Source organism: Euprymna scolopes, chromosome 45 (genome assembly GCF_053919585.1).
Source record: "Euprymna scolopes isolate OS-2025 chromosome 45, ASM5391958v1, whole genome shotgun sequence".
NCBI classification, from domain to species: Eukaryota; Metazoa; Mollusca; class Cephalopoda; order Sepiida; family Sepiolidae; genus Euprymna; species Euprymna scolopes.
The window spans coordinates 27,652,726-27,713,673 of record NC_136526.1 but is presented as its reverse complement, the minus strand read 5'-3'; the positions used below and the strand labels follow the sequence as shown (position 1 = coordinate 27,713,673).

At 38.0% G+C, this 60,948-nt stretch overlaps 2 protein-coding genes across 2 annotated transcripts; both read left to right on the top strand.

Annotated features, from left to right (window-relative positions):
• The first annotated feature begins 345 nt into the window (after positions 1-345).
• LOC145269066 (uncharacterized) lies at positions 346-5,880 on the top strand. The gene is made up of 2 exons (XM_080124669.1): positions 346-1,443; positions 5,758-5,880. Exons 1-2 carry the CDS (start codon positions 346-348, stop codon positions 5,878-5,880), a joined length of 1,221 nt encoding a protein of 406 aa, XP_079980795.1.
• Positions 5,881-19,496: 13,616 nt separating this feature from the next.
• On the top strand, positions 19,497-25,884 carry LOC145269302 (uncharacterized). Its single transcript, XM_080124998.1, has 2 exons — positions 19,497-20,453; positions 24,873-25,884. The coding sequence occupies exons 1-2, from the start codon at positions 19,735-19,737 to the stop codon at positions 25,882-25,884; spliced, it is 1,731 nt and encodes a 576-aa protein (XP_079981124.1). The 5' UTR covers positions 19,497-19,734.
• The last annotated feature ends 35,064 nt before the right edge of the window (positions 25,885-60,948 follow it).

Sequence of the window (60,948 nt, the reverse complement as noted above, 5' to 3'; positions counted from 1 at the left end):
CACTAAGATCAGGCCTGTATTTAACTGTTCATTGCGAACGGGGGGACGGCCTTCTTTGAATGACTGTGTGTACCCAGGAATTAATCTTTTTATGGATATGCTGGATTTATTATTGAAATTCAGGATGGATCGATATGTCTTTTTGGCGGACGTAAGGCCTTCCTGATGATTCGGTTGGAAACTGAGAGGGACAAGAATCGTTTTTGTTTTTTTGTGAGATTTAACAATGAACTTGTGTGTTATCGTTATAAGACTCTAATCTTCGGGTTTATAGCTAGCCCTTTTATTCTCAACTTTGTCATTAAGCATCATGTTGAGAAATATCCCCCCAGCTTGTGTAGGGAGATGCTGTTGAGCAATTTCTATGTGAACAACCCCGTAAAGACACATGCCTCTCCAAATGTTTTGCTAGACTTATACCAGGATGCAAGGAGAATTATGCAGGAGGGTAATTTTTCTCTGAGGTCCTGTAACTCGAATAGTGAGGACTTGACAGCATGTATGAAAGCGGATGGCAGTTTTGTCTCGCATGGTTCACCTGTGGAAAAGGTGCTGGGATATTTATATGACACAGGACAGGATGATTTGCGTGTTGCAATTAATTCCGACGAGCCGGCCGCTGATACGAAAAGGGGTATACTGTCTCAGAATTCTTCCATTTTTGACCCGTTGGGGCTTTGTTTACCCTTAACCATCAAGGGGAGAATACTTCTCAGTGAAATTTGGAGAAGCCAATTAACTTGGGACCAAAAGGTGCCTTTAGATTTGCAGAATACCTGGAACCGATTGTATCGGGATCTAACACTTCTTCACAGTTTGAGGTTTGCAAGATGTGTTGTTGACTCCTCTGCACCTGCCTCGCTGTTGATATTTTGCGATGCGTCACAACAGGCCTTTGGATTTGCAGCCTACGTTTTCCAGTATGGTTCAGCCAAACTAATATTTTCTAAGGCTAAAGTTGCCCCCTTAGTAAAGAGAACTTTGCCTTCTCTGGAATTGTTGTCGGTCTTTCTGGCAATGAAGTGCCTTCCGAACATTTTGAAGGTCTTCCCACGAAAAGTGGTGAAGGAGATAGTCGTGGCTGTGGATGCTCAGGTGGTGTTGTCCTGGATTCTGTCAGAAAATGTTAAGACAAAATCCATATTCACTCGGAATCGTTTGAGGGATGTTCGAGAGGGGATAGGAAGGCTGACCAAGCAGGGATTCAGTCTGGTGTTTAAATATGTGAATACCCTCGATAATCCAGCTGATCTGATCACGCGAGGAATCACGCTGGATAAGTTTAAGTCGCAGATGCGATTTTGGTTGACAGGGCCCAGCTGGTTGGCTGGTGAAAGTATTTCTTGGCCTGCGAATGCTTTGAACTGTCTGAGTTCTGATAATCAGATGATGGTACTGACCACCATCACCACTAACTCGCCAGTGATACAGGATGTTATCCCTGTAATGAATTTTGAGAGATTTTCATCCCTGGCTAGACTCTTGCGAGTTTTGTCTTATGTAGTTAGGTTTGTGCTAAAACTGCGCAAGTCCATAGCTGAACCTGAGATAGAGGCCAGAATTTACTTGCTTAGGTTAATTCTCTCCGCATGTCTCTCTCAGGAGAAATCCTTTCTGTTGAATCCTTCCAGCCATGGGATTCCTAATCTGGTTACTAGGTTGGACCTGTACCTGGATGACAGAGGTTTGATCAGGTCTAGGGGAAGGGTCGGTAAGTCCAGTTACTACCCTCCAGAGATTTTACACCCCATTTTGTTACCACGATATAGTCATGTCACTAATTTGATTATATTGGATTGCCACGTAAAGTGCAAACATTTGGGCATCGCAGCTACCCTCAGCAAGCTCCGCTTATCTGGCTTCTGGATACACCGGTCGAGGCAGGCAGTAAAGACTGTTATCTCTTCATGTACTCTGTGCAAGAAATACAATGCGATATCATTCAAATACCCCAAGGTTACGAATCTGCCTAAACACAGGGTTAATTTTGTGAGGCCTTTCCTCCACACGGGGATAGATTTCACTGGACATCTGTGGGTCGGAGAAGGTAGGGAGGCAAAGAAAATGTATATATTGCTCTTTACATGTTTTAATGTAAGGGCTCTCCATTTGGAACTGGTTAATGATATGTCCACCCATTCCGTGGTGCTTGCATTGATTAGATTTTTTAATATCTATGGGGTACCTTCCCATATATATTCAGATAATGCTAGGTCATTTGTCAGCGGGTGCAACCTAATCCAGCAGGTGTTTGTAGCAGATGAATTCGAGGAGAGATTCAGTACTTTTAACATCAAGCACTTCACTATCCTCTTGTATTCGGCTTGGTTTGGAAGCATTCGGGAACGCCTCATAAAGACCGTGAAGTGTTGTCTTTTCAAACTAGTGGGGCAACAGAGGTTGAGTTATTTCGAACTTCTCTCAGTTCTGTCTGATATACAGAATGCAATTAACTCACGTCCCCTCACTTACAGGTGCTCTGGGGATGCAAGTTTGGAGATTATATCCCCTAACGCGTTTATTCGCCCACATTAAAACAGTTCCATTTTTTTAGAGCCTAGCGAGTCCCCATTTGAAGGTCCTTTCCCTTCTAGGGATGACCTTCTGGAGAATTTGGCCCACAGAGATACGCTTTTAAAGAAATTTAAGAGTTTGTGGCATGAGGAATATCTCCTCGGCTTGAGAGAACTGACTCGCGATTTGTATCAAACCGATTTTGATGATGGGCTGGCGGTTGATGATGTTGTCCTTATCCAAAACCCAGCTAAATCGCGCCCCTTTTGGTCCATGGGCAGGGTTATCCAGGTTACCCCACCTCTTTCCTCTAGAGTTGGCTATTACACAATTGCATCGAACCTCGCAAGCCCCCCAGGAAGGCTCTGATTTGAGAGATCGTACGGAAATTATGGATGATGCTATTGTGGAGGAGACAGGTTCGACATCCAGTTCTAGACCCTGCAGAATGCTTAAGAGAATTAGTGAAAGAAATGAGGATTATTTGTGGTATTGAAGTGAGGAAGCCAATGTAAATTTGTAAAAAGAAAGGGAAAGTAAATTTTGTTTTAATTGTACCTCGCTTTCTCTAATTTTAATTTTTTTTTTAAGATTCATGTTAGAAAGAAAAATAGGACATTATAGTAACTACTGGGTAGTTTAAAATAAAAAAAAGAGTTTATTATATAATACTCAATTTCCATAGCAAAATATGAATTTTGCAAACTTCTGTTAAAGAAATCTTTTTTTTCTTGTCAGGAGAGTTTCCGAAATTTTACTTTAAAGATTCTTGTCGCCATCCCACAGTGCAAGTGGGGTGGGAGATGGGCTACCTTGAGCGACTGACTCGCTGGCTTTGTGACTCCCTTCCCCTTTTTGCCTGGTACACGGATCTAGTAGTTGTAGTTGGACGTTTAGCTGACCTGTGAGTGTGTGCGCTTCTCTCTCGCCCCATCTCCCTCTCTCTCTCTCTTTCTCTATCTCTCTCCCAATTTGAAACGACCTGTCTGTTCTTCCTCTTTTTTGCCTTGGCTATTGGCCAATCACAATCCTTGTGGAACTTCTGGCAACGCCACAGTGCCCCGTTTTATGTGCCCTTTTAAAAAAATATCAGTTTGGAGGTTGGCCATCTTGGAAGAAGCATCCTTTAGACTCCGTTGCTGACCGTTTTTCGGCAACGTATTTTGTATATTTTTTATCCTTTTCTGACAGTGGAGTGCTTTTTTAAAGGAGTGTATTGAAGTGTTTTGTAAAGCACCTCCCTTTCAAAGAAGAACATTCGACGTGCCGTCGATAAATTTCATTTTATTTAAACGTTGGGTAGAGAGCCCAACTATAAGAACTGTGTCAGAATTTTTTAGTAAAACTGCTTACTCCAAAGAAAGGAGGAATAAGGAGAGAGAGAAAGACACTGACAACCCTTCATGAAAAGGAGAGTTGACCATTTGTTTGGAACCCTATTTCGGGCGAGAGAGACATTATAAAAAAACCTTTGAAGGTTGGTTTTATTTGTGAAAAACTACGTCTTAAAGGACTCCCTTTTTTGAAATGTTTATTCTCTTTTTCATTCAGACTTCAAGTAAGCCTTTGATTTTTAAGAACATTTTCTATATTTTGAAAAGTCTCCCTTTTGAGAGACCATTTTAAAGTGAATTTTTGCCCAGTTGCCTTTTTTCCTTTTTATATTGAATGCCTTTTTGTCTTTGATTTTTTTCTCCCCTTTTTTTTCTATTTGTTACTTAGTAAATTTTATTTTGGAATAAGCTTTTGGGAATTCAAAGCAACCAGCCACCTTTTTCTTTAAATAAACATTTATAATTCTAACAGTTTACAGGGTCTCAATTAATTATCTTTTATTTCTCTTTGTGTTGTTGCATGACATTATTTTCTCATTTTTTTACCCCAATCGTTTCCCAAAAAGACGAGTTTTGGCGACACCCCCAGAAATTTTTGTTAAAATCGATGTGAAGTCGGTTCAGGTGCTATGAGCAACTTTTTAACCCAAGTAAATATACAAAATCTACATGGAGAACCACTTAAAGCAATGGCTATTCAGTTTATCACTTTCGGTGGAATAACGATTGATCAAGAAGGAACATGCCAGCTAGGGATAAGATTCTGCAAGAAATTTGTCGGTGCAACATTCCCTGCTGTGAATTCAAAAGGGCCCATGACTACGAACATCATGCAAACAAATGATGACAAAGCATCACAAAAAATACAAAGCCCGTTCCAATGCCAAGATCGAGTTGGAAATGAAATTTAAATGAAAGGAAAAAAAATCATTTAGTAATTCCCTGACGTATTTGACACTATTGATTGTCCATCTGGTGAATATACTGTTCATGTGAATCCCAAAGTACGGCCAGTTGTACACACACCACGACAATTCCCAATAACTCTCAAAGAGAAATTAAAAATGAGACTTTTTAGTGGCGCGAAGCATACTATCTCCAGTGAAAGCAAATTATCTCCAGTGAAAGCAAATTATCTCCAGTGACTGAACCAACACAATGGCTGAACTCATTTGTGTGTGTGACCAAAAACAATGGTTCGGTCAGAATATGGCTAGACCCTCAGTTTGCAGACCACATTATGCAACTCCAACGCTGAGCTAAGCTAAATGTTATGAGATGGTTCACAACCATCGACATTAAATCTGGGTACTGTCATTTAAAACTGGACAAGAATTCAAAAAAACTTACGACATTCATAACACCATACGGTAGATACATGTTTTCCATGAGAATAAAATGTGTTCAGGATGAATTTCACACAGCCATGCAAAAGAATTTTGGTAACCTTAAAAGCATACTTTCTACATGTGATGACGTAATCATATATGGATTCGAAGAAGATGGTAGTGATCATGATGAAGCACTTAAGCAACTAATGCTTAGGGTAATGGTAAGAGAAAGAAATACAAATTCAATTTAGAAAAATTTGTGGTAAAAACATCCGAAATATTTTGGTCACATCATTTTGAAACAGAGTATGAAACCTGACCCTAAAAAGTAAAGGCGATTATACAATTGCAACATTCGAGGGTGTCAAACAACTCACCAATTTCCTAGGATTGGTTAATTACCTGAACAAATTTTTACCATGACTCACAACCCTGACCAAACCCTTGCACAATATGACATAAAAAGAAATGAATTCACATGGTCATCCCAGCAACAAAAGGCATTTGAGGAAATTAAAGAGATCGGAATAAATACAACGCTCTGATATTTTAACTCAAAGAAACTCATTGTGTTACAGTTGGATGCATCGACTGCAGGTATAGGTGCAGCTCTGTTACAAAAGGGATGCCAGTCGCATTTGCAAGCAAGACACTGTCAGGCCCAGAAACTCGATACTCAAACATCGAGAGGGAAATGCTAGCCACCATCTTTGGCTTGGAGAGATTTCACCATTATGTGTGAGGCACAAAATAGCGATCCACACAGATCATAAGCCATTAGAATCGGTAGTGCTAAAACAATTTATTACGCACAACCCCAAGAATTGCAAAGATGCTACTGAAAGTGTAAGGATACTATTCCACTGTGAATTATACTCCAGGAAAAACGATAACAATTGTGAACTGCCTATCATGAGTATCAACTAGTCCTAGCAAGCACATTGAAGGAATTGACCTTAATGACCTTAATTTTTCACCAACCAGAATAGAGAACATCAGGGATGAGACATTGCAAGACTCATTACTAAAAGAACTTGCAAATATGGTAATGTCTGGCTGGCCGCCAAATCAAACTGACTTTCCAAGCTGCCTCTTACCATTTTGGAACTTTAGAGATGAGATTGTGGTTCAAGATGCTATTTTGCTAAAGAGCAATAAATCATAATACCAGACTCCCTACAAAGAGGTATATTGGTAAAACTTCATGCATCACATCAAGGAGTTGAGAAAACCAGACTAAGAGGTCAGTTATATACTGGGTAGAAATGAATTGTCACACCTGCCAAAAATATCAGGCAAGTATTCTTGCTGAATCGATGCACCAGCATGAAACCCTTAGTTACCCTTGGCAATATGTCAGCACGGATTTGTTTTCTATAGCTGGAAAGGAATATCTACTTGTAGTGGACCAGTACAGTTGAATCCATTCATTCATGACACCTCTAATCCAGCTCAGCAGCAGCTGTCATAAAAAAATATAAAGGCAATATTTGAGGAACAAGATGTACCAGAAATTTTATATAGAGATAATGGCTGACATTTCACAAGCATGGAATTTACAGTTTTTCCAGATCGTACAACTTTCTACACAAAACATTGTCTCCACACTACCCAAAATTTAATGGATTTGCTCAGAGAATGGCTGGAATATTCAAGAAAACACTGCTAAAGGCACAAGAAACCGGACAAAACAGTTATCTAGTGATGATGGCATATAGAGCCACACCCATGTCTGCAAACATCAAATTTCTAGCAGAATTGCTCAATGGCCGACAAATACGGACACCACTAGTATCCAAACAGCAACTTGGTAATGAGCAAACAAGAACATTACAGCAATACAAGGACATTACAGCAATACAAGGACATTACAGCAATACAAGGAAGGATAAAAAAAACTGTTATGACAAGCAGCATGGCAGACAACACCCACCTCTACATGCGGGGCAGAAAATCTATGTCCAGCACGAGAAAACAAAACTATGGGAGCCCGGAATCATTCAGCATCCTGGCGCAACACCAAGATCATACATAGTCAAGTCTCAAAGTGGTAATATCTACCAGAGGAATAGGCAATTCATCAGACCAGTTAAAAGAAGCTTGATTCTTGAGTGCAGATCTGACTAACCACATGCATCTGAAGGAAGTGCATCACAAAAGGAGACACACACCAGCAGTATCCCAACACCACACACACCTCAGAGGAGGTCAACTCCAGACCTTAGCCAGATGAAGGCATCACCTACACATACAATGCAGTCAACTGGTGAATTACATGCCACTGGATCCTATATATTTACCCTCAAGCCGATAAGATTCCGGAGATGTATAAAGACTAGATATATAGAGCCCACCACACTATTACACTAATAAACTAACTATAAATAATATAATAATAATAAATAAAATAATTAGGTGAGCTCATTCTCAAATAAAGGGACTGTTGTATTAGTTAAGTCCATTGGACAAATCGGAAGTTAGAAAGAGTTACTTCCCTTGTACATTTTTACTGTCATGGCGTCTTTTGTAAATAAAGTGTGTATTCTTTAGCTTTCGTTCTTTTCTTATCCATTGTACATCACAAACATCGGATTAAACCCCAACATGACAGGAAGATTTTTATTTATTTAAAAAAAAATTTTATTGTGTATTTTTTTTCACCGTTTGTTTTAAGGGAATTTAAGGAAATCTCACTGTAACAAATTATGTGACATTGATAAAGAAATGAATAAAGAACCTCATAACGAGAAAGTGAACCCTTTCTTAAAAGTCATTAAATTTATTTTTTTATCAAAATTTTTTTCTGCTGATATGATAGTTAAGTCTGTAATCAACGATAATCGTCGGAATTCTTTTGAAAAAAGGTGAAAAAACACACACATTTTAAGGGGGAGATTTTCGTACAGGTTCACCCCCCTATTTTAATAATAATAATAATAATAATAATAATAATATAAATGTTACCTTACATTACAACAGAACATGACCACTCTAATTTGGTTATTAGTGGTATGCAAGGTCGTTGACAATATCGCAGCCTCGCAGTCAAACGCCGGCGAGATCTACTCAAACAGAATAATGGCGTGCAGTGCATATGTGCTCTCCAACTGTAAAACCCAGTTACGTGCCCAGCAGTGTAAAGATCGTTTCAGCTACATGCCCATTTCCTTTCTACAACCACGCAAATTCTGTGGCCATATAAACTAAACTCTGCCTTTTTATGCGGACGTCTTCCAAAGCACGCCACAAAGATGCTGGTTTTTTTCATTCAATAGGATTACAAAGAAAGTAAATTTCAAAAATATTTTTTCCGACAGCTTTCATGGCATTTTGTGCCAAAACCAATCAGTCGACCCCAGCCAGCATGCTGTAAACATCAACATCGATTCCGTCCACATGACGTTAAACTCATGCGCACCCGTTATTTAATTTTAATGGACCCTGGGACTATTTTGCACCATTTCACCGCCTTCAGGAGTGTTTTCTTACAGTGAAGTGACTTATCACATCGTGGATGAATCTTTAGTAGATATCTGAAATAAAAAAAAGTTAAAAAACAAAAAGATGTGGTTCATGTTTTTGTGTGTTACATAGTTGTTAATGCTTTTTAATTGATCTAAAAAATTAAGTTTTCACAAATTTACAAAATCATTTTTATGCTTTTCGTTCTTTTCTTTCTTTCTTTTTTTTTTTGAGGCGGGTATTCAATAATAGAATTTGTGTAGCTTCACAGGTGATTTTGACGTTTAATTGACCTTTTTTTTTTGTTTTTTTTTCGGTAAGTAGCCGATATTTACCGATTAGAATACCGTTTAACATTTCACAAAAATTCTGTTTGCATTTTGCAGCTTCCGTTTACGCTACGCGCGTGCACTGTAGTATAAACGACAGCTTCGCCAAGCAAACTACGCTACGCACGTGCGCGCGCTGTAGCATAAACGACGGCTTCAACAAGCAAACTGCCTTCTCACATGGCGTACAAATCTTCCGCGGAAAATTTGAAATTAGATGAAAAAGAAATAAAGCAAGAAAAGCACACCAAGTTGGGGGGGGGGGGGGGGGTAATTAAAAATTTATTTTTCTCAGAACATAGAATTTTCTAATTTTCAAAAAATACATTATAGCACTTTTTGGGTGGAAAATTTAAAATTAGCTGAAAAAGAAATAAAACAAGAAAAGGAAAGTTAATTTAATTGGGTTTTTTTTCCTGGAACATAGAATTTTCAAATTTTCAAAAAGTAACGCACCGACATTTACCAATTAGAACACCATTTAACATTTTTCGAAGATTTTACTGTTTACATTGGGGGCGCGAGCAGGGGAGGGGTGGAGTTGGGGTGCGCACTCCCCAACACCACACCCGCCACCCGTCCGTGCCCCCAATGTAAACAGTAAAATCTTCGAAAAATGTTAAATGGTGTTCTAATTGGTATATGTCGGTGCGTTACTTACGGAAAAACGGTTAACTAAACTGCAGAAGCACCTATTAAGCCACATAAGTTCTATAATTGAACCCCCTCCCGCAAAAAAAAAAAAAGAACGAAAAACATAAAAATGTTTGGTGCTTATGTTTTTGTAAACCGCATTACAAAAAAAAAAAAAAAAAAGATCCCCCAATTTTTTGTACTTTTCTTTAACTGTAAGTCATTAAAAAATGTCAGTCCGTAATTTTTTGATTGATACGCCATGTGAGAAGGCAGTTTGTTAGGTGAAGTAAGCCGTCGTTTATGCTACAGCGCACGCGCGTAGCGTAAACGGGAGCTGCAAAAAGGTGGAAAGTAGTTCGTGGGTTCAGGGGTTAATACCATGCAAATGGTAAATTTGCCCCAAATTTGACTATCAGATTCGTTGTCAGCGACCTCAATTACTTATAAAAACCAAAAAAAAAAAAAAAAAAAATTAGAGTGGTCGGTGTTCTGTTGTAGCGTATCTGGATATTTCCCTTTGGTAAATGTTTCGTTTAGGTCCACCTCCACAATTTTCTTTAAAATGACGACATTTATAGGTTTTCGACGATGCTGAATACGAAAATCGCATTGAAATGTTGCAGAGATAAGTAGTTATCAAGATAGAAAAAATGCATTATGCACGGTAATTTTGGCGGCCATTTTTTTACGCGCATGCGCGCGCGCCCTAAGCAATCAGAATTTTACACAAAGGAAAAAAACTAAGTATTCCCCCCCCCCCCATCCTCCAGAATGGCGGACATTTTTCTACGCGCATGGCGGCCATTTTTTTTTGTACGCGCGCGCCCTGATACCCCCCCCCCAAGACTGGCGGCCTTTTTTTTTTTCGCGCATGCACGCGCGCCCTGAAAAGAAAAAAAACAAGTATCCCCCCCCAGTTCAAATATTTAGAATACAAAAAAACCTGTAGAATTCTGCAATTTGCTTGCCACCACAAGAAATACGCACTTATAAAAGTTTTTTTTTGTTTAAAATTATGACTTTGCGGGTATGATGGAACATGTTCAGTTTCATTGTTAGTCGTCAACATTGGATTCTTATAAAGTAGAAGTGTTTTTTTTTGGGGGGGGTGAAGTTATCGAAAAAATTATCGAACAAATGTAAATGGAATATTGGGTATTATTTTAGAAACTCGAACTTCAATAAAAGTTATTTTGCAACTTGCCTGCATCATTCATTGGTATTTTGTTTCTACGACATTTTAAACTTTTGCAATGCAAGATGGCGACTTTCAGTAAGGAAAGCATTAATGTTGGTTTGGGGAAAATGGAAGAGACAGTTGTGAATTTTAAAGTACCACAATATTTGAGATTAAATAAAAAGCATTTAAAACTACTTAAAAATAGCAAGTTTTTTTGTTTTTTTTTAAGATTTAAAGATAGTTGTATCCGTCGCAAAATGTGCCCCCCCCCCGGACGGTTTTCAGATGTATTTATGTCCTTACTCCTGTTTTTCTGTGCCATGCCTGTACATTTTTCCAGCATGACAAAAAAACTTATGGGGCAGTTTTGATTTGTCCGTTTCACTTGTTATAAAAAGATATCTTGCCAAGTACTGCTCCATAAATTCTCCTCGAATGCCAGGCCTCTTTATCCATTCCTTCACGTCTCGCCACAGCCGCAGCCGCTCAATATTTTGTGTGTGAATAGTTGGGTCATCTTTATCCACGAAATTTTTAGAGTGGTTGACTATCTGGTGAACATAACCGTTCTTGTTGAGGTTGCTATAAGCTCGCCAAGAATCGCTATAGACTATAGAACCTGGCAGAACAAATTTCTTGGTTAAACGAAGTAGTGTTTCTTCGTTCCTCCGCTCATTGGGGCCTGTCAATGCTACCACAAAATTCCGTTTCGATATCCTCTCAATGCCGCCAAAAATCCAAATTAATCCGATTAAGGTTTCGGCAATTTCCACCTCAATGCCTTGGCCCCCTATTGGCTCTTGGTTATCCGACCAGTATTGACAAACTTCAGAACAGTAAGACCTCCAGTCAACAGCAGAACGGCTGGAAATGTCAAGATTTTCTTTTACTGTTCCGTGGTCCAACCGGTTGCTAAGGAAATGGTTTACGAATAGAACAACTTTCCAACACAGCATGTGTGTCTTCCCTACAAATGTTCCATTGCAGTCGCTGATGTTGAAGCCACAATACTTCCTTTTTTTCCTATATGGTTCTACACAATAATTTGTGCATCGCCATAGGGACTTATCTTCCCGATAGGAACATGGGTTTTCACACTTGGGGCATGTCACACTGGTCGGTAATACCCCATGGCGCCGGAGGAAACTTTTACATTTCTCTTCTTGTAACATGTAGTTATAAATAGTCATGAAATATTTATTACAACACATGTCACAAGAATCTGTGGTAGCACTCATTTTTAGGTGTGGGGGGGGGGTAACGTAGAAAAGTGTCAGCGAGTGAAAATAAAATGTTGGCACGAAATGTAATTAAAAAAAAGGTGTGTAAAGATAAAGTTGTACAGAAGAAAATAATAGAACAAAAACGTAGAAAAGTGTCAGTGAGTGAAAATAAAATGTTGGCACGAAATGTAATTGAAAAAAAATGAAATACTTATAATAAAGGTGGAGAAGTTTTCAATGTACTGCAGAGATGTCAAAGTTCAGTTCGAATGTGTTTTCGTCTTAGTTTGTAGAATTGTTTGCGCATGTACTAGTGTATCCATGCGCATGCGAAGGGTTAATAAATAGGTCTCGCAAAATTACTTGTTTCTGTAAAAGTTAAATGACATTTTCGTCTTCGCATAATGGTAAATATAGTAGAGGCAGAAATTTAAAGAAATTTGTGGAGAATACTCGGACAATATTACAATTATTTACAACGGGCGTGTTTATTTACGCACGCAGTTGTATTCATACGCGTGCCTAGATTAAACACCCGCGAAAACAAATACACTCGCATGCATGACGGATATTTGAGATGAAATAGAAAGCATTTAAAACTACTTGACAATACAAAGGAATGATGCAGATAATTTGCAAAGTAACTGCGTATTTCTTGTGGTGGCGATATTTTCCTAATAGTTTAAGTTAACGATTAACAACGAAACCAAGAATTTTTCATCATACTCGCAAAATTTCATAATTGTAAAGGTAAGTGCATTTCTTCTCTATTTTATTTAACGTAATTTTCTTTGAAATGACGATTTATAGTTTCGATTATGCTGGATACGTACATTTTTTTGTGGGGGGGGGGGCATTGTCAATATCATAAAAGTGGATCATTCTCGAGGATGGGGGGGAGTACTTGGTTTTTTTCCTTCGTGTAAAATTCTGATTGCTTAGGGCGCGCGCGCATTCGCGTACAAAATGGCCGCCAAAATTACCGTGCATAATGCATTTTTTTCTATCTTGATAACTACTTATCTCTGCAACATTTCAATGCGATTTTCGTATTCAGCATCGTCGAAAACCTATAAATGTCGTCATTTTAAAGAAAATTGTGGAGGTGGACCTAAACGAAACATTTACCTTACCTTTTTCTCAAACGTTTCCTTACTGGAAACAATCAGAGGGGACTTTATTCTTGTTGTCACCGGCGATCCCCACTGCTCCGCAGAAAGAGACAACGGTGTTTTACAATCACCAATAATTTTACTCGTAATATTCTCGAAAATGTCTGACCTGATTTCGAAATCGTTCATTTAATTTTCTTCCTCTTTATTTTTCTACGAACCCGTTTTTTTTTGTTTTTTTTTTTCCTGTGGCCGTCTTATAATTTTGACCTCGTCACAATTTATAATCGGTTTTTCTTTTTCTTTTTAAGTAGACAAGTCATTCAGAGAAGCAGATTGTCAAACAAAAAAGTAAGTCTTACTTGAACTTAGTTGCTTTTTAGGGATCTTTTATACTACGGGTGTGCGCCAAACCATTAAATTTCCTATTGCTTGTGTTTTAACATATTTGATCCATGCATTTCCTTTCTTTTTAGTGAAAAAATTATCTTATAATATCATTTGTCAACTAAAAAAAAAAAAATAGGCGTCTTAGTTTAGAAGTCAGCAGCAAACGGTGTTGGTCAGATGTTACTTCAGCAATGTTATTTATGCAATAGGTGCATCAGAAACCGACCTTACGAATACGTGAAAAAAATATTGAATAATTTGACCTCCTATCTTTCCAAGCTTATAACTACTTGAAAAATGTAATTCAAAGCCTACTTTTTTTTTTTCAATTAAAGGAGCAAAGACCAAATTTTAAAAAAATAACAGGTTTAATAGCAAATTATGCAATATTTGTTTTTTTTTAATCGGTTTTCTTTTAAAAGATTTGAAAAAAATAAACGAAATTTAACTTACGTCGATTATAAAAAATCGATATAAATTCCAAAAAATCACTTACCTATAAAAATTACTAATCAATGTGTAGTTCCATTCTTCGTTGTAAAGAACTTATCCATATTTATATTTTAAAATCCATTTATTTTTTTAAATAAAAGAATTTTTTAAATGCCTCTTTGAAAAACACGCCATGACAAAAGTATTTTATGTTTTTATCCAAAACCAGAAGTAGTTTTGTTTTTGTTGTTGTTGTTTTGAACTACGGATGGAGACGAAGGAAGTAAAAACCACATGTTCGCATTAGTTGTCTAGCCTTGTCCGTGAATAATATGTGTTCCCATAGTGTAAAAATATTCAAATTTTACTGGAATTTTGTTTTCTTTTCTCAAAGAAATACATAAAGTTTTGATTTATTATATTTTCATTCTTTTTTGTTGAGTGAAATTTTTTTTAAATATCTAAAAAAAGAAAACATTGAATGAAATAGAAAAAATTGTCGTCATCGTCCATTACTTACGGGACAATATAAGCAGAACATAGGCTTCCAATTAAAAAAATAATCAACATGATTTAAAAAAAAAAAAGGTTTTACACTTTGGACTTTACAGCTAAATTTCCAAAAAAACACTTCTTTTTTTTTGTTTTGTTTTGATTTACAATCTTTTGTCTTCAATTTGTGATATATAAAACTTTGGTACATAAATTAATTATATAAAATTTTGATAGACATTATAAAATGGGGTTGGGGGTGAATTTACAAAAAAGCGTTTGTCTAAAATATTATATTCAGTTTATTCACATTGATCCTGAAAATATCGTAAAAAATTAGCCAATAGAAAAATTTTGATAGATTTTTTAAGTTTAAAAATTGAAAACAAATTAACTCGTAAAATTCAATTGATTTCATTACGTAAAAAAAATGGCTGCATGAAAGCGTGCCTGCATTTTGTAAACACTGTTTTTGAAAAAATAAAAAATAATATTTCTATTATTTTTTAAACAACTTTAATAGTTTATTTTGGAAGTATATTCCATAAAGAAAATAATCAACCCACTTTTAAAAGAGAAATTACAAGTTTTTTATATTTTATTCGCAGTTTCGTGTTAGGGGTGTCAAAAATTCCTCCAAAATTCTGATACACATCTATGCAATCAGTCAGTATTATGGATTGTTAGAAGCTTTTTAAGAAAATATTCATATTTAAATGTATTTGGAAAAACATTTTTTTTTTAAATAAAATACCAAAATTTATTATTGCAAAATCATTGTCTAAACAAGAAAAAAAAACAAGATAAAAACCCAAAACAGACATTTTATTATATTTTCCATATACTTATTTTTTGTTAAATAAATTATGTAAAATTCAAAACAATCTATTTTCCTTAAAAAATAAAAGAAAGAGAATAGTCTGATGATCAAGCCTTCTTATTTTTAAACTTGTCTTCCAACACAATGTTATTTTCATATATTTTCTCTGCTGTTCTATCTTAAAATAGGACTGTCTTTGACACTATAGATGCACTGCTATTCTTAGATATAGACTCCCACGTCAGTGTATTTGGTGATTTTAATATCAACACAGTAGTTGACTTGGTTTCTTGAGCTACACAGATGTACCAGATACACACAGTCTCTCCAGAGACAACTATGTTCCTCGTCTGTCTCTTAAATTGGGAAGATCATCAAGTCTCACTTTTAGATGTATTCTTAACTACAGTTCCCAATTATTGTTTGACAATTGCCCATAAATGCACTCAGGAACGCTAATCACCTTATGATAATTGTAGACATCATTGCTAATTCTTGAACATAAGCTGAGGAGCCAATACTCAACATGATCATGCTCATTAGGAAGCAATCAGAGAATACATCAGAGATACCCAATAGACTAATATATTTTCTCTTCCTGTTGAACAATGTGCAAATGAGACAACTGAATTGTACAAGGCAGGTATTGAAGCACGTGTTCTTACACATGAAAGTAGTATAGCAAGCTCCACTCTCTTTAATGGTTCACTTCAATTTGTAATATAATATTTTATTTTTATTTCGGACTATTATTCTCATCTTTATTAGTTGTTGTTTTTTCATCTTTTATTGGTGGTTGTTTATTCACAACGTTTCGGCCAACTACTCCTCTGGCCTTCGTCAGGTGGTGACCGCGACAGATAGGAACTTCGAATCACCTAACTGCATTCTCAGCAATTACTGCCATCCGTAGTTGTTGTCGTCTCACCACATTTTGGCCAAGTAAACCTCCGGCACGCTTTGGGTGGGATTGAAACCGCTATCTTCAGACAATGGTCATCTGGAACTATAAAGATTCAACGTCTCTATCAACTGCGCCACGGGCCCCGAAGGGCGATCAAGGTTGGATTCTTTGATCTTATAAATCCACGTTTATTTATTATCTGATCTTCCATAGTCGGGTCCGTACCGATTGGTATATATATTATTCCTTAATTGGAATTCATTTTTGAGATGAGCATTATATATATTAATTTATTTTGGCAGTGATTGCTGAGAATGCAGTTAGGAGATTCGAAGTTCCTATCTGTCGCGATTACCACCTGACGAAGGCCAGAGGAATAGTTGGCCGAAACGTTGTGAATAAACAAACCAATAAAAGATGAAAAAACAACAACTAATAAAGATGAGAATAATAGTCCGAAATAAAAATAAATTAATATATATAATGCTCATCTCAAAAATGAATTCCAATAATATATATTGTAATATAATATTCTGATATTCTTCTTGCATTCTTTACAGAAAATATCCCCTTCCAAAAAAAAACATATTTGATAACTTAGTACAAACATTTTCTGATTTTCTTGACCTAAAGTAGGTAATTCTGCAGATTACGAACTGTGCTATTTTAATTATGAAATTGTTTGGTGAAAGTACAGAATAATAAAATAAAAAAATCATCATTTCAGCATGGTCTGCATTAAGTATAATAAAATACACAGGTGACAATTTTCCACTATCACCATCTGGCTCTGTAAGACTCTGTTTTGGGTTACCTAATCTTCTGCTTCGCCATGATATTTTTATAGGCTCATTTTTTATTATTGTAGATTTATTTATACATTTATATTACCCTATATTTATTCCGTCCGAATTGTTACCAACTAAGCTAATAATTGTAGCAGTATAACCAGTTGTTCAATTCAAGACGTTTTGACTTTTTCCAAAGAAATAAAAATATGTTTCTGAATGATGGAGTGTTAGATAACTAAAAATGCAGTAAAATGATTAAGAAAACATAATTTATTATAAATGATAAAGCATTAATAAATAATAAGCTGTTATAAATTATAGATAAGCTCACCATATATATATATATCATTGGATTGAAAATATAGATCTTAGTTTTTGTCAAACTAAAAAAAAATTCCATTTCAGCCTAAAAATAAACTTACAAGCTCAATTCCATGAAAATAGGTGGCTTTTGAAGATTAGTGGTATACAGATTTCAAAATTCCATCATTTTAGCATATTCCATAGATGTTTTAATCCTGTTTAAAATTTCAATGTACCAGTTAAGAACTATAAAATGACAAAATTGCTCACTTAACCAAATTTGTTTCATTAACCCTTGATTATATCATCATGTAATGAATTTTATTCAGGTCTTTCAAATGCAAAAATTAAGATTTTCACTCCAAATTTTTCCCACTTTTAGAAATTTAACCAAAAATTCAATGTTCTTTTTTTCCAGTGCAAATTTCAAAATTTCACAGCCAGATTTGCTCCAAAGTATATTTTTTAAAAATATAAGGCTGAATGCCTTAGAAAATCCCAATCTTATTGAATATAAATTATGGCAATTCAAAAAGAATTTTATACAAACTTCAAAAAACAGATGCAAGTCGTAGTTCCTAAAGTTTGAGTTTTGTTCAAATTTTGATTCTGAAAATTCACAGGTTTTGATCTGAGAAATCAAGCATGCCACCAGAAAAAATCGTTAAACTTTTTTTATGCCAGAAAAATTTGACACAGAAAAAATTGACACAGAAAAATTTGACACAGAAAAATTTGACACAGAAAAAATTGACACAGAAAAAACTTGAGAAGGGTATATCCTTCTCAAGTTATTTCTGTGTCAATTTTGAGGCATAAAACATGAGATTTCTCTGATAGAAAAAGCAAAGGATTAACTGAAAATAGTCGAGTTATGCACAACAATGGCCGGTTGGAAAGCTTCTTTGTAATTTTTAAATGTTACTGACGGTATCTTATAACTACACTGCAACACCAATATTCGATCTTGCTAGACTTTAGAATTCCTTCATTCATAACTTGCTTCCTCGGCTGTACCAACATGCAGACATTGAATTCTAATGCTAACTGACATTTCATTGTTTAACTTTTTGTTCATAACCTTGCGTCTCAATATTACAACAAAGTGTTGTTACAACAAATACTTTAAATTTTCTCAATAGTTATCGACTTTTTACTCATGATAAATTCAAAATTTTAACTTCAATTAAAAACCTGTCTTATTCATTGACATCTTAAATTTTTTTGTTAGTAAAGTACATTGAATCTTGATTGCAGAATCTTCAACATTGAAAGTAAAAAAAAAATCTGGATTTGAATGCATTTTCTTTATTTGGTTACTTGGAACATGGATAAATAAGTTCATGATAAATCAGAAATTAGAGCTTAATTACAAATCGGAAAGTGTTTGCTTTTCTATAAATGTTTCATTTCTACTCGATTTATAGTAAACTCTGCACATTGTTTAAAACATCATGCAATGCACACACTCACTCACACACATATTAATCTAAAGAAGCTTTGAATATTAACAATGCGATTCTTTTAAGTTCAGCATATGACAGACTTGGTGCTTACATAACTCCAATTACTAGTGGAAAATTCCAAATTACGACTCAATGATAGTGAAAAAAGAAACCTTAACTTAAATTGTTAAAGAAAAAATAGGCTGATCAACTGCTTTAGAGTCAGACTATCAGGTTAAATTGAATGGAAAATACCACTTCCTTAATAACAAAATGCAGACACAATTCAGTTACTATTTCACTAATATATGAATTAGAAAATAATATAGAAAGTAAAAAAGTTCATTATTCCTACGAATGATTCTGTAAAATGTTAGCATATAAATTATATAGAAATAAAGATGCAATATAAATATAAAATCAAACAAAGCTTAACACAAATAGGAAAAAAACATTAGCGTTTATTATTTCTTACTGTTTTTGCAAAAACAGCAGATTATGTTAAAATTAGAAAAATAAATTGTGCTAAGAACATTTTAACTTCAAAAGTGACCAGAAAATCTGGCGCTAGAGTAAAACCATATTCTTGCGAAATGTCTGATTCAAAGAGGAAACAAAGCAAAATGAAGAGAAAAAAAAGTATATTCTTGTGAAGTATGTGGCTCTAGTTTTTCTTTCAAGTCATATTTGTGGCAACATGTGCGGACACATACGGGCGAAAAAACATACACATGTGAAGTATGTGGTTCTTCTTTTACACACAAACAAAATATGTTGTGGCATAAGAAAACACATACAGGAGAGAAACTGAATGCCTACTAGACACTATCCTCGAGTGCCTAAGGTCTCTCTGTACAGGGGTTTGTCAGAAATTCTGATATGAGGACACTTCATTGGAAGTAAACCCTGACTAAATATTCAAAGAAATGGTGTGCTATCTCCTCAAGCCATCCAGCACGTCCCCCAGTTTGCAGACGGGGGCACCCCCTTTAGCAATAAAGGGCAGCTTTGAATAAGAAATAAAAAGCCGTGGACAATGGGGAAATCAAAACAATATATGAAACAAGATAAAAACACATACTGGCAGGTCGGCACCCAGGATAAAAAGGGCCCTTCAACCCGTTCATACGCCAGGCGGGAAGATGCAAACAATGGTGTAAACCTTCCGAACTCTGGAAGTGGCTCTCCAACCATGACAGAGGATAACCAGGGTCAGCCATCAGGCCTTGATAACAGAGGTCCTGGCCCCCAAACATCAAATTCAGCAACAAGAAGAAAGAAAAATACAAGAGGCTTAAAAGCTCAGCCGTGGTCTGTTGCAGAAAAGAAGGTGCTACTGTTTTGCTACCACTACTCGAAGTTCGAAAAGTGGAGCAAAACATCCACTGACATTCTTACAGAGAAAATAAAAGATACTAACCTACCTGAAGAGAAAAAATCTACACCTATTGCCCGCCTGCGATCACTTATTTCGCAGATAGGAAACTATGTATCAAAGGAAGAGCAAAATGAAATTAAGACTGCAGCTCTAAAGGAGGCAGAAAAAGACTACATTCCTATTATGGAAGAGGAGAACATTCGAAGAATGGAGTCAAGATGGACCTGGGAAGAAAAGTGGATACTGATGTGGGCAATGGAATATGCTCAGGCAAAATATTCCAAACAAAAACAAAGGACAGAGACTTGGAGGGAAATATTCTTCCATTTCTGTCCAGGCAAACGGAATGTCCCATCTCCAAAAATTAGGTCACAAATGTAACGTGCATCCAGCAGATAAGCGCCCGCGTGTTTGCGTGTTGTGTGGGTACGTGGGAGAGACGGATGAGGGGAAAAAGACTTACCTCGAGACCAGCTCAGCGTTACCGACCAAAAATAGAAAAGAAAGACCAAGATGGCGGCCGCCGTCTTTTGTAAAGTATGATGTTTCGCAAAGTCACACAAATTCTCGGAATATGCAAATTTAGCCGGCCTAGAACGACGATAAAAGTGGGTGAGGGGAAAGACGTGGGGAGGGACGATTGAGTTGGCTGGGGAATCGTGTGGCTGTTGCTCCTTGTGCCGTGTTGAGGATATCTTACCGTGTTAAAGAGAGAGTCGGGCGCCATCTTGAATTTTTCCTTACACTTTTTCGTTACAAGCTATTCCAGCCATTTGGCCTCTAGGACTATGACCGAGTAAAAATTTGACTTAAAGCTCATACCCGAGTTTGACGGGTCCACGTCCATCGTCGACTGGGTTGAAAGGGTCGAGCTGACGTGCGACCTTTGTGAGGTGAAAAGGGTACACACTGTGATTCCCCTGAGATTGGCTGGGGGTGCCTTGAGTGTATATCAGCAACTCAGTGCTAGGGAGATGTCACCGCAATTAAAGCTGCGCTGTACAAGGCATTTGCCATGGATCCTTGTACGGCCTATGAAAAATTTGCTTCCCGAAAACTTCTACCGGAGGAAAGCGTGGACGTTTTCTTCGCTGAGTTAAAGAAACTCGCAGTTCAATTCGGTGGATGGGTGTCGGAGCGGACGCTTGCGTACGCGTTTGTGGCGGGCCTTCCCACTCGGGTGAAGCAGCTACTGAGAGCCTCAACCAGCGTTTCAACAACGACCATGGAACACTTGATGGAACGTGCTCGAGCCATCATCAAAGATGAGGAGGACCTGGGGGAACCAGTTGTGATGGCGACACAGACAGGCCAGATTGGCGCTCGGGAGATTCCGAATCAGAACCCTGCAAGCAATGGGAAATGTTTTCGCTGCGGCCGACGCGGACATTTTGCAAGGAATTGCACCAACAGGGGGCGTGTGGCAGTTTGGGCCATCTAGCCCAAAACTGTGTGGGAAACATATCAGGGGAGAGGACGTCAGCGCCGCCCTGCTACCCGAGCAAAATTTGAACAAGGCGCAACCAGTAATGACCGTCTACGTAAACAGGATACCCTGCTCAGCACTTCTCGACTCAGGCTGTTCGCATACTATAGTGAGCACCAGGCTGTGTCCAAGTTGGACTAAGAGGAAGATCAAAGTCACCACGATAGGAGGCAAGACCCAGACATGCTGTGGAGCTGGAACTGTCAAGATCTACACGGACACCGGTGCAGCCACTAAGATCAATGTGCTCGTGACCCAAGGAAATCTCCTGGGGTTTGACCTGTTACTCGGATACAATGCCATCAAGGCACTGGGGGGAGTCGCAATTCATCGGGATGGAAAGGTGCGATTCTTAGAGGCCCCAGTGTGTGCAGCGCTCCATATCGATCGGCCGGATTTTACAGTGGACTACGACTCGCGCAAGAGGGCCTGGATTGCATCTTGGAAGTGGACCTAGGGAATGGCACCGACTAAACTCAAGAATGGGGTTGCAGAGTACCCTATACCCAGTGAGGCCCGAGCAGAATACGAAAGGGAACTAAAGGCGTGGATCCAAGATGGCTGGTTAATCCCCTACCCTGAGGACAAGCTTGGGCCTCCCAAGGGTCTAATACCCTTGATGGCAGTAGTCCAGCATAACAAGTCGAATGTACGGCCCGTGCTGGACTATAGGGAGCTTAACAAGCATATTGAAGCCTACACTGCCGATGCTGACGTATGCGCTAGTAAATTGAGGGAATGGCGTCAGAAAGGCACTAATGTCTCGATATTGGATTTGCAAAAAGCCTATTTACAGGTGCGAGTTGATGAGACGTTGTGGCCGTTCCAGACAGTTTGGTTCCAGGGGCAGAGGTACTGCCTTACACACCTTGGCTTTGGCCTAAATGTGGCACCACAGATCATGAAGACTATTGTCAACACAGTATTGTCCCAAGAAAAGCCCATGAGGGACTCAACGTCAGCTTACATTGATGACGTATACGTCAATGAAGATGTACAGTCTGCATCGTGTGTCAAAGAAAAGTTGGCTCAGTTTGGTCTGGAATGCAAGAATCCCGAACGTTTAAGGGAAGGAGCACGTGTATTGGGATTGGATGTTTATGAAGAAGATGGCACCCTACAATGGAGGCGTGGCAGTGAAATTCCAAGCATCCCCAACCTCGTTACAAGGCGGACCGTTTTTTCTTGGTGTGGAAAACTTGTTGGTCACTTACCGGTCTGTGGCTGGCTCCGCGCAGCTGTTGGTGTGATTAAACGCAGAGAAAATTTAACAACCACGGGTTGAGATGACATATCCGATGATGTCGTACTAACTCTGATGATTAAAGAGACACTGGAGAGAGTGAACAAGAAGGACCCTGCCTGTGGGCGGTGGTGTGTTAACGGAGACAACGTAGGTGTGTGGATTGATGCCAGTTCTTTGGCGTTGGTAGTATCGTTGGAGCAAGGAGGAAACGTGTTCGAGGATGCGTGTTGGCTGCGGCCCGTAACAGATTCTCAGCATATCAACCTGGCAGAGCTGGACGCTGTTGTAAAGGGGATAAATCTGGCCCTGCTGTGGCAGTCTAAGAAGTTGACCTTGTACACAGATTCTCTCTGTGTCTACCACTGGGTGTCTGACACACTTTCAGGACGGACACGAATCCGTACCAAGGCAGCAAGCGAAATGTTAATACGGAGAAGGCTAGACACGCTAAAAAACCTGGTATCTGAGTATGGGCTATCACTGAGCGTTACTCTGGTGCCATCACATTGTAATCGTGCTGACCAACTGACCCGAGTACCTCACAAATGGTATGAAGCCGCGAAGATGGGAATGGAGATTACTGCTCGATCTTGTGCAGTTGCAATCGACCCATGTCAAATACAAAAAATTCATGCACAGAGCGGACATCCAGGTATCAAGAGGACCCTTTATTTTGTGAGGCGTGCATACCCAGCAGTGACCAAGATGGATGTCAGACAGATCGTCAGAAATTGTGAGGCTTGCCAGTCTATTGATCCTGCACCAGAGCGATGGCAGAAGGGTCGCTTGGAAGTTGAGAGTGTGTGGCAGCGGCTGGCCATGGATTGGATATTACCCATTACAGTGGCAAGCCCTTTCTAACTCTCATTGATTGCGGGCCTACGAGATTTGCGGTGTGGCGGCAGATGACCAGACAGGATTCAGCAAATGTTGCTCGCCACCTATCATCCATTTTTTTTGAGCGAGGTGCGCCAGAAGAGCTCCTGACTGAAAATGATGCAGCGTTTTGTAGCCAGCAAGTTCGGCAGTTGTTAGATGAGTGGGGCGTCCGACTACGGTTGCGATGTGCGCATGTGCCGTCAGGAAATGGCATTGCTGAAAGAAGGCATCGCAGCATCAAGAGAATTGCTGCCAGGAAGCGATGTACTATTGCGGAAGCAACATATTGGTACAACATTTTGCCAAAGGACGGGACGTCCCCTTCAACCGCACCTGCGAATGCTATTTACACGTACTGAGTCGGAGTGAAGGGAATCAACACTACGCAGCCAACCGACAAGGGAACATATAACAGATATGAAGTGGGAGATCCAGTGTGGGTGCGGCCTCCAGGAAATCGGTGCACCGACAAGTTTAAGTGAGGACAAATATCTTGAGTGATTAGCCATCAGTCTGTTTTGGTCGATGGAACCCCACGACATGTGCAAGATCTTCGCCCAGCTACCGAGGTGCGTCACACAACTACAGAAGACGGCAGTGAAGCGTCTAGCGATGAGCTGCCGATGCACGGATTCAGTGAGCCCCTTCCAGAGACTGATAGCGATACTTCATCTGATGAGGCGGAACCAGATCCAGAGCCCGAATCTGAAACAGTGAATGTACCTCTTCGCAGAAGCACACGCACTAAAAGGCCACCCCCCTAGTGCTCTCTATGTGATCATCAGATCAGGGGGGAGTGTAACGTGCATCCAGGAGATAAGCGCCCGCGTGTTTGCGTGTTGTGTGGGTACGTGGGAGAGACGGATGAGGGGAAAAAGACTTACCTCGAGACCAGCTCAGCGTTACCGACCAAAAATAGAAAAGAAAGACCAAGATTTCGGCCGCCGTCTTTTGTAAAGTATGATGTCTCGCAAAGTCACACGAATTCTCGGAATATGCAAATTTAGCCGGCCTAGAACGATGATAAAAGCGGGTGAGGGGAAAGACGTGGGGAGGGACGATTGAGTTGGCTGGGGAATCGTGTGGCTGTTGCTCTTTGTGCCGTGTTGAGGATATCTTACCGTGTTAAAGAGAGAGTCGGGCGCCATCTTGAATTTTTCCTTACACTTTTTCGTTACAACAAAGATACAATAGCCTAAAGGTGATGAATGAGGAAGAAATAAGACATCTAAAAACAGAAGTCGCATCCCTCATTAAAACAAACCAGAACCCACTTCAAAACCCCATAGAAATACCACCCAATAACCTACCCATATCTACGAATGAAAATGAAAGAACCACAAATAGTCCCACACTGGACCTTGATTCTTCGGTACCAATGCTAACAGGTGAAATACCACAAACACCAGCAACACTCCCTCAGGAAATGCCCGAGGTGGATGATGACCAGTTAGTCTTGGAAGAAGAACTATGTAAGACCATTGAGGAGGTCCAACGGATGGGACTTCAAGAAAGACAAATGCTGCCTAAAATAACAACCACGAGAGCAACAAAGGTAGCAATAAAAAGGGTTAATGTTGCTCTCAAGAGACTAGTGCCATATAGCACAACCCTGACTGAGTTAAATCAGGTGTCTTATGCCTCAGGACTCTACATTGTAAGGAAAGTAATGCCAACATTCCAAAAACAACGGGAACCAGAGGCAAAAGACAAAATACCACGCTGGAAACAAAAGATCCGAAACCAGCTAAACCTGTGCCGAAGGGAATTGTCCCAGATTAAACAATTCATAGCTGCCCCTGCTGTACAGGGACGACTGAAGAACATCATCGGCAAACTCAGCAGGAAAAATGGTACAAAAGCAGGACAGCTACAAAACGTAGCTAGAGAATTAGAAGAAAAAATCCCAGCACTTTCCAAACGCATTAAGAAAAGAGAAAGCAAGAATAGGGCAAAGCATGAAAACAAAACATTTAAGCAGAATGCTCGGTTATTTTACCGTAACCTAATAAGGGACACTATAACGGTGAATAACCCGCCCAAAATGCAAGAGCTGGAGGATTATTGGAGGCCTCTCTTTGAGAACGAGATCACCCATAACAAAGAGGCTCAATGGATCCATACCATTGAGAGGAGCCTAGAAAATAAGCCAGAGATGCCGGAGCCAAAGATAACAGCTGGCACTATAAAAACGTAGCTAAATGGCGTCTCAAATTACAAAAAGCCTGGCATAGACAATCTCCCCAATTTCTGGCTGAAACAACTAACATCATTACATGGGCATTATAGCAGTTGTTTCAACAGAATATTGAGCGGAGAAGAAACCACACCAGAATGGCTATTAAGAGGAGATACAACCCTCATAGCAAAGACAAAAGAAACGCAACGCCCTAATAAATACAGGCCCATTTGCTGCCTCACTACCACCTACAAACTCTTCACTGGCCTTGTTGCGGACAGTATATACCAACACCTCTCCTCCGCCACATATCTTGAAAAAGAACAAGCAGGCTGTAGGAGGGACTGTCTAGGTACCAAAGACCAGCTCTTAACAAATAAAACTATCTTGGAAGACTGTAGGAAGAGACAGCGAAATTTAAGTATGGCTTGGATTGATTATCAGAAGGCTTATGACAGTGTACCACACGCGTGGCTTCTACGCTGTCTAGAGCTATATAAGATACACCTGATAATCAAACAGGCCATAGCTACACAAATGAAAATGTGGCAAACAAACATGACATTAAGCCACACAAAAGGAAATATAAGGGTCACGGACGTAAACATCAGGCGAGGAATCTTCCAAGGAGATAGTTTATCCCCTTTACTCTTCTGCTTAGCAATAGATCCGTTAAGCAAACTTTTAAACAAAAACAAATGTGCTTACAATCTAAGCCAGAACCGCCGACAAGACCCAAACAAACGAATTAACCACCTGCTCTTCATGGATGACCTCAAGCTGTATGCCAGTTCTGATGCCGACTTAAATGAACTCTTGCAAGTCGTACATAACTTCTCCAGAGATATTAGCATGAAATTTGGACTCGACAAATGTGCCAAGTTCTCCATCAAATCTGGGAAGAAGATCGAAACTGAAAATATACAGCTTGATGAATATACCACCATCAAGGACCTAGAAGGGCAGGAAGGATACAAATACCTTGGCATAGAAGAGAATGATACCATCCAGCATGCCAAGATGAGAAACAAAATTGGAAGTGAGTACATACGCCGAGTCAAGAAGATATGCAAAACAGAACTCACAGGCAGAAACAAAATAACTGCCATTAACCAACTAGCCATGCCAGTGGTAACATACAGTTTTGGTATTGTCGACTGGCCACAAAAAGACATAAATAGACTAGACACTAAGACACGTAAAATGCTGACAATGTATAAAGTAATATACAGAAACCAGTGTCTGTCTAGAATGTATCTGCCCAGATGGAAAGGAGGTATGGGGCTCTCGGAGATTGACCATCAACATCGTGCAACTATTGTGAGCACCGGACAATATCTGATGAGCTCTAAAAACCCAACTCTCAAGATGGTACACCAACATCAGGAATCAAGAGCCAGTAGAACAACATCCATCACAAAACTGGCCAAACATTTTGGGAAAGACTGTCTTACAAGTGAGACAGAAACAGAAAAGATACTTGCGACTGAAATAGCCAGAAAAAGTCGCCAGAAATACACTAAAGCTTTCCATGACAAGAAAGTTGAAGAATGGGCCAACCAACAACGGGCCAAGTATTTTCTGGACGAATATAACCAAGACTATATTGATAAGGAAGGGTCTATAAGCTGGCTAAAGGATGGATCGCTCCACTATGACCAGGAGAAGTTTATAATAGCTGCCCAAGATCAAGGCTTGATGACCAATGCGTTTAAAAAGATGAGTGGTCTCAGCAAAGACAACAAATGCAGGTTCTGCCACACAGAAGTAGAGAGTGTGAGCCACCTGATTTCTAGCTGTAAGGTTCTGCTAGAGGACGGCTACTATACAATGCGACACAATGAAGTATGCAAATATCTCCACTGGACGATCTGCAATAAGTTAAATATCGAATGCAGCAAGAAGTCATGGGAACATATACCCGAAAGAACAGTCGGAAACAAGTCATATGCCATCCACTATGACTATGCAATCCCTACAGCCACGTACCTAGAAAACGGAGCTATAAAACCCGACATTGTAATATGGGACAAGAAGGAGAAGGAAGCAACCTTGGTGGAAGTTAGTGTCCCGAATGATGTTGGGTTAAACAGAGCTGAGAGGGAAAAGATTACCAAATACCAGGGTCTTATGTATGACATGAAAAGAAACTGGAACCTTAAGAAGATCTCTATCATTCCAGTAATTATAGGAGCAACCGGACTTATAAAAAAGAATTTTACAAACTATCTTACAAATATACCAGGTAAACCAAGTGCAAAGGAGATTCAAACAATTGCACTTAAAGGGACGGTTAGAATCTTAAAAAGATCTCTCGGTTGGAGTGTCTAAAATAGCAGGTGTATGTTTGGCATCTGGTAGGATGCCCCATCCCTGGCTTAAACAAAATGATAAGAAAAATGAAAAAATAGAGAAAAGCCATTTTCTTGTGAAGTATGTGGCTCTTTGTTTACATTCAAATCAAATAAGACACAACACATGAGAACACGTACTGGAGAGAAAGCAGGCAAGAAGATATCTACTGAAAACATTCAGCACAATGAAAATAGTGAAATCAGAGAACTGAATGAACAGGAAACATACAAATACCTCGGCATTGATGAAAATGAGTCCATCCAGCATTCCAAGATGAGAGAGAAACTAAGCCAAGAATATTTACGCCGAGTAAGAAAAATCTGAAAAACTGAAATCACAAACAAGAACAAAGTTATGGCAATTAACCAACTTGCCATGCCAGTACTAACATATAGTTTTGACATTACTGACTGGCCTCAGAAAGACATAAATTGGCTTGACACAAAGACAAGGAAAATGTTAACCTTGTACCGAGTTATTTATCGAAACCAGTGCATGCCTTGTTTGTACCTACCCAGGCGAGAAGGAGGTATGGGACTCTCGGAAGTCAATCATCAACACAGAGCCACAATCGTCAGCATAGGTCAGTACATAAGTTCCTATAATCCAAAGCTAATAAAAATTAAAGACCATTATGAGAACCGAGCAAGTAGTACAACATCTATAACACAACTTGCCACTCATTTTGGAAAGGATTGCCTTACGAATGCAAAAAATACACTAGCCAGTTCCATGGAACTGGCTAGTGTATTTTTTCCAACTTTTCTGGGCTATGTCAGTGGCAGGCTTGTTTGGGTTCTCAGCATCATTCGTAAGGCAATCCTTTCCAAAATGAGTGGCAAGTTGTGTTATAGATGTTGTACTACTTGCTCGGTTCTCATAATGGTCAGAAGAATGGACCAACCATAAACGGGCAAAATACCTACCGACTGAACTATCCCAAGAATATATCGATAGAGATGGTTCCCTGGACTGGCTCAAAAGAGGATCCCTCCATTACGACCAAGAGAGGTTGATATTGGCTGCACAAGACCAGGGCCTCATGATGAATGCTTTCAAAAAAATGAGTGGTCTAAGCAACAACAATAAATGCAGGTCTGTAGCACCGAGGTTGAGAGTGTGGGCCACCTGATTTCTAGTTGCAAAGTCCTACTTGGAGATGGTTATTATACAGATCACCATAACGGAGTTTGCAAATACCTTCACTGGAAGATATGTAAGAAACTCAACATTCAGTGTAGTAAAAAATCCTGGGAACACATACCCGAACGAACGGTTGGGAATGACAACTACACCATTCACTATGACTACATAATCCCGACTGGTACATATCTTGAAAACGCAGCTGTTAAACCAGATATAGTGATTTGGGACAGAGCAAACAAAAAAGCGACCATAATAGAGGTCAGTGTACCCAATGATACAGGGCTTAACAGAGCTGAGAGGGAAAAGATAACAAAGTATCAAGGACTTATGTATGATATGAAACGAAATTGGAAATTAAAAGACGTTTCAATTATACCAGTCATCATAGGAGCAACTGGGCTTATGAAAAAGAACTTTAAAAAGTACATAGCAAGCATACTCGGTGAACCAAGTGCAAGTGAAATACAAACGATTGCACTGGAAGGGACGGCTAGAATCCTGAAAAGATCTCTTGGTTGGACTCACTAAAATAGGGGTAAATGTCAGACATCTGGTTGGATGTCCCACCCCCTAGAAGAAAAAGTTTAAGAAAAATGAAAAAAAAAAAAGTGAAGATTGTGGCTCTTCATTTGTGAAGAGAAAACAATTAATTTTTCATATAGAAAAACACATGAAAGTGAGAAACATGAATTGTAGATGAAACATACAATTGGCATTCAAATTTTAAATTTCATTGAGAAATTTTATATTATTGAATCACGTGAGAATTTGCCATTTTAAGTTAAAACAAATTGCTCGTTCATAGTTTAAAAATGAGCAATTGGATTTTACACACACACACACACACACACACACACACACATATATATATAAATACATATATATATATATATATATATATATATATATATATATATATATATATATAGGTGTAGGTAAACATTGATTTTTTGTGTACGCATATATGTAGAGAATTTTATTATTGTCATAAATTTATTTTACACATACATATATATGTTAACTTATAACATGTTGTGTAGTACATTAACTTATAACGGGTACATGTAATACACAAGTGATGATGATGATGATGACACATATCAGTTCTTATAGCACATCTTAGAATGATAATGACATATTTTACATCACGACGATGACTGTGACAATTCTTTTAGGTTTCATATTAAGACTGGGTGATATATACAACTTCTTAACACAGACGAGGGGAGATACATAATACTTGGAAGGGTGTACGCAAGAGTTTGTTACAAGATGATAAACACAATTACCTTTCGTTCGTGATGAAAGATGACACAAGACAACAGTTACAACATAGTGATGACTTCTTTATTCATCTGATCAGCCGGTCGATGACGGCAGGAATTCCACTTCGCCTCTAAGGAGACTCTCCTCTGTCTAGGTCAACTCTCTGACTGATCAACTCTCTGACTGACTGACTAAAATCCGAACCCATAGTATCCTATATGGAGAAATGTCTTTTGTCTATGACGTCAGAAGTGTTTTTACAAACGTGACTAACTTCAGGTGGCTTTACATATGTTTGTCCAACACACTTTTGACAAACAAAAGAATCCTCAATTCTAATCTAACCGTTTTTTTAAACAATGTAATTTAATTTGCATTGTTTATTCTTTTACTGACATATTTAATATTCAGATTTCTAAAAGAATTAATAATAGATTTAATTTTTAACATTCCATTTCTTAACTTTGCCTACAGGGTTCGATTCTAGGCTTATCCTAACCTCATTTTTACTTACCTAATATTCTGCCTAATATTACATGGAAAGGGGACGGCCCTTTTCCATAGCATGTAACATGTATACAGTTGGTAGCAAAAGTATTTGGCACATTGTTTCATTTGTATTTCTCAAAAAATATCAAGTTTATTTAAATGAAATATACACTCAATTTTTGAAGAGATATTATCTATCTAAAAATAAAAGGAAAATTCGTATATTTTTAGTTGACAAATATTTGCCAACGAAAACTTAAATTATTCATTTGCAAATGTCTTTAACACATTTATTGATATTTAGTTGTATATCATCTGTTTTGCCTTACAACCTTCAAACGCTTTCCATAACTGTCTACTAGTTACTTACAAGCACTTGCTGGTAGTGATAGGCATTCTTCTTCACAAACATTCTTCAATTTCTTGATATTCTTGGAATCTCTTGCATGCACCCTTAACTTTAAAGTTTTCCACATATTTTCGATGGGGTTTAGATCAGGTGACTGCCTAGGACACTGTAGAACACTAATCCTGTTTTATAGTTATTTTAGCCTTGTGCTTTTGATCATTGTCTTGCTGGAAGGATTTAACAGCTTAAGAATGAAATTGACATTTTGTGTTAAATACTTTTGCATATTAGTAATTCGATATTTTGTTAATAAATATTTATCAACTAAGTATATCTTTATTTCTGTTTTATTTTTATATAGATAATATCTGTTCACAGATCGAGTGAAAATTTCATTCAAATTAACTTGATATTTCAGTAGAAATCCGAAAACAATGTACTTTTGCACCCCACTGTATGTGTAATTTAAGAATCATAGGTGGGAATTATTTGCCTTAAGCAATTGCAAACATATATCTCTTGCTTTTTGAATTATTTGCCTTAAGCAATTGCAAACATATATCTCCTGTTTTTTTAATTATTTGCCTTAAGCAATTGCAAACATATATCTCCTGTTTTTTTAATTATTTGCCTTAAGCAATTGCAAACATATATCTCCTGTTTTTTTAATTATTTGCCTTAAGCAATTGCAAACATATATCTCCTGTTTTTGAATTATTTGCCTTAAGCAATTGCAAACATATATCTCCTGCTTTTTGAATTATTTGCCTTAAGCAATTGCAAACATATATCTCCTGTTTTTTTAATTATTTGCTTTAAGCAATTGCAAACATATATCTCCTGTTTTTGAATTATTTGCCTTAAGCAATTGCAAACATATATCTCCTGTTTTTTAATTATTTGCCTTAAGCAATTGCAAACATATATCTCTTGCTTTTTGAATTATTTGCCTTAAGCAATTGCAAACATATATCTCTTGCTTTTTGAATTATTTGCCTTAAGCAATTGCAAACATATATCTCCTGCTTTTTGAATTATTTGCCTTAAGCAATTGCAAACATATATCTCCTGTTTTTTTAATTATTTGCTTTAAGCAATTGCAAACATATATCTCCTGTTTTTTTAATTATTTGCCTTAAGCAATTGCAAACATATATCTCCTGTTTTTTTAATTATTTGCTTTAAGCAATTGCAAACATATATCTCCTGCTTTTTTAATTATTTGCCTTAAGCAATTGCAAACATATATCTCCTGTTTTTTTAATTATTTGCCTTAAGCAATTGCAAACATATATCTCCTGCTTTTTGAATTATTTGCCTTAAGCAATTGCAAACATATATCTCCTGTTTTTTTAATTATTTGCCTTAAGCAATTGCAAACATATATCTCCTGTTTTTTTAATTATTTGCTTTAAGCAATTGCAAACATATATCTCCTGTTTTTTTAATTATTTGCCTTAAGCAATTGCAAACATATATCTCCTGCTTTTTTAATTATTTGCTTTAAGCAATTGCAAACATATATCTCCTGTTTTTGAATTATTTGCCTTAAGCAATTGCAAACATATATCTCCTGTTTTTTTAATTATTTGCTTTAAGCAATTGCAAACATATATCTCCTGCTTTTTTAATTATTTGCTTTAAGCAATTGCAAACATATATCTCCTGTTTTTGAATTATTTGCCTTAAGCAATTGCAAACATATATCTCCTGCTTTTTTAATTATTTGCCTTAAGCAATTGCAAACATATATCTCCTGTTTTTGAATTATTTGCCTTAAGCAATTGAAAACATATATCTCCTGCTTTTTTAATTATTTGCTTTAAGCAATTGCAAACATATATCTCCTGTTTTTTTAATTATTTGCCTTAAGCAATTGCAAACATATATCTCCTGCTTTTTTTAATTATTTGCTTTAAGCAATTGCAAACATATATCTCCTGTTTTTGAATTATTTGCCTTAAGCAATTGAAAACATATATCTCCTGCTTTTTTAATTATTTGCTTTAAGCAATTGCAAACATATATCTCCTGTTTTTTAATTATTTGCCTTAAGCAATTGCAAACATATATCTCCTGCTTTTTTAATTATTTGCCTTAAGCAATTGCAAACATATATCTCCTGTTTTTTTAATTATTTGCTTTAAGCAATTGCAAACATATATCTCCTGCTTTTTTTAATTATTTGCTTTAAGCAATTGCAAACATATATCTCCTGTTTTTTTAATTATTTGCCTTAAGCAATTGCAAACATATATCTCCTGCTTTTTTAATTATTTGCCTTAAGCAATTGCAAACATATATCTCCTGTTTTTGAATTATTTGCCTTAAGCAATTGAAAACATATATCTCCTGCTTTTTTAATTATTTGCTTTAAGCAATTGCAAACATATATCTCCTGTTTTTTAATTATTTGCCTTAAGCAATTGCAAACATATATCTCCTGCTTTTTTAATTATTTGCCTTAAGCAATTGCAAACATATATCTCCTGTTTTTTTAATTATTTGCTTTAAGCAATTGCAAACATATATCTCCTGTTTTTTTAATTATTTGCTTTAAGCAATTGCAAACATATATCTCCTGTTTTTGAATTATTTGCCTTAAGCAATTGCAAACATATATCTCCTGCTTTTTTAATTATTTGCTTTAAGCAATTGCAAACATATATCTCCTGTTTTTGAATTATTTGCCTTAAGCAATTGCAAACATATATCTCCTGCTTTTTTAATTATTTGCTTTAAGCAATTGCAAACATATATCTCCTGTTTTTTAATTATTTGCCTTAAGCAATTGCAAACATATATCTCCTGCTTTTTTAATTATTTGCCTTAAGCAATTGCAAACATATATCTCCTGTTTTTTTAATTATTTGCTTTAAGCAATTGCAAACATATATCTCCTGTTTTTGAATTATTTGCCTTAAGCAATTGCAAACATATATCTCCTGCTTTTTTAATTATTTGCTTTAAGCAATTGCAAACATATATCTCCTGTTTTTTAATTATTTGCCTTAAGCAATTGCAAACATATATCTCCTGCTTTTTTAATTATTTGCCTTAAGCAATTGCAAACATATATCTCCTGTTTTTTTAATTATTTGCTTTAAGCAATTGCAAACATATATCTCCTGTTTTTGAATTATTTGCCTTAAGCAATTGCAAACATATATCTCCTGTTTTTTTAATTATTTGCTTTAAGCAATTGCAAACATATATCTCCTGTTTTTTTTAATTATTTGCCTTAAGCAATTGCAAACATATATCTCCTGCTTTTTTAATTATTTGCTTTAAGCAATTGCAAACATATATCTCCTGTTTTTGAATTATTTGCCTTAAGCAATTGCAAACATATATCTCCTGCTTTTTTAATTATTTGCTTTAAGCAATTGCAAACATATATCTCCTGTTTTTGAATTATTTGCCTTAAGCAATTGCAAACATATATCTCCTGTTTTTGAATTATTTGCCTTAAGCAATTGCAAACATATATCTCCTGTTTTTTTAATTATTTGCTTTAAGCAATTGCAAACATATATCTCCTGTTTTTTTTAATTATTTGCCTTAAGCAATTGCAAACATATATCTCCTGTTTTTTTAATTATTTGCCTTAAGCAATTGCAAACATATATCTCCTGCTTTTTTAATTATTTGCCTTAAGCAATTGCAAACATATATCTCCTGTTTTTTTAATTATTTGCTTTAAGCAATTGCAAACATATATCTCCTGTTTTTGAATTATTTGCCTTAAGCAATTGCAAACATATATCTCCTGCTTTTTTAATTATTTGCTTTAAGCAATTGCAAACATATATCTCCTGTTTTTTAATTATTTGCCTTAAGCAATTGCAAACATATATCTCCTGCTTTTTTAATTATTTGCCTTAAGCAATTGCAAACATATATCTCCTGTTTTTTTAATTATTTGCTTTAAGCAATTGCAAACATATATCTCCTGTTTTTTAATTATTTGCCTTAAGCAATTGCAAACATATATCTCCTGTTTTTTTTAATTATTTGCCTTAAGCAATTGCAAACATATATCTCCTGCTTTTTTAATTATTTGCTTTAAGCAATTGCAAACATATATCTCCTGTTTTTGAATTATTTGCCTTAAGCAATTGCAAACATATATCTCCTGCTTTTTTAATTATTTGCTTTAAGCAATTGCAAACATATATCTCCTGTTTTTGAATTATTTGCCTTAAGCAATTGCAAACATATATCTCCTGCTTTTTTAATTATTTGCTTTAAGCAATTGCAAACATATATCTCCTGTTTTTTAATTATTTGCCTTAAGCAATTGCAAACATATATCTCCTGCTTTTTTAATTATTTGCCTTAAGCAATTGCAAACATATATCTCCTGTTTTTTTAATTATTTGCTTTAAGCAATTGCAAACATATATCTCCTGTTTTTGAATTATTTGCCTTAAGCAATTGCAAACATATATCTCCTGCTTTTTTAATTATTTGCTTTAAGCAATTGCAAACATATATCTCCTGTTTTTTAATTATTTGCCTTAAGCAATTGCAAACATATATCTCCTGCTTTTTTAATTATTTGCCTTAAGCAATTGCAAACATATATCTCCTGCTTTTTTAATTATTTGCTTTAAGCAATTGCAAACATATATCTCCTGTTTTTTAATTATTTGCCTTAAGCAATTGCAAACATATATCTCCTGCTTTTTTAATTATTTGCTTTAAGCAATTGCAAACATATATCTCCTGTTTTTGAATTATTTGCCTTAAGCAATTGCAAACATATATCTCCTGCTTTTTTAATTATTTGCTTTAAGCAATTGCAAACATATATCTCCTGTTTTTTAATTATTTGCCTTAAGCAATTGCAAACATATATCTCCTGTTTTTGAATTATTTGCCTTAAGCAATTGAAAACATATATCTCCTGCTTTTTGAATTATTTGCCTTAAGCAATTGCAAACATATATGTCCTGCTTTTTGAAATAATCAGGTTTTGTTCTTGTTAGTCATGAAGTCGCTTTATGCCTTGTCTCGAGTGATTTCCATAATAAAAATATAGAATATAGAATATATATATATATATATATATATATATATATATATATATATATATAGTAATTTATAAAATATATATGGCGATTAAGCTACACTGAATATTCGGCGTTTCATCCACTCTAGGTCTCCTCAGTCTTATGCGCGAATTCTGTGGTTCCACAACCAGAACCACAGAATTCGTGCATAAGCCTGAGGAGTCCTAGAGTGGATGAAACGCCGAATATTCAGTGTAGCTTAATCGCCATATATATTTTATAAATTACTAACTAGCTCTACCTACGTATTGAGCACTTTTGAAGTAAATACTTAGAGTTTACACATAAATCTATACTTTCGTATATTAATTTTATGTGAGTAAATTAAGTAGTTATACATATATATATATATATATATATATATATATATAAAAGATATTTAATAGTAATATTCATTATTATATAATGTTTCAGATTGATAAGAAAGTTCTTGCCGTTTTTAACTTTTAAATTCAGTTGAACATATCTTGGCTCAAACAAAACTTTATTAATCGAAATAAGCACCATCAGAATCAATGGACTTTTGTCAATGCAAAACACATATATTTATGCCAGTAATGGAAAAATCGTGCGTTCTGGTGTCGATGAAGTCGCTGAAGCCATTTTTGATATCGTTTAGGTTTTTGAAGCATTTCTCACGCACAAAGTTGTTGACGTGTTTGAAAAGGTGATAGTCGGTAGGTGAGAGGTCTAGAGAGTATGGTAGATGAGGCAGAGTTTTTAGCTCTATTCGTTCAACTTCTTCAGGGTCGGTTTAGCAATGTGGTGTCAGGCATTGTTGTGACTAGTGCTGGGTGTTGTTGAAGTTTCTGATTCATGTTATCCATTTGTTGACAATACTTTTGTGATGATTTTGCTTGCATTCAAAAAACTAATAGATGAGACCAGTTGCAGACCACCAAGCAGTCAGCATGACCACATTTTGGTGCAACTTTGGCTTTGGGAACTTTATCGGCATTTAACCACTGTGCTGAGTGTCGCTGGTTGTCATAAAGAACCCACTTTTCATAATTAAAACCCAGTAAAGAAACAGTAAAAATTGGAAGAGTACACTTCATAACGGCTTTTCTTTTGTTTGTCGTTCACTTTCTGAGGACCCGTTTATCAAGTTTTTTTGTCTTTCCAATCTCTCTCAAGTGGTTGGAAATCGTCGTATACATTATGTCTAATTCAGAAGTTCTAGTTGGGCATTGGTTAGCTTCGACTACAGCTCTTAATTGAGCGTTTTCCACATTTGATTAGTGACCACTATGCTCATCATCTTCAAGACTTGTTGCCGCCACAAAATTCCTTAAACCACCATTGTGCTAAGCGTTCAGTAGTAATTCATGGGCCAAACGCTACATTGATATTGTGAGCAGTTTCTAGAAATGAGAAACTGTGCAAATTTGCCTTTTTTCAACTTGTATTAAACGTTTTGAAAAATGGACATAATTGTTTAAAACAATTTTAATTTAAACAATTAGAGCGAAAAGCGCTCTTTAAAATGATATATAACTTGAAGGTATTATAATGAAAACTTTTTTGAAAATACATCACTTTTAATCAAAATTAAAATTTTTGCAAGAACCTTCTTTTCAAGCTAATATATATTCAATATACATATTATTAAGTATGTATTATATATGTAAAATGTATATATTTAATATATATTATATGTATATAAATATATATTATATATAATGTATATTTAATATATAATGTACATATATATATATGTAATATAGATTATTTTATTAAATAATGATTATATTTAATATATAAACATATATTTAATATGTATATTAAATAATGGATATATTTGTAGCAGCCGAAACTTGCTACAATCTCAGGCAGGAGCTAATTCTCGCAGCTCGAGATTTGAAATCCATTTTCTCTTTGGCTTGTCCAATCACAAGCTAGCTCTCAATCACGTGACTGAGTACATAATAGGCGAAATCTGAAACCTTGTTACTTCTCTCCCCCTGCTCTGCTCGGCAGCATACATTGATCAGGCATAATTTCGGTCGTACATTTTTAGTAAAACCCTATATTATAAATAATATATTGAATGTATATATTTAATAAATATATATGACATGTCAAAATATAAATAGATTTTATATATAATTATCCTATCAAAGAGTAAATCTTTAAAGCCAAACTTATCAAATTAAGAAAAGCTCAACATAATCAAGAGGAGAAAACAATAATATCAAATGTAAGATGAGAAATAAAAGTTATATCTAAATTTATTACATCATCAGAATAATAAGTAAAAGTTAAGGGTGAAATTATGAAAATACCTCTGTACGCCATGGTATTTTGAAGCTTAATGGTTACCAGAAAATAATGTTGGAATTATACAAAATGCAATTATAAAAGAAATAGCCTTAATACCATTATACGGGGTCGCCCCCCTCCCCGGCCAAAGTGAGTATAACAAGTCAACATGGCTCTCTCCTAACTCCCACTTATTTCCACGTGCGGTACCCACACAAACGTTCTTTACCATGGTACAGAACTGCTCTCATTGATACACTGACACACATCCACTACAACACTTAAATACACTGAAGACTTTGCTTTTTCTTTCTCTTTTAACCTCCTTCGTCCTGATGACTGCTGACTGCAGGTACATGTGGACTGAGCTGTTCTCTCCACAACAATCCAGCAATATATTCTATCTTTACATAAAAACACTTCCACCTACTAACCCGTTTCTCTCTTGTACCCGCTATTGACGAGGATGACAAATAAAGTTGTTTATTAAATGTTAAAATGAGACTTCCTTTCATTGTCTTCATTTTTAACTACATACATGAAAATATATATTTAGTATATGATATAACGTATATCAATATATAATATATAGTGTTTATATTATATAATGTATACATTGTATACATGCATATATTTCATATTATATCGGTTTTACTAAAAATGTACAACTAAAAATTAAGCGCAGTCAATGTATGACTAATTGTCACCATTTCTGATTAAAGCAACTTTGACACAGGCGATCGACTTGGTCCGCTATCATAAAATATTGTAAAACAATCTCCTAATAAACAATAAAACGAATTTATTCAGAAGTTTTGAGAGGTTTTTTTTTGGCAAATATCTTTTACGTCCATACTTAAAAAGATATTTGCTAAGGAAAACTCCTGATTTTTATTAAATATTCCCTCTTACATGCATGATCTACTGAGTCCGTCAATGCAAAAACTGTTATTTAAATAATCAATAAAAAGACTTAGTTGCAATTATTTTTGGCAAATCAAAGACAGATGTTTTTCAACTGAGTATGCTACTTTTTTTTAACCTTTGTAAATACTCCCTTCTGATTCGGCCTATAACTTATGGCCGAATCAGAAGGATAGTATATATGTAGGTAATAGTAAAAAAAATTATTTACTGTTATATGCAGGGTTGTGGAGTCGGAGTCAGAAGGAGTCGGAGGTTTAAGATAGAGTCGGAGTCGGATTTCTTAGAGTGCTTTGAGTCGGAGTCGGAGTCGGAGTTGGAGTCGGAATTTTTATATCCGACTCCGACTCTTTAAGTCCGATAAATTTATTTTTTACATGGTTTTCCTGTTTGGTTTTACCAGTTTTTTTAAAATTACATTTTCACACAAAACAAGGCACATTGCCACTTTGATGTAAGAAGCTACTATCAGGGACCGTCAGGTTAAAAGGATACTATGTAGGGAGTTGAGCAGCAAAATGAACTTCTGCATGTCAGTACAGTTGGGGAAGCAGAATCCCGGAAGAGAATTCCAAAGTCTAGCAACTCTGGAAAACAAGCTATTAGAGTGGAGGGCTTCCAGGGATCTCTAGTGTGCAGTGGTGGGACTTCGCTGCTTCTTGGGTTTGTCAAGGGTATATTCATTGAGGGGGCACAACAGCTTGTAGTTCTTCAGACCATCCACTATTAAAATACTTGTAAAACAAGCAGAGGGATGCAATATTTCGTCGATGGGACAGGGGCTAAAGCTTAGATGACTGTTCAGGATCTATCAGGTTGGCAAAAAGGAGGGTGTGGACTTGAGTTAATCTCGTCAGCATCAGACAAAGCATAACTCTTTGCCAAGAACTTTGCAGCTAATCTATGCGACTAAAGCAGCCAACCCCTCATATTTCCTCCTGTGTTCGAAAACACACTATGCGGCATACAAATATCTGTGCATGATGTTGCCAAGCTAATCAAAAACCTTGATTCCAATAAAGCAACTGACCCCGACGGCATTCCTGATATAGTGTTGAAAAGTTCAACCAGAACTGGCTTCCATACATACAAAGCTGTTTAAGTGTTGCCTTAAGGAGAAGTGCTTTCCAACACCCTGAAAAACCTTATCAGTATGCCCTGTATTTAAGAATTCAGATGATCGGTCATCTCCCTCATAATACAGACCAATAAGTCCCCTGTGCATCATGAGTAAGTTACTTGAATCTGTGTTAAATACAGAAGTAATCAACCATCTCAGCAAAAATAATCTTCTTAGTGACATGCAATATGGTTTCCGTGCTGCTAGATTTACAACGGATGTGCTTACAGTTATATCTCATAGGATTAGTGAAACTCACAATGGAGGCTTCTTTTCTAGGGCAATTGCTCTTGACATATCAAATGCCTTTTATATGGTATAGCTAAAGGTCTACTTTACAAGATCTCCAGCTATGGTATAGCTGGAAATGTCTTTTCAATTATTAAATCACTTCTCTCTGATAGGTTCATAAGAGTAGTGGTTGATGGGCAGAAATCAGATTAAAATCAAATTAATGCTGAAGTCCCTCAGGGTCAATCCTGGGTACAACTCTCTTCCTGATCTGCATCAATGATCTTCCAAATCACATCCTTAAATCATTCGTAGACATTTTTGCTGATGACACTACCATCTATGGCAATACATCAAAGCTGTAAACAACCAAATTCTCTCTGATTCTCTCTCCTCTGATCTTGAGCATGTGATACAATGGGGAAAAAGTGGGTGTTTACTTTTAATGCATCTAAAACCAAGCTTCTCTCTTTACATCATCAACGTTCTGATCCCCACCTGGCATCAATTGAAATAAATGGCTCTCATTTTGGGGAGGCTCCATGTTTTGACAAGCTTCTGGGCTTGACCTTTACTCCTGATCTAAAATGGAATATGTACATCAAATTTGTTGCCAAGGTCGCTGGAAAAATGATGGGATCCTTCTATCGATCTAGTAGATATCTACCTTCTGATGCAATTCTCTACCTATATAAAAGCCACGTACGCCCAAGGATGGAGTATTGCTGTCACATCTGGGAAGGAACTGCTAGGAAGACTTATCCTGCTTTGACAGACTTCAGAATAGACTTTGTAGGCTCATGGGGAATGCTCTTTTCTCTTCCCTGCAACCTCTTTCTCACAGATGAGACGTTGCAAGCCTGTCCCTATTTTATCACTATTTTCATGGCAAGTGCTCGTCTGAGCTCTAATCTCTGGTTCTCCCCTCGTCAAACATTCACAAGAAACACTCGTTTGACTGTAAACATTATCAATAATTTCTCCCCCTATTTATCTGTGCTTAAACCTAAATGTAGATTCCATGAACAAAGTTTCTTTCTTAGAACTGCCCGCCTGTGAAACTCTCTTTCCTTTGCCTGCTTTTCAGCTGACTACAATATGGCCGTTTCAAATCCAATGTAAACAACTTCTTGATGAGCCGTTCCCCTTAATTAATCCAATTTACCAAATTTACACTTATAACGATTACTATGGTATTGTCCTTTTGACCATTGTACACTCTTATTCTTGAGTGGCCTCTGGGCCTTAATAAGTGGTGATTCCTTTGTAAAAAAAAATAAGCAATAACTTAATTGCAGTGATTCGAGCAACTTAGCAGTTTTTGTATTTTTTTGCATTTATTTTTGGAAATATATTTTGTACTGTAATGCTTCTACTTCATCAAAATAGTTTGGTCTGTCGGATAACTGCAAATCCTGTCTGAACAGCTGTTTTCATTTTGGTTGTGACGTCACACAGGATTAATGAAAGTTCTGTCTGAGTAGGGATCACTGTGGATTACATTGGATAACAATCGGATTGTAATCTGAAAGTTATCCAGTTCCTGAATCAAATGGAATATAGCAATTGGAGTAGTCCGGGATCGATCAGGAATTACAATCTCAACCCCCCCTAAAAAAAATAACGGGCATAAATCAATAAGGAGCAACCCATGGCACTATAGCACTTTATAGCTTTTTCCTTTTTTTATATAGGAGTCCCCACTTATCAAGGCCTAAAGGTCACTCGAGGAGTTAATGAGTGTACAGAAGTGAATGGGAAATATCGTAGTAATCATTATGAGTGTATATTTGGTAAATTGGATTACTTAAGGGGATGGCTCATCAAGAATTTGTTTATGTTGGACTTGAATATGACCAAATCGTAGTCAGCTGAAAAGCAGGAAAATGGAAGAGAGTTCCACAGGCGTGCAGTTCTAAGAAAGAAGCTTTGTTCATAGAATCTACATTTAAGTTTAGGTACAGATAAAGAGTGGGGGAAATTATTAATAATGGTTTCAGCTAGTTTGGTTGAAAGTTTGGTGAGGGGGGGGCAGAGATTGGAGCTCGGACGAGCTCCTGCCATAAAACTAGTGACAGAACAGAGACAGGCTCGCAACATCTCTTCTGTGGGAAAGTGTTTGCAGGCAAGAGAAAATGGCACCTCCACTAGAGTATGAAGTCTATTTTGAACTTTGCCGAGGCAGGATACGAGTTTTCTAGCAGCTCCTGCCCAGATGTGGCAACAGTACTCCATCTTTCGATGTATCTGGGTCTTATATTGGTAGAGAATTGCCTCAGCAGTGAGTGCTAGAAGGATCCCATCATTTTTTCAGCCCAGAAGATTGTCAAAACATGGAACCTCCCCAAAACGAGAGCCATTCATTTCAATTGATGCAAGATAGGAGATCAGAGTGTTCATGATGTAAAGATAGAAGCCTGGTTTTAGATGCATTAAAAGTAACCAGCCTCTTCTTTCCCCATTGTCCCATGTGCTCCAGATCAGAGGAGAGAGAATCAGAGAGAACTTGGTCATTTACAGCCTTTGATGTATTGCCACAGATGGCAATGTCATCAGTATAAATGTCTACGAATGATTTAAGGATGTGATTTGGAAAATCATTGATGCAGATCAGGAAGAGAGTTGGGCCCAAGATGGGCCGCTGAGGGACTCCAGCATTAATACTATGAGCTTCTGATTTCTGCCCATCAACCACTACTAATCTATCAGAGAGAAATAATTTGATAATTGAGAACACATTTCCAGCTATACCATAGCTGGGGATTTTGTGAAGTAAATCTTTATGCCATACTCTATCAAAGGCCTTTGATATGTCAAGAGCAATTACCCTAGAAAATTAGCCTTTGTTGAGAGATTCTTTAATCCTATGAGATATAACTGGAAGCACATCTGCTGTAGATCTAGCAGAACGGAAACCATATTGCATGTCACAAAGAAGGTTATTTTTGCTGAGATGGTTGATTACTTCTCTATTTAACAAAGATTCCAGCAATTTACTCATGACGCACAGGAAACTTATTGGTCTGTACTAGGAGGGAGATAAGCGATCACCTGAATTCTTAAATACAGGCCATACTGATGAGATTTTCCAGGGTGATGGGAAGCAATTTTCCTTAAGACAACGTTTAAACAGTTTTGTAAGTATGGGCACTAGTTCTGGTTAAAGTTTGTTTGGAATGCCAGCAGGGCCAGTTGTTTTACTGTAATCCAGGTTTTTGATTAGCTTGGCAACATCACACACAGATATTTGTATGTTGCATAGCGTGTTTTCTGATAAAAGAGGAAATACAAGGGGTTGACGGCCTTGGTCGCATAGAGTATAATTAGTTGCAAAGTTCCTGCTTTAGTCTCAGTACAGCTTCATGTTTTTCCTTTGATCCTCTTTCCATAAAGACTATCTTTTAAAAAATTTCTTCTCTGTATAATATGTATTTTTACTCCCTCTTCTGATGAGATGCGTTTGGCTTCGAAATGTCATGGCCTTAAGAGGTCTCCCGATCCTGAAATATTGTAGTCCCTTTTGAACTGATAGCATAATAAAATTTGATGTAAAATGGAGGGGGGGGGGTTCACCTCAAATACACAAACGGAATGTTCAAGAAAGATTATCACTACAGTCCTCTGTCTCTTGTCTCTACTCTCGTTGCCTTCTCTCCTGGCTGATCGGGAATCATCTCCCAGCACCCAGAAATGAACCTCGTTTTATAGGTTCCATCTTCACGCACACACGAGATTATGCGAGAACGGACGAAATAAAAATGCTGGCCGCCATGTTTGTTCTTCCTTTTCTTCGCCTGAACTCACTCGCTGAGCACCCACGGTAAGACTTCTCTTTCTTGCTTCTAACCACATGCCTCCCTGATCTCAAGATCACATGTCATAGTCTCTCATCCACTGCGGCGGTCGCCTCTCTCTACTTGGCCTCTGAGGTGTCTCGTCCTCCTCCTGTGACTGCACACTCCCCTCCACAGCTTCGCCCTCAACTGGTCTGACGTCGAGAATGTGCCTCGGGACTCCTCCCACCACAATGTTGTTACTAGTGTTCCTCCCAGTCACGCGACCTTTACTCCATTGTGTGGTGCAGCGCGCCCCCGGTGGTTTCACCCATACCTTGTCCCCGAGTTTAATTGTCCCTGTGGCCTCTACTTCTCGGCTTGCCGGCTCCACCCTGGGATGTCTCCAGGAATATGCAAACATTGACAGTTGCGGGACTGTCTCTGGTACTTGTCCCAGTTTAGGCGACATGTTATACCAGAAGACAGCTTGCTAAGGTGAGGTGCCTCCTCTTTCCGCAACTGCTTTTATGGTGCGGTGGTTTCTCTCTATGATCCCGTTGCCACTAGGTCTGTAGGCAGCTCTGAAAAATTGTTGGATCTTCCATTTCTTCAGTACTTCTGTCACTGCTACTGACTTGAACGCAGTCCCATTGTCGGTTAACAACTCTTCCACGGGGCCTCGCTCCAAAAACACCTCATCAAGGATTGCTGCTATTTCATTGCCTGTTCTTCCACATAGCTTCTTCCATAGGGCAAATCGCCCGGGCCCACAGTCAATCATGGTCAGGTAAAGTCCACCCCTGTAATGGGTGACATCGCATGCCAGTCTCTCCCAGGTCCCACTCACCTCCAATTGGCCAGCTTCATGCGTGCTTGGAGCAGGATCAATCGACTGACATCTGTCGCATGTCCTGACCACTTGCCTCACTTGCTCCTTGGTGATCCTCGGGTCGACTTTTTTCACTAAGTACCAAGTCCTCTCTACCCCTATATGGTGCAAATTGTGCAGTTCTTGCACACCAACATCATCTAGATCCGATGCAGCAACAACATCTTTCTTTGGCAACAGCCAACTCTTCTTCACTCTCGTGAGAGCATCTGCTTGGTTCTTTTCAGAAGCCACCATGTCTACGTGAAGCTTCAAACAAAACTCTTGCATCAGCTCAGCCAGCACCCCAAGCCTGCGCTTCACTAACATCTCCGCAGCCCCTTTCATTTTTATCCTTTTTTCGCTTGAAATGAGAGACTTTAGCCAAGCAAACAAAGTGGCAGAGTCTGTTTTGATGCAGATGTCACGTAGTCCCCATTTCAAGGCCAGATTGACTCCTTTTATTGTCGCGTCTAATTCCGCCACATTGATGTGGCTGACGTCATTCTTTTTCCTCAACCAGCCTGCATCTTCTGCAACTACTCCTCCACTTTCCAAAACGACCCCTGTTGCAATGCTGCTCGCATCGCACCACACGACTCCACCCAATGTTCGCGGTATGTTCCAGGTTCCCCGGACTGGGTCTTGCCGTTCTGCTTCTTTCAGGAGCTCTTCCATCATGGCGACCGTTCTTTCTCCCACCTTATCATTCCATCCTCGTCCTTCGGCATGTCTCTTTATGTAGCTGCATGCTGGTCTAAGCCAGCTAGCAATGGGGTAATGTCCGATCAACTTTCCGCATATGGAAAAAAGTTCACGTCTGTTGAGCTCCTGCTTCAGTTGTGGGATCTCGTTTCCCCTGCGATACTCTAGGCCGCCTGACGCACCTCGTTTCAGTTTCAGGCCCAAAGCAGCCCCTCCGTCTAATTTTTCCGGCTCTTTGGCGACCAACCCGAACCTCTTCAAATGAGCCACCACCTCCTTGGCAGTTACTACAGTCTCATTCACCAGAATGTCGTCTATGTATGAGCTCACTACCCCATCTCCCTTTCCCATTGTCTTCAGAATCTTCCTGAGGATAGTTGACATAATCTTGGGTGCCGAATTTAACCCGAACCCTACTCGCGTAAGGCAGTAGATTTTGCCTTTGTACTTGACTAACTGATATTTCCAGAGCTTCTTGGCAACATGGAGTTGCAAATAGGCAGATTTTAGATCTACCAACGTAGATGCGCCATTCATCTGCCTCCATTCCCTAATGGTCTCACTGCACACATCTATGGTGTCGCCTCCCGTATGGCACTTAACATGGCCGTTCAGCTCTCGGAAATCCAGGACCGGTCTTACTTTCCCTTTAGTTGTTTGCAGAACGGTCATCAACGGCAAAATGCCCGACTCCACATCATCCGTCCAAGGCATCAGTATCCCCTCCTCAATCCATCGGTCGACTTCCTGCTCAAACTCCTTTCTCGCCCCTCCTCTAAGCGAATTTGTGTAGCACGCCACTCTGTTTGTCAGCGATGGCGCTTGATGTTTCCATGCCCACTCCACCGTCCACTGCTCTCCGTCGAATTCGGCTCGGAAGTCCTGATCTTTGATCGACAATTTTCTTTCCTCCCCGGCCTTGTTGATCCCTCTGGGGGCGTTCTTCGTCACCACGCACTCAGCTAGTCCGAACCTCACGTTGTCACATGTGATGGTAACACCTCCAAGGCGGCATATAACATCCATTCCAATGATGGCTTGGACGCCAGGCACCAGGCGATCAGTGACAATTGCATGGACCCTCATCCGACGTTCAGCAATATCAATAGTGACGGTCTTCCTCCCTCGACACTTCACTCGCGACCCATCGAATGCCACTACTTCACCCTTCCCTTTCCATCTTCCAACCAGGGTAGTGTGCACCATGATAGTGGTGCAGCCAGTGTCAATCAGGGCCATAACTTCCCATCCTTCCACCGCAATCTTCTGGGTGGGGGTATCTGCTGCGGGTGTGCCTCTATTCTCGAATCAGGGCGACCGCTGGCGCGTCGGCCTCCCCTCGCCAGTTTCCCAAACTTGTGCATTTTACCACTAAATGGCCTCTTCGATTGCATTTGTAACACACTGTCCATTGCAAGAACTTCCTGCAGTCTCTTCTCATGTGTAATCCCCCGCATTCAAAGCATGCAATCCCCGGGTTTGGCAGATTCCTGCCCACATCCTGCTGTACCGTTGCTATCGTTCCTCCAGGCTCCGTGGGCTGGGTGCTCACCAAGATTTATGCAGTTTTAAGCAGCTCACTCACATCCAGCGTCTCCACTCCCGGTACCTACTGCAACCTTTTTGATATCTCTTCCGGGAACCCGGTAACAAAAGTCATCTTGACTACGTGACTCGTGGCATGTCCCCTGATGCCCGACAACTCAACCAATCTCCTTATCTCATTCACGTAGACATCCACAGATTCACCAGTCCACCTCTTCTCTTTCAACTTATTAAAGGCCTCGAAAGGCCCCTCTGCGAAAGCTTCGATCAGTCGACCCTTGATGGCATCTGCGTCACCTTGTTCCCGCTCGCTGAGCTCCAAATAGAGGGCCAGTGCGTCCCCTTCTAGAAACAGTGGTATTACTGCGGCCACATCATCCAGCTTCCGAATCCGTGCTACAAAGTCCACTTTTTTAAGCCACGCCACCACATCACCGTCGCCATTAAAAGGCTTAATCATGTTGCTTAAGCCTGCGTTGGCCATCGCCGAAATAGCTTGATGTAAAATGGGGGGGGTCACCTCAAATACACAAACGGAATGTTCAAGAAAGATTATCGCTACAGTCCTCTGTCTCTTGTCTCTACTCTCGTTGCCTTCTCTCCTGGCTGATCGGGAATCATCTCCCAGCACCCAGAAATGAACCTCGTTTTATAGGTTCCATCTTCACGCACACACGAGATTATGCGAGAACGGACGAAATAAAAATGCTGGCCGCCATGTTTGTTCTTCCTTTTCTTCGCCTGAACTCACTCGCTGAGCACCCACGGTAAGACTTCTCTTTCTTGCTTCTAACCACAAAATTTAATTGTAATTTTTATCCCTTTGTTATTTTAACTTATTCTATAAACTTAGTTTGTGTTTTTAAAGGTATTTATAGTGTATATTAACCACATTTCCAAACTTCCATTTTTATCTGAATTCATTTTAACTGGTGAGTCTACTGCCCATGTTATTCAATGAAATACGATAATGAAATTTTTTAAGGAGGACTTGCATTTTTAAAAAAAGCTTTAAATCTATTTAAAATTTTAACCATCCCTTAATCTGCCTTTAAAATCGATATTTTAAAAAATTGATTTATTTTATTATTTTATTCCATTTCTATATTCTGTGCTATCTATTCGTTTGAAACTCTGTTTACCCAGATTTTTCTTGCATGTCATTTGCTGGTAATATATTATTAATAGTTAACAATATATGTATAAACACAATAGAAAATATGGAAATACATTTCCCTTTTCTAGCATTCATCACCTTTGGTAAATGGGTTTGTATGTTTGAAATTATTAATACAGAAATCGAAAATTACACTGTTTCAATTAAATAAAAGAACGGAGTATTAAAATCAAATTCTCTCTCTCCCTCCCTCTTACTGCTCTCAAATAAACGCTAATCTTCACACCTTAATTCATTCCACATGAAGACACTAGTCTTTTAGCTAGACTAACATGGGTCGCTTGAAGAACACCAAGTTAAGTGCATCTATATATCCGTGTTGTGTCGAACCTCTTTATGTAGATCTAGTCCCACCATTTCTTTTGTTTTCTTTGCTTTATATTTTCTTACATATTCAAATAATTATTATTAATATGCTATTCACTTATTTTAAAACAAATTAGTTGCTAGAGCAGATTACTTCTCTCGCAGTACTTGAAAGATACAATATCTTGTAAATGTTAGAGGGGAATCTATCTCCAATCCTGCGCTTATTTATGAAGAATAGAGAAAAACTTTAAAGTAAGATACTCAATAACTTCATCCATGCAGGGACGGAGAAATACCTGGTGTAGAAACCAGGCGCATGGTTACCTCTCTCGGTGTGATAGACTCATAGATCTTGTCAGATCATCCATCTAAGAGAAAGGAAACTCTGATAATAAAAGTGGGAGAGGGAGGCCTCCTCAGTCATGGTGGACCATCTTCCTGGAGCTGATGACTGGAACAAATTCCTGGATTGCAAATCTAACTTGCTTAAGGAGTAGATAGGCTCTTTCTATTGCCGGCTGTCACACTTCTTCTTTGTCTATTAGGCAGGCCAGAGGTACAATACCAGGGACTCACCAGAGCCACCCTGTGCTTGGCCTTGTTTTCTGACTAGGACATTGAACGCAGTTCCCCTATTCCCTATTTGAAATTTATCTCTTTCTCTCAGAAACTGAGAAAATTGGGCTTGCTTGCATGTCACTTATGCTCACTAGACTTGTTTGGACCAGTCTTGTCTGAGAGGTTGAGGGTAAAGTTTGTCTTGCTGCTGTTTTGACTAACAGTACAGGAGTCCTAACTCTTTGGTAATAGTTAGACTGACTGCTCTATCATCAGTTATATAATATCAGGATAGTTGTAGTGCCATGTCGTGCATGGAAAGAGACCCTGCTGCTATATCAAGTGGGCTTTCACGAGACCACACCTTCTAGACAGGACTCGGCTAATGGACCACTACGTGTGTATACTTGGCGTCAAAACAGGCCATTTGCTCCACACTCTTTCCCTAACCTGACATTTAACAAAAATGTAATTTAATGTTAACCCCCCAAAATATCATGATAAAACTAAATAACCACCCAAACAAAGCCAATTCGTCTCCGCCCTTGAGGCTCGCTTTCACAAATATCCTTGGGCTAATATAGATGATGTAGAGTCTTACCTTTTAGTAAACTCCCCGTATATCTTAACATTAAGTGAAACAAACTTACACTCTTCAATCCCCTCTAACTACTTTAGCATGACAGGATACCTCCCTCTTTGCCGTAAGGACTCGGATAGATATATATCTATATTTGTAGCTCCCTCCCTTAAACTAGAGAGAAAAGTCTTGAATCTGATGACCAGGCTTTTATTTGCTTTTGACTAACATTTCATCACTGTTAAAGTTACTCACATTTTCTCTACCGTTTTTCCTCAAGTCAGAATTGTACCCTAATCGATCATGTCTCTGATAGTATAGATGCAGCACTCTCCTTGGATAGTAATGCCCAAATACATGTTTGGGGAATTTAATGTCCACCATAAAAATTGGCTTAGTTTATCAGGTTACACAGATTCAGCTGGACGCTCCACTAATAGCTTCTCTATAGCCCATTCCCTCACACAGACAGTAATGTTTCCTAATGGCTTCCTAGATCGTGAACCCCAGCAGGCTTCACTTCTAGACCTATCTCTCACCACAAGACCTGAGGATTTTGTTAATAATGCCTAAAGTCCACTTGGAAACGCAGACCACCTTGTGGTATCAGTTGATATCACATTTAAATCCCAACCTCAAGGTTAGGAATCATTGCTCAAAACAACAAGGTATTATAACAGGGCTGAGAGGGAAGCCATTAGAAAACACACCCGAGATGCCCCATGGACTAATATCTCCTCTTTTCCTGTTGAACAGTGTGCCAATCAGACAACTGAATGGTGCAAAGCAGGAATTGAAGCACATGTTCCCAGACGGAAGTATGATAGCAAGCCCTACTCACACCCATGGTTCACTACAGATTGTGCAGCTGCTGTTGCACAAAAGCAGCATGCATACTACCAGTTTGTACGTCATAAGTTTGTACATCATAAGTTTGTACGTCATAAGTTTGTACATCATAAGTTTGTTCATCATAAGTTTGTACATCATAAGTTTGTACATCATAAGTTTATTCATCATAAGTTTGTACATCATGAGTTTGTACATCATAAGTTTCTTCATCATAAGTTTGTACGTCATAAGTTTGTACATCATAAGTTTGTACGTCATAAGTTTGTTCATCATAAGTTTGTACATCATAAGTTTGTACGTCATAAGTTTGTTCGTCATAAGTTTGTATGTCATAAGTTTGTTCATCATAAGTTTGTACGTCATAAGTTTGTACATCATAAGTTTGTACATCATAAGTTTGTACATCATGAGTTTGTACATCATAAGTTTCTTCATCATAAGTTTGTACGTCATAAGTTTGTACATCATAAGTTTGTACGTCATAAGTTTGTTCATCATAAGTTTGTACATCATAAGTTTGTACGTCATAAGTTTGTTCGTCATAAGTTTGTATGTCATAAGTTTGTTCATCATAAGTTTGTATGTCATAAGTTTGTTCGTCATAAGTAAAATACGAATAGACAAAAATTCAGAGATGCTAGAAATCATTGTATGGGAAAAATAGCAACAGCCAAAAGAAAGCATGTTGAAATATCAGGGAACGTAGAGAATCGCAAAAAATTGGAACTTGTGATTTCTGAAAAATCTATAATAGTGTAGTGAATAAAGGACAATCAGTAATTCCTCTACTGAGCAACAATTAGAAGGTTGCATGCACAGTAACGGATAAGACGGAACTGCTATCCTGGCGATTCGCCTTCAATTCCACCTTAGAGCCAACAAACAGCTCCCTCCCAAATTTCCATATGCGGACTAAAGCCACATTAGATCATGTAAAAATCACCTCTTCTCATCTCCGTGATATTATAAAAAGCTTAGACACCTCAAAGGTGTGTGGGCCTGATCTCATTTCTGCTATACTAATTTAGAAGTGTTTAACTGAGCTAGCCCTCATACTTTCCAAGCTCTCCAATATATGCTTTGCTGAATCTTGCTTCCTTAATAGCTGGAAGATGGCCTATGTGGTATCAGTGTACAGGAATTTTGGTGAAAGAACAGACCCTCTCAGTTATTGCCCCATTAATCTCTTCCCCTTCTTCATTAAAATCTTTGCGACCTTAATTAATCAAGCACTAGTTTACGACACCACAAAAATAAATCTTCTCTTTTACAAACAGTATGGATTCATGCAATGTCGTTCTACTGCAGATATTTTAACATTCATCTGTGAACGCATTTTACCATGTACTGGAATAAGCAAGCGAAGCCACAGCTGTAGCCTTTGATACATCCAAAGCCTTTGACAAAGTCTGGCACAAAGGGCTTCTTATGAAAATTAAATTGTACGTTCTAACTGGACGTATACTAAATATAATTAGACCAATCTTAGACAATAGAAGCATACAGGTTGTCATTGATGGACATACATCCAAGCAGCATAACATTAATGTAGGAGTGCCTCAGCGGTCGATCCTTTGAGCACTATTATTCCTGAAATTCAAAAACGACTTTGCTTGTCCGAGATGGGTATATGTGCTGATGATAAAACACTCTATAACATGCATGAGGAAAGAACAGATCTACATAAAACGAAGACAATTGCGAATCCAGACCATTATGGAATGGGGATGCAAATTAATGGTAACATTTAATGCTAGTAAAACTAAGCTGCTCTCCTTTAATAATTACAAGACGCCTCTCTAAACACCTATGTCCATAAAAAATCACACCCTACCTGAGAATTCTACCTTCAAACTCCTCGGCCTAACATTTGCGAGCAATATGAACTGGAACAAATAGAGAACATTGCAAAGTCTGATGCAAAGATGGTGGGTTCCCTCTATCGAGCTAGAAGACTACTCACGCCTGAGAGTATCCTGTACCTCTACAAGGCCACCATTCATCCATGCATGGAATATTGTTGCCACATCTGGACTGATGCATCTACCACTAGTCTCTTCATCTGGGATAGGTTCCAAAAAAGATTTGTCAATCTAATCTGTCCCACTTTATCAACTAAGCTCCAGCTCTTGTCCCATCGTCACAATGTTGCATCTCTGTGAATGTTTTGATGGAATGTGTTCTGATGAACTCATTGCACTTGTACCCCCTCGCCGTACACATCCCCGACAAACCTGCTTAGCAATAAGATCTCACCTCTTCAGTCTACACTAGATACCAGAAAGCTTTCCATTCTAATAGTCTCTTCCCTTGAACAACTAAACTTTGGAATTCCCTTCCTGCTACCTGCTTTCCTGGCTGTACTGACATGCAGAAGTTTAAATGTAACATAAATCGACATTTTGTTAATCTTTCCTAAACAAATAGTAGCCTTTTATGTCCAAGTGGTGATATGCCTTATTGGGGGTTAATGTGAGTAAAAGCATGAAAGAAAGAAAGAAAGGGGTTGAGTGTATATACGAGTATATTTATTATACAAGTGAATGTTAAATGTAAAAAATAATATACATGAAAAGTAATTTTAAAATGCATGCTCAATAGATGTAAGAGGCTGGTAAATAGTTCTGCAGTATAGATTTTGTAATGTCTGTAACATGTGCAGACAGAGTAGTGTCCCTTGAACTAAGAAACCAACTAACATCCGGGTTTCACTACACATGTGCAAACGCCATTACAGTAGTATCGTCGTGTAAACAACGACTAATAAAGCGAGTTTAAATCTACCTTTCATCTTGTGAGTTTATTACAAATTGGCGACGAGGATTCGAATAAAAAACGAATTATGGCTACTTTCGGTCGTTTGGAATCGTTTGATAGTACAAGTGAACAATGGGATCAATATATCGAACGTCTGGAGAACTTTTTCGAAGCAAACAAGATACCCGACGATACAGCTCACGTGAAAAAGAGGAGAGCGATTCTTTTATCGGTTTGTGGGAGCCAGGTATATAAACAAATATCAAGTTTATTAGCTCCAGAAAAACCGAAAGATAAAGAATTTGATGAACTCGTCAAATTCATGCAAAATTATTTCAGCCCAAAGCCGTCTGTGATCGTTCAGAGAACAAAGTTTTATACGAGAAACCGCCAACCAGGCGAGTCGATCACAGATTATGTGGCAGAATTAAGAAGCATGTGTGAAGATTGTCGTTTTGGAATGTTTTTGGACGAAATGCTATTGCTACGGGATAAACTCGTAGTAGGAGTAAACGATGACAACATTCAGAGGAGACTACTGGCAGAGAAAGACACAATAACTTTTAACGAAGCTTTCAAAATAGCAGTCAACATCGAATCTGCCTCCAAACATTTACGAGATATTCAAACAAAAAAAATAGAAGTAAACAAAATTTTCACACCACCACGGAGGCAGACCGAAAAAATAAAATATGAGACCAGATCGAATGAAAGGTTGGAAGAAGAGTGTACTCGTTGTGGAGCAACACACGAAACAAGTGTCCTTTTAGATATGCCATGTGTCACTACTGTAAAAGACAAGGGCACATAGCAGAGAAATGTTTTAAATTAAACATGAAAAAGAATCCCCCCCCCCAATAGGTTAGAAAAGAAAAAAAATCAGTGAGGCAAATAGGAAGCCACAGACTCGGATAATTCTGAGGAAGTTTATACCATAAATAGGATCAGAGTGCCACTGGAAAAAGTAGACCCCTATTGTGTAGACATCAACATTTGTGACAAGAGGGTTTCTATGGAGATAGATACAGGAGCATCTGTAACGATAATGGGACTAAAAAACGTTGAAAAAAATAAACAACAAAAAGTTGCTGGAGCCCACAAAAGTGCGTCTTAGGTCTTATACGGGAAATTGCATCCAGGTGATTGGACAAACAAAAGTTCCAGTGCAGTTGGACAGTCGTCGGGTGGAATTACCGTTAATCGTGGTAGCGGGGGATTCCCCCACACTCCTGGGAAGAAACTGGCTGCAACATGGAAGGAGATTTTTAAGGTGCAGACATTAAAGGAGACTGACCAAGACAAATTGAAAGAAATATTAGCAAAGCATGAGGCTGTGTTCGATGGGAAGTTAGGTCAAGTGAAAGGAACCCAGGCCAGTTTGTATATAGACCCAGAGGCAAAATCCAGGTATTTCAAACCAAGGTCAGTACCCTATATGCTGAAGAAGAAAATAGAAGAGGAATTAGGAAGACTGCAAAAAGAAGGAACAATTTCACCAGTTGAATTCTCTGAATGGGCTACACCAATAGTGCCCATTTTAAAAGCGGATCAGTCTGTACGTATTTGTGGGGACTATAAAGTGACAATCAATCCAGTCACTAAATTGGATAATTATCCAATACCAAAAACAGAAGATCTGTATGCGATATTTGGTGGAGGTGAAGCCTATACCAAGCTAGATTTAAGCCAAGCTTACCAGCAATTACTGATGGATGAAAAATCTAGAAAATTAACAACTATCAATACTCATAAAGGCCTTTTCATGTACAACCGACTATGCTATGGATTGAAATCAGCCCCAGGAATATTTCCGAGAACTATGGAAAACATTTTGCAGGGCATTGAAAATGTAATTGTTAGAATTGAGGACATTCTACTGGCAGGCAAAACCAGGAAAAAACACTTAGAGACCCTGGAGGAAGTTTTAAACAGGCTAGAAAAAAGTGGAATTAAATTAAACCGGGAAAAATGCAAATTTTTAGTGCCCGAGGTATTATATCTAGGCCACATAGTAAACAGGGAAGGCATAAAACCTGCAGAGGAAAAAGTGAAATCGATCAAGCAGGCACCACGCCCAACATCGGTAAAGGAGCTACAAGCTTTTCTGGGGATGATAAATTATTATGCCCAGTACATTCCGAACATTTCAAACATTCTAGCTCCTTTGCATCAGTTATTGAAGAAGGATTCAATATGGGAGTGGACGTCAAAACAAGAAAGAGCATGGGAAGAAGCAAAAGAACAACTAAGTTCCTCAAAAGTGTTGGTACATTTCGACCCAAACAAAGCCGTGACAGTGGCATCTGATGCTTCCCCATATGGGGTGGGTGCTGTACTATCTCACATCATGGAGGATGTCTCCGAAAGACCAATAGCTTTTGTATCACGGACCCTAGCACCAGCAGAAAAGAATTACGCCCAAATTGATAAGGAGGCATTGGCAGTAGTTTTTGGGGTGAAAAAATTTCACTAGTATCTGTATGGAAGGCTATTCACATTATATACTGATCATAAGCCGCTCTTGGGATATTTTAAAGAAAATAAGAAAATCCCAGAGATCAGTTCGGCGAGAATTCAACGTTGGACAGTAATCCTATCTGCATATTCATACCAGCTAGAATATCGGGAAGGAAGAAAAAATGGAAATGCCGATGGGTTGAGTAGGTTGCCAAGATCTACAACACTGGGAGAAGTGCCCATACCAGAGGAGAACATTATGCTGCTAGACTACCTGGATCAAGCTCCTGTTACACATCAAGAAATCACCAGGTGGACAAAAAAGGATAAACTCCTAAAACAGGTGCTGGACTATGTAAAAAATGGGTGGCCAGAGAAGTGTCCTACTACAGAAGATTGGCACCCTTATTTTAATAGAAGACATGAATTGGGAATTGTGGAAGAATGCTTACTGTGGGGAAAGCGAGTAGTGGTACCAATACAAGGGCGGAAAGAACTCTTAGAGGCACTCCATGAGGGACATCCAGGAATTGTAAAAATGAAAGGGCTGAGCAGAAGCTATTTCTGGTGGCCAAAATTAGACCAGGAAATAGAATTTAAGGTGAGGAATTGCTATGAGTGTCAACAAACCAATCAAATGCCAGCAACCGCACCTTTACATCCTTGGGAAATCCCTGAAGAGGAGTGGTCCAGACTTCACATAGATTATGCAGGCCCATTTAAAGGTCACATGTTTCTGGTAATAGTGGATGCATTCAGCAAATGGTTAGACGTCTACATGTCAAACTCATCCACCACAAACGCCACCCTGGAACACCTACAAAGATGTTTTGCAACTCACGGGTTGCCCCAAAAAATTGTAACGGATGATGCAGCCGTTTTTGTAGATGAAGAATTCCAAGCATTTATGTCAAGACAAGGAATCCAACATATCACAACAGCACCAAAACACCCTTCTTCAAATGGATTGGCTGAAAGATATGTGCGGATTTTTAAGGAAGGAATGAAAAAAATGAGTCATGAGAAAGGCTCCCTAAGTTCAAAACTGAGCCGTTTCTTGTTGTCATATAACTCCACACCACAAACGGTCACGGGCATATCACCAGCAGAATTATTAATGAACCGGAAAATAAGGACAGTTTTGGATTGGATCATTCCACAGAAAACTACAGTGAGGGAGCGTATGAGAAAACACCAGGAAATTCAAAAGAAATATCATGACAACTCTCGGAGCATACGAGAATTTAGAGAAGGTGAATTAGTCTGGGCCAAAAATTTCTATACAGGACCAAGGTGGAAAAAGGGAGTGGTCAAGAGACGGACAGGTCCAGTGTCATATGAAATTAAACTGGAGTCTGGGACAGTGGTTAGGAGACATGTGGACCATGTAAAAAAACAGATGGAGCTGGACGCAAATAGAGCTTCGGAAATAGGAAGAACAAGTCCACAAAATAGAAATCAAAATTTGGATACAGACTGGATGATCCCACTGACCTCAGGCACCAGTAGTCCAGGTAGCTTCAGTCCGGACCAGGAAACAACAAATGGAGTGGGGAATACACAGCAGGAGGCCCCAGTAAGAGAAACCATTAGATGTAGTGAAAGAACAAAAAACAAACCGAAGCACTTGAAAGACTATGTCACATAAACAAGTAATTCGGAACTATGGGTGGAGGGATGTAATGTATGTAACATGTGCAGACAGAGTAGTGTCCCTTGAACTAAGAAACCAACTAAAATCCGGGTTTCACTACACATGTGCAAACGCCATTACAGTAGTATCATCGTGTAAACAACGACTAATAAAACAAGTTTTAAATCTACCTTTCATCTTGTGAGTTTATTACAGATTTCCATATAGGGGTCAAGGAGTCAGGAGTCGGAGTCAGAGTCGGAGTCAGGAAGCGGAGTCGGAGTCAGCATTCTAGGAATTCTAGGAGTCAGAGTCGGACTTTTACCATCCGACTCCGCAAGCCTGCTTATATGTTGTATCTACTTTTAATTAGTTTTTACCATTTTATCCTATTCATTCATTATCATCCATTTCTGAATGGTATTAAGCCAGTTTTCTTTTATAATTACATTTTGTATAATTCTGACCATTCTCTTCTGCTAATCTTTGAGCTTTGAAATACCATGGCGTAAAGATGTATTTCCATAATTTGCCCCCTTAACTTTTTTTTATTGTTCTGCTTCGGCCATAAACTATAGAAGAAGCATCAGCAAAATAGTTATTTCGATGCATTTAATAATAATGTTATGGTAATTTGTAAAAATAGTTGTTTTACTAATCCTTCATTCAACTCCAGATGAAGCGATGCCACACTAATTTCAACGTGATTGTAATTCTTACACAGCCACGCTTAAGTTATTGTCTTTCTGTTTGATTTTGATTTGCTTTCTTTGTCACTTCTTAAAACAATCAAATGTCAACATAGAGGTGTTTACTCAAAGTAATTTCACCTCATGAAAATCGTTTCATCCCCACTCCACCACCAAATAATTAGAAAATAGTAAGTTGATGCAAAGTTAGAAACTTCTATAAAATAAATAAAAATTACAGACTTAAGACTTCGGCAGATAACTGCACAGAATAACCTACAGAACTTCTACTCATTTGCTTTCATAACTTTTAGGTGAGGGAGGCAAGTCAAAAAAGCAAATGACAGACTTTTAGGTGAGGGAGGCAAGTCAAAAAAGCAAATGACAGACTTTTAGGTGAGGGAGGCAAGTCAAAAAAGCAAATGACAGACTTCATCAATTCGAACATACATTCTTATGCACGAGCGACAGTCAGGCAAGCAAAAACAAACTGTCACTCACATTTTTACAAACTGTAGCAAGAACAGGGTAAGCGAATGCAATTGTACGCTGCGAAATACTTATGTAAGTGTATTACTTATGCACACATGTTCACACTATGGCCATATCGACTTACACAATTTTCTCAGACTTTTTACTATTAACACAACTTTCTCAACCAACATAACTGAACATTTACAGTTTTTGTTTTCTTAATTTCATTCATCCAGAGGAAGTCTCAAAATAAAGACAAAACCTTGATGAACACATAATTTGTTTTGTTCCTTTTTATTTTTCGATTTCGTAGGAATACTATTTCCATTATTTTCATTATGTGTGTATGTTTTAATTTCTATGGTTATATAGAAAGTGGGTTGAAAGTTACAAAGATCCAGGTCTAAGTATAATGCAGAAATATTCTAAGTTTTTGTTTATACAAATTTAGCATTGAAGAACAAATTGGAAAAGGCGTTATTGTGATTGTGATTGCTAGAGCTGAGAGTATATGGAGTAACTAAACCTTCCAGGTTCCTGCTTCCCTAACTGTACTGACATGCAGAAGTTCAAGTGTAACGTGAACTGACATCTTGCTGCCCAAATCCCAACATAGTGCCCCAGTAGTTGCTGCCCCTGATAGTAGCCCCCTACACCAAAGTGGCCATGTGTCTTTGGGGTGAAAATGTAATTAAAAAAAAAACAAAAATAATTCAGTTTATAAGTTAAATGAAATATCAGATCTGAATATTAGAACTTCCATAATTATGCGTTTGCATCAAAACTTTTCACCACCACAGTTCCACAGCACTTAAGTTAAGCATTTACTGTGAGCATGCTAGTTGCTTTCCTTATCCATGACTGATAGCATGACTTGCGTACACATTCATCCCGTGTCCACCAGAGCTTTATGCAGCATTGCATTGATGTGGGGAATCACTACTGATGAAGCACCAGTTACAAGAGTTTGGAGGATGAGATTGGTGCTGAATTCTTGTCCCCTTGTCACACACAACATCATGCAATGTACCCGCCTGTTGGCATCAATAACACATGAGCATTTTTTGGGGGTTATCACCAGCACCTCTAAATGCTTGGCGTCTCAGGAGATAATTACTTGCTCTATGATTGAAATATCACTGCTTTCTCTAATCATCTAAGCTGCCATTAAACAGGAGTATAAGCTTCAGATCGAAGGCCGTGATGTTGAAATAACTTGATTCTAACTTTGCTCTCATGGAAAGGCAAGTAAAAAAAACAAAAAACAATGCTGATATGGATCAACCAGTGATGCCAATATGATCATGAATGATAACGCCAACATGGACTACAAGTGACTTACGACATCACACCCGACTGGCCCTAGAATCATCCTTATATCGCTCCTGCATTTTGTACCCTAAGTGATATCCAGCAAGACCATGCACATTCCAGTCTCGGGTACTTCCATGCATGGCCACCACAGGTGTGCCATATTCGAATCCA

Coding starts and splice junctions, on each gene's coding strand:
- LOC145269302 (XM_080124998.1), top strand. CDS start 19,735: ATGGGGAAATCAAAACAATATATGAAACAAGATAAAAACACATACTGG. Junction 20,454..24,872: donor CCAAAAATTAGGTCACAAAT/GTAACGTGCATC, acceptor GTTACAACAAAG/ATACAATAGCCTAAAGGTGA.
- LOC145269066 (XM_080124669.1), top strand. CDS start 346: ATGCTGTTGAGCAATTTCTATGTGAACAACCCCGTAAAGACACATGCC. Junction 1,444..5,757: donor TGATACAGGATGTTATCCCT/GTAATGAATTTT, acceptor ATTGTGTTACAG/TTGGATGCATCGACTGCAGG.